Source organism: Folsomia candida, unplaced genomic scaffold, assembly GCF_002217175.1.
Source record: "Folsomia candida strain VU population unplaced genomic scaffold, ASM221717v1 Fcan01_Sc031, whole genome shotgun sequence".
NCBI lineage: Eukaryota > Metazoa > Arthropoda > Collembola > Entomobryomorpha > Isotomidae > Folsomia > Folsomia candida.
In genome coordinates, this window is record NW_019091223.1 from 1,552,259 (window position 1) to 1,624,347 (window position 72,089).

At 36.6% G+C, this 72,089-nt stretch overlaps 6 protein-coding genes and 1 long non-coding RNA gene across 8 annotated transcripts; 1 reads left to right on the forward strand and 6 right to left on the reverse strand.

Annotated features, from left to right (window-relative positions):
- The first annotated feature begins 5,811 nt into the window (after positions 1-5,811).
- LOC110860315 (1-acyl-sn-glycerol-3-phosphate acyltransferase alpha) lies at positions 5,812-7,356 on the forward strand. The gene is made up of 3 exons (XM_022109360.2): positions 5,812-5,929; positions 6,209-6,556; positions 7,163-7,356. The coding sequence occupies exons 1-3, from the start codon at positions 5,812-5,814 to the stop codon at positions 7,297-7,299; spliced, it is 603 nt and encodes a 200-aa protein (XP_021965052.1). The 3' UTR covers positions 7,300-7,356.
- A 566-nt stretch (positions 7,357-7,922) lies between these two features.
- Positions 7,923-9,950, reverse strand: LOC110860316 (retinol dehydrogenase 12). Its single transcript, XM_022109361.2, has 4 exons — positions 9,697-9,950; positions 9,254-9,415; positions 8,995-9,191; positions 7,923-8,286 (listed from the first exon to the last, which is right to left on the reverse strand). The coding sequence occupies exons 1-4, from the start codon at positions 9,948-9,950 to the stop codon at positions 7,961-7,963; spliced, it is 939 nt and encodes a 312-aa protein (XP_021965053.1). The 3' UTR covers positions 7,923-7,960.
- Positions 9,951-15,261: 5,311 nt separating this feature from the next.
- On the reverse strand, positions 15,262-16,586 carry LOC118439207. The gene is made up of 3 exons (XR_004837281.1): positions 16,478-16,586; positions 16,053-16,120; positions 15,262-15,379 (listed from the first exon to the last, which is right to left on the reverse strand). It is a non-coding gene; the product is annotated as an uncharacterized LOC118439207 (long non-coding RNA).
- Positions 16,587-19,612: 3,026 nt separating this feature from the next.
- On the reverse strand, positions 19,613-24,900 carry LOC118439141 (dehydrogenase/reductase SDR family member on chromosome X-like). Its single transcript, XM_035860193.1, has 5 exons — positions 24,647-24,900; positions 23,420-23,809; positions 21,028-21,189; positions 20,333-20,529; positions 19,613-19,884 (listed from the first exon to the last, which is right to left on the reverse strand). Exons 1-5 carry the CDS (start codon positions 24,898-24,900, stop codon positions 19,613-19,615), a joined length of 1,275 nt encoding a protein of 424 aa, XP_035716086.1.
- Positions 24,901-32,499: 7,599 nt separating this feature from the next.
- On the reverse strand, positions 32,500-35,239 carry LOC118439186. Its single transcript, XM_035860283.1, has 3 exons — positions 34,904-35,239; positions 34,683-34,848; positions 32,500-34,605 (listed from the first exon to the last, which is right to left on the reverse strand). Exon 3 carries the CDS (start codon positions 34,483-34,485, stop codon positions 32,536-32,538), a length of 1,950 nt encoding a protein of 649 aa, XP_035716176.1. The 5' UTR covers positions 34,486-34,605; positions 34,683-34,848; positions 34,904-35,239; the 3' UTR covers positions 32,500-32,535.
- A 2,184-nt stretch (positions 35,240-37,423) lies between these two features.
- Positions 37,424-46,064, reverse strand: LOC110860317. 2 transcript variants are annotated; one of them, XM_035860304.1, is made up of 6 exons: positions 45,973-46,064; positions 45,813-45,877; positions 44,872-45,233; positions 43,812-44,383; positions 38,984-39,173; positions 37,424-38,328 (listed from the first exon to the last, which is right to left on the reverse strand). In XM_035860304.1, exons 2-6 carry the CDS (start codon positions 45,837-45,839, stop codon positions 38,091-38,093), a joined length of 1,389 nt encoding a protein of 462 aa, XP_035716197.1. In that variant the 5' UTR covers positions 45,840-45,877; positions 45,973-46,064; the 3' UTR covers positions 37,424-38,090. The 2 variants fall into 2 exon arrangements, with proteins under 2 accessions (XP_035716197.1, XP_021965054.1); XM_022109362.2 differs by having other exon boundaries at positions 45,813-45,871; positions 45,973-46,058.
- A 20,396-nt stretch (positions 46,065-66,460) lies between these two features.
- Positions 66,461-68,476, reverse strand: LOC110860318. Its single transcript, XM_022109363.2, has 5 exons — positions 68,366-68,476; positions 68,197-68,268; positions 67,502-67,733; positions 66,820-67,251; positions 66,461-66,709 (listed from the first exon to the last, which is right to left on the reverse strand). Exons 1-5 carry the CDS (start codon positions 68,436-68,438, stop codon positions 66,574-66,576), a joined length of 945 nt encoding a protein of 314 aa, XP_021965055.1. The 5' UTR covers positions 68,439-68,476; the 3' UTR covers positions 66,461-66,573.
- Between the last annotated feature and the right edge of the window lie 3,613 nt (positions 68,477-72,089).

Here is a 72,089-nt window from a genome sequence, read left to right on the forward strand (position 1 = left end):
ACAATCTTAATTTTTGTATTGATGCCTAGAGGTGTTATTGCCTTCCTAGAGGACCTGGGTGAACATTGCAAATGATAATTGGACTATTACATAACAAACAAAAATTTAAAATGAACGTTGCATTTAACTTTAGTCTGGGTGGAAAGACTTTTTTCCAGTCGGAATTTTGTATATAATTTCATTCTGTCGTTTCCTGTGCCACGCCGTTATCCAAAGAATGGTTCCGAAAACCTTGCATCACGATAAGTAAGTGTGCAAAATTGTACTTCATTTCCTCAAGCTTCTTGAGAAATATAACGCTTTAAGTGAAAAAATTATGAGGGTGGAAAGACTATCCGCCTATACTGTAGACTGCAGCATGTTAGGTATATGCGTAAGTTTATGTATCCCCAACAAAATTCTTCTCACGACTAGTGAGTTTTCAAGTTTGGATAAAATACATAATGCATGAATGTATGCTTGAAAATCTTTAGTTTTGCTCAGAACTGCGCTGAGCACTTACTTCAAATCGCTGCAATAAAGCAGTGGTCTCTGAATTTGTTTCAAATCGCTGCAATAAAGCAGTGGTCCCTGAATTTGTTTCAAATCGCTGCAATAAAGCAGTGGTCTCTGAATTTGTTTCAAATCGCTGCAATAAAGCAGTGGTCTCTGAATTTGTTTCAAATCGCTGCAATAAAGCAGTGGTCTCTGAATTTATTTCAAATCGCTGCAATAAAGCAGTGGTCTCTGAATTTGTTTCAAATCGCTGCAATAAAGCAGTGGTCTCTGAATTTGTTTCAAATCGCTGCAATGAAGCAGCGGTCTCTGAATCTATTTCAAATCGCTGCAATAAAGCAGTGGTCTCTGAATTAGTCTCAATCGCTGCAATAAAGCAGTTGTTTCTGAATTTATTTCAAAAGTCGCTGCAATACAGCAGTGGTCTCTGAATTTACTTCAAATCGCTGCAATAAAGCAGTGGTCTATGAATTTGTTTCAAATCGCTGCAATGAAGCAGCGGTCTCTGAATCTATTTCAAATCGCTGCAATAAAGCAGTGGTCTCTGAATTAGTCTCAATCGCTGCAATACAGCAGTGGTCTCTGAATTTACTTCAAATCGCTGCAATAAAGCAGTGGTCTATGAATTTTTTAAATCGCTGTAACAGAACTGAATTTGTGTCAAGTCGCTGTAATAGATAAGTGTCTTATTTTAGTCCACCTTCCTGCGACGAAGGTTGTGGTTGAAAAAATTTTTGCCAATAAATTGTTGTATTACTTTTTGTTATTTATTTGAAAAGAAATACACAATAAATTGAATTCTAAGCTATTCTAATTTTTGCATGAATACACTATAATGACTATAATGTAAGAATCCTGCGGGGAAGCGCACGATTATGAATGTAGAAAAAATAAACCGTAGTAACGTTAGAAGTAGCTCACCCTGTAATAATGATTTGGTTATAACTTGCCCCAAAGGTGCAGAAAAATGCAACAAAATAGATGCATAATTTTTTGGCAATTATGCACCAATGGTGCAGAAAAATCCAACAAAGTAGATCAATAATATTTATGCAATATTGCACCAATGGTGCAGAAAAATTAAACAAAATAGATCAATAATTATTATGCATCGAGGAAAGTCCAAAAATTGTGCATCACTGGTGCAGAATTACCTACCAACGATCAACGATAATTTTGAAAAATTTATGTCAAAATTGTCTAATAAAATCCGCCGAGTAGTATGCATTATTGGTGCGTTATGCATCTCATCCCCCAATTATTTCGCATCATTCTGTGTTACCGATTGTTAGATATCAACTGTGCTATTTATTTACTAAAAAATTCGATTCGCTTTGTTCAATACCAATACGCCTAACATATTCAATAATTGTCAAGGGGATTTTTAATTAGCATCAATTGATGCAAAAAGGTCGTTAACAGACAGACGGACAGACGGACAGACAGACCGACGGACAGGAGGAATTCAATAGCTCTCATGCTACGCAGGGTGAGCTAATAAACCGTAGTAACGTTAGAAGTAGCTCACCCTGTCATGATGACTAGACTAAACTTTGCACCGAAGGTGCGGAATAAGCCGGCAAAATAGATCATAACTCGTATATATTCTAGGACCCATGGTGCAACAATAACGGCTAGCCGTTGCACCATTACTGCAGCATTAGCGACCATCCGGGATACATAATTATGAAAACTTTGTCAAAATTGTATGACCATTTCTCCCGGATATTCTGCACTATTGGTGCGTTTTGCATCCGTAATCCCAATTATTTCGCATCATTTTGTGTCACCGATTGTTAGATAACAACGGTGCTATTAATTTATTAAAAAATTCTATTCGGTTTGTTCAATACCAATGGTGCGCCGAACTTATCCAATAATGGTCAAGGGGATGTTTAAATAACATCAATTGATGCAAAAAACTCGTTAACAGACAGACGGACAAGAGGAATTCAATAGCTCTCATGCTACGCAGGGTGAGCTAATAATATAGTTGGTCTCGATTTCTTTTAAGTTCTTCATTGGCTAAATTTTATAGTATTAGCTCAAGCATTTCTTCCCTGCATGTCTTAGAATTTCATCAGCAATTTGGTTTGTCTCCAGGTATTCGTTAAATGCAGAAACTCCTAGGGTAGCAATTTCTTCGTAGGTCAGAATACCAAAACCAAACCCTGAAATAAACAATCGGCCAAGTCGATTATTCATCTACATTATCAATACAAAATATTATCGGTAACTTATGCTTTGCTATCCTCGAGGTCCATCTTTAGGCAGGTTAATTCCAACATTAATGTCCATAATCGACATATTATCAAAGTGCAATTTTTCCACTGGACCAACCAAATTCGTCACAAAGAGGGGAGGAAGCGAAAAAAATTTTCTGTATGTTAAAATGGCAAACTGCGGGAACACGCCGGGGAGTTTTCCAATAAAATGAGTTAAGGGAGATGATATGAAATGAGTTAAATGAGTTGAGGGAGGATGCTCGGATCCCTAAAGGATTGACACACAGTCGCTGTCTTCCGCAGCCGCTTGATATTATTCGGCTCACGGAACGGAATCGGAAAAATTCCTCCACCACTATAAGGAAGTTAAAAAAACACTTATGTAAGTTAAAATGTGGACAATAAATTATAAACACAATTCTATAGATTCATATTCATACACATAGTTTGACAATTTGTCCGGATGGCCGGGCATCGGCATAGGACACATGATGCTCAATTTATTTGGACCTTCTTGTTCGTATTTGGTCAGAAATCGTCGAATCCCTCCAGAAATGACGGTGACTAAAACAGATGTAAGATCCACGTCATATTTCATTCTGATAGCTTTTAGTTCTGTCAGAGGAAATGTTGTTGTTCCGAAGGCAAGAATTTTGTTCCCATCACCTTGAAAATCAAAACTATGTATTTGAAGGTATAAAGAACGATTAAGACTCTCGCAAATACTCAGTTGTTTGTGTTTATAAACCTTCGTGAATAAATAAAATGTTGTTTACTATAATACTAACCGATCATAAAAATTACTTAAAAATGTGCCTCATTTTGAAATATAAATCACAACTTTACAACTTACCCTCAAAAATCGGTGCAAGTTTTAAAGGACAATTAATCAATGGCAAGCATAGCTCAGCGAGTCTGAAGGGCGCACCGAGCATTGCTTGTATTTTAGCCCAAGTCATTTTGCCATCACACGCTGATACTGTCGTTGGAACTACTGACTCCTTTACTCTGTCGTACTTTCTGTCGTAAATAATTGCATTAAAACCTTGAATGTGCCATAACCGTCCATCAGCACGTGATGAAATCGCGGTGCTAATCCAAATTAGCAATGACCCGTTGCTTGTATTGTTTGGCAAGTGCGAGACAGGAACATTGTTTAAGAGAATAATTTCCCATAGCGGTGAGCCTTTCTTCCAACAACGATATCTTAACGTCTGGCTGGCTAGTTTCCTTAAGGCATCCGGGTCAGACCAATCAGGCATGGGCAATCTTGTGTCTGCAACAATTTTCGAAAAGTCCACTAGATTTTAACAAAATATCTCTTTTTAATACCTACCTTCATAAAGAAACACATGGTCCGCTAGGCTAAAATTATCCACAGGTTTCCAAAACAAGTACCCCATAAAAGAACGAAGTGCACACTTTAACTCAGGAAGTTGCAGATTTCCATCATTATCCTGCTTTTCAAGCAGATTTTCTTGTACCATCTGCTCAATTCCTTGTTTGTCTATGACTGGAACGTTTACAACCAAAGTGACAGATAATGTCAGAGCTTTCGTACAATAAACGTCTTCCGATGCCAACACCGTGTCGAACAAGGGAACAATTTTTAACCCGAGAAAAAATCTTCCGAGGACGGCCACAGTTTGACGGACGATGTAGAAAAAACTGACCAGTGGCATATACAATATAATAACGGTTATTGTGATAATAGCTATAAATAGTTTTTTTATCACCTTGTACAGGGAATCGAAACAAAATCTTAACGTCTCCATGTTTCCTTCCTAAGCTGAATAGTTGACAAAAAGACCACTACAACAGTTAGTTCCTGCCATGTAATTTCATTTCCTTGCAGTACGAGTATATAAATTAGTGTAAAATAGGTGGGACTTACCTATAATGGAAATTTGTACATGTATCTAATTGTTCATAGTAGTCTGGAAACATTGGTGAGGAGCATCATCAAATTCTCACAAATTAAATACATTACGTACTTACGTCTGCTTTATAGTGAGAATTAATTTCTCCCGTAATAATTTGTATCTCAACTCATAAATGAGCACTATTTACCGATACACTCAAGTAACATGAGTGGCATTAGCGCAATGTAAATCGATACCAGAAACTACACATGAAATTCAGTTTGATTGAACTTCTTGTGTAGATCTAATCCAATTTTTGTTTAACAAAAAGTTGCCAATCACCCGCTGCGTGTTATACGGAAAAATGTATGGAATTTAGAAAATTCGCGCATAGCGCAGGTATGTATGTATGCTGAACCTGAGCTTTACCCGTCAATTCTTGATACTGAACGGGTTACAATAAACACGTATGTAATATTTTTGCTGTTTCTTGTATCATTTAAAATCGAATAATAATTAGTCAAGAAATAATTTGTGTCTTTTTTCCATAGTTGGCTCACTTTGCACTCGCTATTACCACAATATTGACCGAATGTACATTATCTCAGGCGTTTCGCAATTTCCGTAATTTCAAAAAAAAACAATAAATAAATATTGAAAGTGATCATCTCCAATTTTGTTGTCATCATTTTATGAGACAATACACAATTAAGCAAATGGAGTTATTTACACTTCTTGGACGTGGGTGTACGTTACTGGCAATAATTTACATAAATCGTTATATACCCAAAGCCGTGTACATTTTCAAGTTTTCCATATTTTCCGTCTTGATCATTTGTGGAAGCTTTGTTTCAATTGTCATCTCCTTAATTTGCGGACCATGCCGATGCACCAACATTCTGTGAGCTACTAATTAATAAAGGGTGTTGATTTAATTGGTCTTGATGAAGCGTTTTAGACTCAAATCGTATTTAAGCGTAACTTTCAAACATGTCAATATTTTTCTATGAAATTTTACCATGCGTAGAATGAAGATACATATGTCCTAGCATAATTTGTACCAGAGAATCCCAAGTTTTCACCGGTATTGAGTTATAAATTTTCAAATATTTAGGAAAAATCGGAACCAATTAAATTGACACCCTTTACATTTATAATAAGTTACAATTAATATTAACAACATTAACATGCATTTCTGTAAGTACAGATACATGATCCCATATGTCAAAATGATCTCTCGAATCTTCCGAGTGCGCTTTGTAATCCAGGGGGACGAACATCTCGTCGCCTTAAAACATCAATCCTGCGTAATCACGCCAAATCATCAAACATTTCTTGATTTCTTGTGTAAGCCTAAATTTCGCTTAAACAAAATATTGACTCAATTCACGCAGTCATTGTTAACTATGAAACCTATAATTTTTTTAAAAATAAGTGTACAAAATTTTTACACAAGGATGAAAAGCTTGACATGAGCAAGCTAACAAAAAAATATGACTATATTTTCGTTTTCACTATCTTTAAATTTTTAAAAAAGTTTGAAGAATTTATGACCTTAACCAAAGTCAAAGTGAATTGTCGCGTAAAAAATGGTGACAAGTTAATAATGATATGACAAAATTTCAGGTATGTGCGAACTATGGCCAAAATTTGGCCGTTGCGTTACACTTGCAAAAAACACTGTATTATGGGGATTTCCATTCGGTCCGGCCGCCTATCTGGTTGGGACATACTTTATCGAACGTAACTATTCCGAAACTACAAGTGCGACTATTGAACGATTAAGCAAAGACATGATGGCAGACGGGAAAAAGGTGATCATTTATCCGGAAGGGTCAAGGAATTCGGGGGCGGATTTTCTCCCATTTAAAAAAGGCGCGTTCCACATTGCCCTGAAAAATCAGATCCCCATTCTTCCAATAGTGATCGGACCGTACCGATTTCTTAGCAATAATCCTTACCAATTTGGGACAGGTAAGTACATGTGAAATTAGGCAATTCACGCGGGCATGGGTAATTTCGTAAAATTCGTGCAATTTGTAAAATAATCTTATAAAGTTTACAAAGGAAAGATGCGCCCTCAATCAGAGTACATAACTCTGCAAAAAATTAGAGTAATTTTCCTTAGACATATTCAAAAATTCTGTAAAAGCTTGGCAGTTTCCGGAATTTACGAATTTAACAAGGTTCCCAAATCCTGCTTAAATTGTGACATAATAGTTTTTGCAAAATAATGAGGGCATTCAAGTAATTCTTGGCAATCTTAAATTTTGTAAATTAATTTTACTAATTTATACAAAATCAACAAAATCCGCTATTCCGCCGGAATACGTTTACAAAAATTTTGTACGCTACTTTACCTTCTTCGAAATATACGTTTTTAAAAATTTGGCAACGTTTGTACTCAAATTTGCGGATTTTACAATTTTACCAAGCACTGCGTGAATTGCCAATATCGTTACAATTCTAGCGAAGACTAACGTTTGTATTTTATAATTAGACCCTTCCTTCATAAGAAATGCATACAAAGAAGGGTCCAATTTTAAAATACAAACCATAACATCCCCTATTGTTTATCAGGAACGGTCCATGTCACCATTTTACCGCCGGTTGACACGAGTCAGTACAATTTGGAGGACGTGTCCCAACTATTGAACCATGTCAGACACGAAATGAAACATGAGTTTGAAAGATTGCGAAATATTGATAACATTTAACATTTATGTATGTAAATGAGTGTACGAGTCTGAGAATAAAAATTATTTAGTATTTTTTAATTGGCAAAATTTACTTGGATAAACGACATCTTTACAATTACAAATATTTTAGATCCATCCAGACAGATTAAATTGGAGATTGAGAATGGAAAATAATTCTTAACCTGTTAGAAATTTGGTATAGTCACGCAGTTATTGATTTCTCGGTACTAAAGTTGATATCACTTGGTATTAAAATTATACAGGTCCGTAAAAATTTGCTAACGATATTGCAAAACATTAATACCGGGTTATTACTACGCGATATTGTTTATCAATACCGTTTTGGTAGAGTCATATATGAATATCGCTTGGAATTACTTTAATACTTGATTTCTAAATAAGAGTGTACGAGCTATGTATATGTAACTTTGGGATGACTATGTATAAATTAGGACTAAATCAATGTTAAACTAAGCTAACCAAACTTGTTCAAAAAATATCTCTTGATGCATTTTAAAAATTTGAAAACAAAAATCTTCCTTCCTTACTATTCATTTTACCAACTTATATAACTTTTCAATTGAATTTATGCTCTATTGAATAAATGAATGTGAACAGGTAGGTAGATAAGAAAGAAATGATTTGTGTAGCACATGAGATGGATTTTTATTAAATATTTTTATCCTCGTGGCCATTTCACTTGTGTCATCCGCTCAGAAAGGAGCCATAAGCTTTCCCCAATTTCCGGGTCTGTGGCCTCGCAGGGAATCCAAATTTTTCTAATTGGGCCACAGTACGCAAAATACGATCCAGGCGGACCATACAACGCGCCTGGCGAGACGTTCTGAAATGTCGCCGCAAAGAGCGAGTACTGCGCACCTTCTTCCACACTGTTCGAAATCCAGGGAAGCACGGCCAGTTTGAAGAAACGACCAAAAATATGGTATCGATCAACTTCAATTTCGAGTAAGGTGGTCCGAACCAGCCCGGGCATGACAGACACGGCTGCAAATTGGAAATTTGTATCTAGTATACACTCTTAAAAATAATGTCACCCTGTAAATTAGTTGCGTATATAAGCTATACTAAATCCAGCGAAAACTTAGTTACATAGCACTTAGTTATAAAGCACTTTTTGGCACGAGTGGCAAACTAATTTTTCCACCTCCTCAACATTTTGTGCTGCCATTTTTTATCGAAAACAGATAATCAAATTCTGTTTTCGGTTTTACAAACCTTATCCAATGTGCTAATTTTTAGGATTTTTACATATGCAAAATTAACTTTTAACAGGTTGAACCAATAGTGGGAACCTTGACACTTTCAATAAGGGGAAAATTCATACTACTTTTTACCTATTAATTTAGCATTTAAAGTCAATAATGGATATAATCATGATAGAAAATTTAAAGAAAATTGCAAAATTTCGCTTAAAGATGTAGATTTAAAGTGAATGGGTTACTGATGGCATATGTATCTTGCTAAATAAGAAAACTGTAATTGAGTCAGCATGATTTTGTAACATCTAAAATTTTGGGCGGAACAAACTTTAGCCGGGTCTCTAATTGTAGCCGGATCCGTTACCCTAAGTTTTGGATTTTAGCCCCGGCTATAAATAGAGTATTTACGGTAAGTTAGAATTCAGTGTGTAGTTGCTTTTTCAAAGGGTAACATTATTTTTAAGAATTTTAAGAAACATTGAGGCAAGTTTACCCGTCAAACCCCACCCATTGAAGTCACTCCGCTTCTGTAACTCCGCAGTAAAAGAAAGATTGGCCAACTTCGATTGAGCATAAACCTGAGTGGGAAGATACCACGTGGATTTCTTGAATTGAATGTCGTCAAACCAGATCCTCGCATAATAGGCGGACAAACTCGATACATTGACAACCCTGGGCGACGCGCTCTTTCTAGGTCGCGAAATTTGAGTCATAGATTAAAGAAATTTTAGAACATTTTGCAAATGTATTACCGAAGTGATGGAAGTAGTTGCGCCGTTAAGGCGAACGGAGCTAAATGATTGACCGCAAAAGTGGATTCGAAGCCGTCACATGTTTTTCGCAAAGGGTTGTGTGTGTAAATTCCTGCATTATTCACCAAAATATCAAGTCCAACGTGGTTCTTATTGAAATTCCTGGGGATAAGAAAGAGACCATTCAGCATTTATATACATTCGTACACTCTAAAAAATAATGTTAGCCCTAAGAAAACTAAATTACTCTAAATTAAGTAAACTTTGGTAAATCTTAAGTATCCAATGCTAACTTGGGAATGGGAATAAATCTTACCCCTGATTTAGGAAAGTTTACTTAGCATATGTGAAATTCAGACTGCATTTACCTTTCTAGAAGGAACATTATTTTTTAGGGTGTGACCTTAACATGGTGGGGGCTAAGAATTTGATTACATACATACTTTGCAAAATCCGCAATTTCTTTCAGACTAGCAAAATCGACTTGAGTATAAGTTAGTTTTGCATGTGGAACTTTTTCCTTTATAAATTTTATAGCGTTTTCCCCATGTTCAAAATTGCTTCCAAGAATTGTGACCTCCGCTCCGGCCGAGGCCAATCCGATCGCTGTGTGGAGACAGATCCCACGTGTTCCTCCGGCAGCCATGGCAACCTTTCCGGTTAAGTTTGGAATGTCTTTGGTCGTCCAGCTGGACATTTTCTTGTTAGCAAAAGTGCGAAAATATTTAGCAACAGGGGTTTCCTAGAACAAGTGTTTTACAACTAATTTGAGTAGAACTTTAAACGGAGGAGTATCTATGTTTGAATAAACAGAAAATTTGGATTTACACATCTGCATATTTTTTTTGCTCGAGGATAAATACGTGAGAATTATGAAATCTACAGGGTGTTAATAAAGTCCGATCCCATTTTTCCTGTAAAAAAGTGAAGGCTAGTATAAAAAAAAACTACCCGTGATACTTACAAAAAATGTTCGACATATTTACCTTAGTATTTGGTCTTGTTACCATTTACTTTAACCATGCCCTCAACTCTTTGTTTAAGGCTCTGTGCTAATTTTTCCAATGTGCCTCTGGAAATCGAATTCCATACATCTTGAACTTTTTTTTACTAGCTCTTCCCTCGTCCGGGGTTGTGGCTCTTTGTATACATTTTCCTTAAGTATGGACCACTGGTTCTTCAGGGGATTCAAATCTGGGCCGTTAGCGGCCCACACCCCCTTGCTCCAGACCGTTGAAACTTGCGTCTTGATGAGACTCAAACTCGCTTTTGCTGTATGGGCTATAGCACCATCCTGCATGAAAACTATTTTTCTTTCATTCGGAAATATTTCCTTGTTCCCCATGCTATCGAAATAGATAGGTAATATTTTTTCCATATAATGCTTTGCATTGACTGATTGGCCTTTTGGTATGATATGTAGAGGGGTCACGCAACGTGCACAAAATCCACCCGCTACCATAACTTTAAGCCCGAATTTTGGGATCGCTCTTGATGGTACATCCGATTTGTTTTCTGTCCTGTAACGAACATTTTGTTGGTTCAATTTTGGATATAGTTCAATAATAGATTCGTCAGTCCAAAGGATGTGACTGCGCAATTCTTCACCAAGTCTTTTTTCACTCAAATGGGCACTTTTCTGAAGGAGTTCTTCAAATTTCAGACGGTCATCGATATATTTTTGTGACATGAGAGGTTTTTTTGGTTAGTTTGTAAGCTGTGTGACCCCACTTCGTAGTTTTCACAAATTTTTGCACGGTCACACAGTTAATTTGCTTCTTCTTCTCTTTATAGCGTTTTGAGTCATTTAACTCCCTTGCTCAATTACGTAATGAACTACCGGTTTTCTTGCAAAGTCTGTTTTTAATCATTCTTTTTGTGGTAGGTGACACCTTTCTGGGTCGCCCTGGTCGCTTTTTGTCGTGGACAAAATTTTTATTCTTCCATTTCCAAACAGTTCTGCGGCTGCAGCCCAATTTTTGCACAATTTCTGTAGGTTTAAGCCCCTGCTGATGCAATGTTTGTATCTCAACTCTAAGATGCTCATGACTTACACGTTTAGTTGTTCCTCCCATGGTAAAAATTTGAAATAAATAACTTCACTGGTTCAAAAGTTCCAGCTGAATTTGTAACAACCACGCTCCAAAAAATGCATGGGATCGGACTTTATTAACACCCTTTAGTAAAAAGTTTAATAAGCGAGTCTGCGAAGAAAGTGGTTTTCCCGATGAAACTGGGGAAGCAATTTGTTCTTCATCAATCTCAAGTTTAATATTCCCATCCGTTCATTAGTTTTACCCAAGTGTTGAAATTTTATTACGGGTTTGCAAAGTCTACCAATGGAAAAGCTACGTGGGAAATATCGGTCATAAATAGTTCTTCAATTAGAGAATCAGTCTCTCACATACCTACATAATATTCATAAATGTATGATGAGACTCGGTTGGAAAAGGTTGCACAAAAAATAAATACGTGTAGAAGTATATATGCACGTACATATGTAGATATGTATGTCCCGCTTCACCGACATGGTGGTAAATTATTACTGCCTGGTAGCAAAGTATCACATGCTGGTGATAAATACATTACATAAACCACCTAATGGTATTACAGTATGCCGGGAATTTTCCAGTGCACATTTGTACATAGGCTAAATACAAATAGATACATATGTACTGTGCATATTTATAAATTTGGCTTAGGATGAATTAAATAGTGTCCTTCACCTAAAAAATTTAAGTAGCTGCGGCCAAATTATTTATTTCCGGGATTTAATCAAAATTTTGATATCAGTGTTTGATGAAAAGATTACAAACTAAGCATGGCAAAACACAACAGAAAATACTGTAGTATTCAATTTATGTTTGTCTGCTGCATACATACATATGTCTACCATCAAATATTGCATATATGTAATTCAGAATTAGTAAAAATGATATTTGTTCTTGAAATTTACGATTATCATAAAAAGGATCGAATACTTCGCCTAGAAATAAATGTTTGTCTCTCAAGCGAAGCTTGGCGACAAAAATTAACAGATTTTGGAATATCCATTCCTCCGAAGAATCTCATTTTTAAGTCGGTCCAGAGCAGGAATTAGTCTCTTGTCGGACATCATGTCGTCGGCGAGCCCTTCATAATAGGCCTCCTTGTCATCAATGGTACCCCCAAATTCGACCGGAAGTGTGCTCGGATCTTTCAAATTTGTTATGTACGACATGTCCGATTGGGTCAGTTCGATCTGAAAAGGGCCAAATAAAATATAACCGTACAAAGAAACTTTCAGAAATTATAGATAATTTGGAGACAAATGGTCTTATAAAAATTCTTATGTTGCGACAATACAAATTTATAATTTTTCCAAATAACGTGAGTTTTTTTACTCATTTTCCCTTCGTGGTAAAGCATCTAGTTAATCACCAAAAAGTAGAGCAGTACCTCCAGTACTTCCGATGGAGACGATTTGTGTTATTTGAAGTGTAAATTTTTGAAATTCATTCATAATTTGTAAAATAATTTGTGAAAACTTGAAAAAATAAAAAAATAACTACTTTTTTCTCCATCTTTTTCGGAATGAGCCATTTGAAAGCGTGGAAAGTCCGGACGACGATGGCATTGCTGTGGACGAGGATGCACCCCTTGACCACTTTTTTGGACAACTTGGTTGGCACTTTTAACGAAATTATGGCCGATTTTTTAACGAGATCAACCGTCGTCACGTGACGCACGTGTTCCAGTCGTAATCCTCGCATGTCTACGATCACTAAAATTCCGGCACGCTGCATTTCCGGGGAAGATTTTGCGGCGAATATGTAAAGTAAGAAGTTGAAGGTTAGAACGTCATCCAAAATTGCTTTGGAGGGATCCCATTTGCCTAAAAATTGTAAGTTCAGTTTGAATTTTGTACTTTTCAAGGTAGGATTCGATCACTCATTTAAAAAAAAACGTGAAAATTTACAAATTTTTAATTGTTTCTCGGCACTGGAATTTTTTTATAGACCACAAATTTCTAGCCAATAACTTGATGAGTATTTTTCATAGAATTGCGATGAGGTTTTTAAATCAGGTGCATTTTTTTAAAAAACTTCTATATCTTGAGATCTGCTCGTTCGGAAATGGTCAAAATCTTGAGTGCAATTTTTTTTACATCAGCAACTCCAGCATCAACACATTTTTCGTGCAAACTTTCAAAATAAATTCCCAGAGTGGTGAAATTATTAAAAATGTGTTCATCTTGACGTCATTTTAGTGCATCACCGATTGCGGTTGCTTACTTATTCGGATTACAACCACGGAGGGTCCTACGTCGTCACGGTTTCTTTTCAAAATTTGAAACATCTCAGAGGTCGCTACGTTCGGAAAATTCTTGGCATTGAGACGCGACACCAGGTCGGGAAAGGTTACCATGGTGACTTGAAAGAGGGCACGAGCCTAGTGAATAATTTTGTAAAATGTTTACCACTCATTTTTTCATATTTGACTCATACGCCGTGCAATTCAGTGGCCACGGAAGCTTTGAGGACATTGGGGGACATTAAAACTGTAGGATGGGGGAGGGAACGGCTTGTATAATATGGATACATAGATGATAGGGATATCGAATAACCGTGGGGACATTGACCCTCTGTCCGCGGGCACTGGCGCAATGTATAAATAATTAATTGTGTAGATACTTACAACTTCAAACATTGGCCGAGATTCGAGTTGGCAAATGCGCAGACAAAATATGATGATTGGCTCGAGCGCATACTTTTTCCAATCCTGCAAAATTTCGTCCCCTACAATTACCATGAGGTGAACAATAGATAAATAGAGAAAATTCACGCACTCAAAATCCGAAAAAAAATTTGTACAAGACAAACAAACAATGAAAATGACTTTATGTCTAGAAATATTTGTAAAAGTTTAGGACGGATTTTATATTTAATGTTACAATACATTAATTGTGGCTTATTAATTTAGAATATTTGAAAATTTTACCGTCAACCAGATCGTAAAATTTCTGAATTGCTTGCTCCTCTTCTGTCGTGTAGGACCCTGGAGGAGGAAATAGTCGCAGGATTGCTTCCTTAAAGGATTCTGTCGACTTGTTCATTTTCAGCTTTTGTAAATTTTCAAAATTTGAGGATCGACTTTTATGCATATGAAAATTGGTCAAAGTGTGAATGTAAACTGATCCCAGACAAATTACATATATTTTTTGCACTACTTTCTTTATCAATAAGGAATTGGCTTGTTTCCCTGCATAGTTTTCAGTGCTGGGAATATTTTCATGTTGAGTGCGCCCAAATAATTACATGGAGTGGGACCAACTTGTTGTTTTACAACTTATTAAATATGTACATCCTGGCGTAGTTAGATTTAATCTTGGAGATTTAATAAATGCACGTGTCGGATACCTACGTTCAACAGCCTGGAAGCAGATAATTTGTACAAGCTGTAAAAAAACTTCTAGAGGCATCATTTTTTCTCACAATAAAACATAATATGTTCGTAAGATCAATGTTTTAAAATTCAGTGGGATTTATGGGTGCATAATTAAATATTTAAATATGTTAGAAAACAATAATAGAAATACCAGAATTCTTCTCGAGGTGAATACAGAGGGCATGGAGTTCAGGAAGAGGGAAAAACAAAACTATGTATGGTGAATTGACATTAAAAAATGGTATAAGTACTCTTAATAAGGCGTGTCACCTCATTTGCATAAATCCCAATATGCCCAATATTTATTTCTGATGGATAGGAAATTTAGCTTAAAAGATTGTGCAATTTTGTGCTCAGTTAGATTCGTGGGATTAATTTTTAATTCGATTATGTACATATTTATATGCATGCATAGTTTATAAATTCAATAAAGTTTTAAATACTATCGATAAGCTGCATATATTTAAATGAGCACATTTACTTCTCAGAATTTTATTTCAAATTACATATATACTTAAGAAAAAAGTTAATAAAAATTTGAATAAATTTTGATAAGAAGAGCAAATTAATTATTTTGCTGAAGTCCTCTTAGAAGGTCTGGCACTGACATACGCCATCCGGCCAGATGCAGGCGAAACCTTTCAATGCGCAGTGCGCATGACACAGCGCCCTTTTAATCCCTTTACATTTCCCTTCAACCTAAAATAATAACAAAAATTTCAAATAAAAAAAACCTATATTTTTAGAGAAGCAATTCACAAAGTAATTTGTATCATACCACCACTTGATCTGTGCGCTTTTGTAAAATGACTTTACAAACGTTTATAAAATATGGGGACTCTCCCGTAAATGGACTTTATGTACATATAATTTTATTAAATATGTGAACCAATTTTCCTTGCAAGTATTTTTAAAATCTTGCAAGTTTTTGTTGTTGAATTTTACAAAATAAAAAAACTTAGAAAATATGGGTTAAAAGAATTTGTAAGCTAATTTTCCCTCGAAATAAACTTGTATTTATTTTAGGTGGTTAAAGAATTTACGGATTTTTCGAAGTTATTGTAGTGTAATGCGCGTGAGATGCAATCAGGTAGCGTTGGCCATCGACACGCCATTAACACCGATGTCGAAATCAGTCAGAGAGCAGGCACTGGAGAGTAACTATTTACATGTCTTTATTCTCCAAGTAGCAGTTGGTGACTGACTGGGCAAGTGAGACGAGCAAAGTCAGAGATACAGAAATATGAGACTTAACTATACTCTATGACATACCTTACACCACAGTTATTACCATGTGCGGCGTGAATTGTCTTAATATAATAAGTTCTATGTAATGTTTATTAATTTCATATTTTATTTTATTAGTTTTTACCATGTCCGCTTCCAGGATGCACATGAGGGCCAAAACGAGGACCGTGATGAAAATTATGGTCTTCATATCTGCAATATATTTAAATATATAAATATGTACATAGTGCGTCTTGGGTTTGTACATGATGCTAATTTTTTAACTCAATTTTAGGATAGATAATTAATTAACGAGACGTTTTATTTATGTAGCACTAAGGGAACATAGGTCAAAAACTCGTATACCAATCACACGTGACATCTTTATTTAAAAAAATAATACTTTCACGTAATAAAAATTCTAATAATATTTTTAAAAAATGTTGAATTTTTGACAATAAAGACATCGGGTCTGATTGGTACACGAATTTTTAACTTATTTCCCCTTGGTGACAAAGCCTCTTAACCACTCGTTAATTATTATCAGAAATACGTGTAGTAATATATTACCTACGCAAGGGTGAGAATTTGTCTAACAAATTATTTAGTGTAAGATCACCTAGATATTTAGTCTGCTAAAAATTTCTCAACAGAGGCTGCTCGTCAAGTGTGAACCATCTCTGAAAAGATTCGTCTTTTATATGGAATTATTCCCGTGAAGATACATCTAAACCCTTGTAAATGTGCCGGATTCATGTGTACGTTACGCGAGATGAGACTGAGCCACTTGACAGACACAGGTAGGGCTTCCCACAAGACGGGACAAGACAAGATTATACGTCTTGTCTCGTCTTGTTCCAGTCTGCGGGACGAAATATCAAGACAAGACGGGACGACAAGCTGTCCCGTCTTGTCTTGCGTCCCGTCTTGCCCGTCCCGTGCAAGACGGGACAACACGGGACGGACATGTTTTAAATGGGTTGAATTTTAAATCTATTAATTCACAAAAGTTAAGTTCGCTTCAAGATGCATGATATAAATTGTTTTTACTAATTAAAGAATAATTTAACCAAGGTTTCAACTAGTAAAAATCACATTACACCGGGGAAAATATCTTTGCCATCCCTAAAACGGAAAACCTGTTTTGGTTTGATCGGAAACTGCTCGTTTGGAAATTTATGTTCTCAAGACTTGACTTCATGTTCGTATTGTAAGCAAATTCTAACTTTTAAATTCTACTTCATGATGACGGATTAGATAAAGCTATCCGAAAAATATTCGATGATTCGTTTCGATCGAATTTCCAACTTAAGGGAATTACAATTTCACTCAAGTTATATTTTACTGAATAAGTACCACCGTTGTGCTAAGTTTTAAATTCAATATTAATGAATTCCGAGACGAAAGTATCATATTTAAATTGTCGCAAGACGTCCCGTCTTGCTGAGACAAGACGGGACAAGACGTTGTTTGTCCAGTCCCGTGTCCCGTCTTGCTTGCCAAAACGCGGGACGCAAATTTCCGTCTTGTCCCGTCTTGTTATCCCGTCTTGTCAAGACAAGACAAGACTGTCCCGTCTTGTGGGAAGCCCTAGACACAGGGACGTGATACATAATCCAAAATGATAGATGTGAACTTAACGGGATCGATGATAAAAAAACGTTTCGTATGGTTTTCCATATTTTGATAGGTTTCAATTGCCTTTGAATTGAAAACTGTGTACAAGGTGATTTTTGTAGGTATGTCTGTACATGTCACGCTGCCATGGGGAATTTTTCACTTGAAAAAATTCGTAAATTTCCATTAGTTATCGAAATTTTGTCTCGGAAATTCAATATCTAAAGAATTTTGACACTAATTGTTGGATCAGTTTTGATACAAATTAATCAAAATCCTAATCCCAAAAACGTATGTACAGGTTCACTGATGTAACTTGTGGATATTTATGGGCTTTTCTCGTTTCTCGCGAAACGTTCCATTGTAGGGAAATATTTAAACCACCCTGTACATAACTTAAACCTTCGATTATTGTATGGACGATCAGTTTGGCGAAAGTCGTACTGGCGAAAATTAATTTCTGTCAAAGTGATACAAAAAATATCGTGAAAGTAAAAGACGGGAAAATTATTATACTTTTTGGCGAAAATAGCCAAATGGTACATACATAAATACTTCAAAAACCTTGTATCAAAATGGTGTAGAATGAATGAAATTGTATTTTCGTCAGATGTGATTTACTTATTGCGATGTTTTTTCCCAAAAGGGTTCTCGCCGAACTCACTGGCGTCCGAATATTGACTTTCAGTTGCCAAGTGGATTATGAGCTTGTGGATTAACTCGTCATACAAGTCAACAACAATGGACATGCTTTCGGAATGTGGAGGTTATGCATTTATTTATGAGGAGACGTGATATTTGGCAAAAGGCACCAGCCTGACGATTTACGTCACACGTCAGGCCGACGCCTTACGTCCGACGTCGTCCCAGAATTGCAAAATCACAAAACGTTTTACCCCATTCTTATGGGATTACTGCGCCATTTGATCTATAACATGGTCAATAAAAAAAATTATGACATTTTGAGCATAACAATTTGAGTAAATTGTAAAAATAATTGAAGTTATTCAAATTCAATTTATTGTATATATGTATTTACATGTGTGAAAAGTCTTGATCTGAATAAGTTTTTTAAAATGTGTAAGCTAATTTTCGGCACAAACGTAAATTTTTGTAAAAGTCGAAAAGTTTATAAAATTTGTAGAGTTTCCAATGTTACCAGAACCTGCATGAATTATGTATTTATACATTAGTTAATGCTTCATGAAGAGGAAGTGCACAAAAATTTGCTCAATAAATATACCGTTTACTGTTTACTGTTTACTGTAGTTTATTCAAGTGTCGCGAATCATCAGTTATACACTACTTTTCAGATCAAGACACAATAATAAAAATTTGTACTAATCTACAATATAACTATACGATTATATATAAGTATGTTGTCATCAATATTATAATTATAAATTGCTAACATCTGGTCCATTCTGATTCATTTGACCAGTTACAACTCACGTGCATTTGATTGAAACAGTCCGTAGGACATGTTGCATAATTCCCAGTCTTTAGGTAAAGTATTCCATAAACAGTATCTTCTAAACAATGTTGAACGCTTAAATACTTCTGTTCTATGGGTCGGGGCGCACATATTCGGGCGCTTGTTGTGCAACACAACGTTCTCTCGGAGAAAATTATTATCACCTTATAATTACCTTAATAAATTTTTAATAGTGTTAGATTATTAGTACCGATTTATTCAATAAATGAATGTGAACAGACACAAAAAGGGTTTTGTTTTAATTCGTCCCGATTTTTTCTAAATATTTGAAAACTTGTAACTCAAAACCGGGGAAAACCTGTATTCGTCTGGTAAATATTGTGATAATTAGCACTTATCTTCACTGTACGTACGCATGGTAAAATTTGAAAGTTATGCTTAAATATGTACATATGTTTGGCCTGAACCCAAAAAACCATCTTTGTGGCGAATTAAATCAACACCCTTTACATATATGATTACCTTAAATACTCTATTTAAAGCCGGGGCTAAAATCCAAAACTGGGTGTCGCAGACCCGACTATAATCAGAGACCCGGGAAAATCTTGTTCCGCGCTAGTTTTTTAGTATTATAAAATCACATTTTGCCATGATTAAATGCATTCTCGGTCAAATGAAGTTAAAAGTTTTGTAATTTGCCTGACCGGGCCCCGGATAGCGACGTATGAACCCGGTGGACCATACAATCCGCCGGGCGAGACGGCGGGAGATGTGGCTCCGAATAGCGAATATTTGGCACCCTTTTCCGCACTGTTCGAAATCAAGGGAAGGATTGCCTGGTTGATGAGACGGCCGAAAATAGGGTAGCGATCAAACACCGTTTCGACCAAGCTCGTCCGAACCAGGCCGGGCATGATGGAGACGGCTGTAATCAAAAAATGTTTATTTAGCTTCTCGGTTCGGGCCTGCCAAATCGGAAGAGATTCAAAATCCAGTTTTTGGATTATGTATTCAACATAGAAAACCGATTTTTGAATGTGTAAAAACCGTTTTTTTACAAAAATACTTTTTTGAAAATTATAAACCGGTATTAGCATGAGACTTGAACGTAGGATACCCGCCTGAATGGCCAGGCATGCGGGATTTAGGTTACATTCACAATGTCAATATTGAAAATGTCGAATTTTGTGATAAACCCGAGCTTAGAGCGTGGGCACCAAATCCGGTTGCACACAGGAGCAAAAATAGCGATACATAAAAGGGGGCTAAATCCTACATGTATTCGTCACATTTATGTAGATTATCCTCATGCCAGTTGAGGCAAATACACTGGATTGGCAAACACTAAATAGAAAGTTTAGCATACTATTTACCTGTCAAACCCCACCCGTTGATGTCAATTCTCTTCTGTAATTCCGCAGTAAAGGCAAGATTGGCCAGTTTGGATTGAGAATAAACCTGATGGGGCAGAAACCACGTGGCTTTCTCGTACTCAATGTCATCAAAGTGGATATTTGCGTAATATGCGAAGAAATTCGAGACATTGACAACTCGAGGTGATGGACTTTTGCTGAAACGAGAAGCAGGATTTAAATTTAATAAACCGTTACAAGCGAAATGTATGTGGCAAACGGGTTAAGCGACAAGATCACGTGGTTATGGCATGTCAAAACTATGTCAACTTCTGAAATCCCTGCGCAAAAACAAGTCTAAAACAGTAAAAAAAATTCGACATCTTTGATCGTTTATCTCATCATCGGGGCGCTATGACCTGTTTACATACAACGCCCGTCTTCTAACCTATGATAAGAAACTTATCCCGTCCCAAATAATTAAATGGTATGATTATGGCTTATCTTGATTCTACGTGTGACAAAATTTCAAAGAAAATTTTACTTTTTTTTAGAAAGTATTCCTAAGAACGGTTTGAGCCTAAAAAACAACAGCGGGACGAATCTAATCAATACCCTATATCCCGCCGATGACAAAACATTTCCGTTGTAATCATTACCCAAAAAAGGCACGTTTTGTTTCCAAATTGTTTAGAGTGTCATGAAGAAACTATTACCGTAGTGATGGAAGTAATTGTGCCGTCAAAGCGAAAGAGGCTAAATGATTGATCCCAAAAGTTGATTCGACACCATCGAAAGTCTTCCGTAACGGTTTGCGCGGGAAAACTCCGGCATTATTCACCAAAATATCCAATGCAACACCCATCTCATTGAACGTCCTAGGGATAAGAGAAACGATTACATACGCATGAATGTATACAACTTTAAGACACACTCCTCTTAAAAATAAGGTCACCATCAGGGTTCGCTACCCCGGGTTTTTGTGGGTTAGGGTTTTTGGGGTTTTTGTGAGTTTTTGTGGGTTTTTCCGGGGTTTTTGTAGGATTTTGAGGAAGATTGAAAAAAAATCGTTTAGACTACAACTTAGATTAATGCTAATTAAATTTTCTGATTCATCATGAAATGTTGAGAATTTTCATGTGCGACTTGAATTTCCAAATATCATTGCATATTTCCTGGTTTTCATGTTAAACATGAATTTGCGCTGTAACAGGCCAATTCAATGATAACGGTTAAAATTTCATGTTGAATTCGCATATTAAGATAGTTTTTCTCTAATATATAATTTTAGGAATTCTGGTTCAATTTGCCCCAAAATCTACAAAAACTCACAAAAACCCACAAAACCCACAAAAACCCCAAAAACCCCGGAAAAACCCCCGGGGTTGGGTTTATCTACAATAACCCCTGGGTCACTGGCGGAAATATGGGTACGCAGGGTACGTCCCACGTATCGGCCCCCGCTTGGTAACGGCCCCCGGCCCCTCGACTTCGGTAAATAATGTTGTAACCAGTTTAACTGGTAATAATTAACAAGCTTTATTCGATAAATCTGTTAAACTTTGCGCCCCCAAGTTTTAGTTTGTACAAATGTCTGGAATTATTGAAATATCTTTAATTTGTACAAATGGTTTAAACTGTAAAAATTATTTTAATTTGTCAAATTTTAGAAATTGTGAAAACTATGTAATGTGTAGAAATTTTTTAAGTTATGTAATCATTGCTTTGAGATTCTCTAATTTTTTTAAACAATTCATTGTTTGAAGATTTGTTTGAAGAAATCATGAATTATTTTTGAAATTTGGCATGGGAATAACGATTTTTTATCATGATTTTTTTTTGCATAACGTTTAAGTGGGGCCTTACCGAATAAGTGTCAACCACAACCTAATTAAATGACCGTGAAATCACAAATAGTGGAATGTTGAGGTGGTGGGGCTTATGGCAAATTTCAGCTAAGTACATACGTGAGGCGTTAAATTTAACCCAAAATTTTTAAATCGTAGAAATTATTTGGAATTTCAACAAAATTTGAAAAATTCTGTGGATTCGGGTGGAAATCGGAAGTCCGATTTAGCGCTGGATATTAGTTTAAACAAAAACCTAATTTATGTTCAGAACAGTTAAACACACTCGAAATCCGTGTTTGCAAAGCAAATGGTGTTAAGTTTTTCCCAAATTTTGTTCTGTTTAAACCCGGTTTTACACACTCAAGAATCGGGGGTTAAATTTGTAAACACCACAAACTTGGACAGAGCAAATATAACTTTAAAAAAATAAGAAATAGTAGTTCTGAAATACGTTGTTATCAAGTTTATATTTAATTTTAATTTGTTTTAAAATTTAGTTGTCTATATTTATTTTTAAACTTTTTTAAATTCTCGCTACAATACACAGGTTTCAAATTAAAAACCGATTTACTACAGTTTTCCAAAGTCTGATTGATCAAAACCCGGTCTTACAAAACTTTCAAAAACTATTGAAAGCCGGCTTGTCTAGAAATTGCTAAAATCGGAATACCCCAAAACTATATAAATACGTAATTTGCTATTTGAAATAAGTCATTTCCTATTTTCATTCATATTTTGATAACTAAATAATTAAAAAATTACAGGCACATATTTATTTATTGGTAAAAGCAAATTTAGATAGGCCCCCAAATCTTGGTCACGTACCGGCCCCCGATCTATAGTTCCGCCACTGCCCTGGGTTTTCCGAACCCTGGTCACCATTCCCAGATAACAATTTGAGATTTCGCTGTGAATTCCCTATCGAATTCGTAGCGAAATGTCCGCCGATTCGCTGGCGAATTCGAAGCGAACTCGCAGCGACTCCATGATTTCTCCACGAATTCCCTAGCGAATCGGCCGACATTTCGCTGCGAATTCGATAGGGAATTCACAGCGAAATCTCAAATTGTTATCTGCCCTCTGAATAGTAAATGCAGTCTGAGCTCTAAATTAAGTAAATTGCACTAATTTCCGTTCACTTGATCAAATTCAAGGTACTCTTGGTTAATTAGAGTTTCCTTGATTAAAAATTCAGGATACATTTATGTACATACTTTTCATCAATGCAAAACTTAATTTTAAGAGTGTTGGGAATTACTTTGCAAAATCCGCAATTTCCTTGAGACTTGCAAAATCGACTTGCGTATAAGTAATTTTTGCACTTGGAAGTTTGTCTTTTATAAATATCTCGGCATTTTCCCCATGTTCAAAATTGCTTCCAAGAATTGTCACCTCCGCTCCGGCCGAGGCCAATCCGATCGCTGTGTGTAGACCGATCCCACGTGTTCCTCCGGTAACCACGGCAACCTTCATGTCACTTCTCTTCTGCAATTCCGCAGTAAAGGCAAGATTGGCCAGTTTCGATTGAGAATAAACCTGATGGGGCAGAAACCACGTGGCTTTCTCGTACTCAATGTCGTCAAAATGGATATTTGCGTAATATGCGAAGTAACTCGAGACATTTACAACTCGGGCCGATTCACTTTTGCTAAAACGAGAAATTGTAAGTATTTAACTTTAATAAAGGGACAGAAGGTTGCGTTCGGAATACTTTTACTTACAATGTAAGTCTACCAACTTATGGTCAAATATTTTGATCAAATTAGCGCCAATCGATCACAAATATGACTAGTATGAAATTTTCAAATAACACTATCTGCCAATGCTCAAGTTTAGCGGAGATATTTGTATAAAAAGAGGAGAAAACGCACCCAAAAGTCTGGTAAATTTGACATTTTTCAAATGTCGAAAATACGTTACATGTGTATCAATTTAACAGATTTTGAACATGGACGGGCAAAAATAATATGATATTCATTTAAGCGTATGAAACCCATCTTTCACCCCTTGGTTACATGCGTTGTAACGGTTTATTTATATTTTACTTGCGTATTTAAAATGCACTCTGAATTCTAAATTAAGTAAATTACACTAATTCGTACACTTGATAAAATTTAAGGTACTCTGGATTTCTAAGAGTTTCCTCGATTCAGAATTCAGAGTACACTCTTAGAAATGAGGTTACGATTATAACCAAAAAGTAAACGTACATACCTATGTGACTCTACCCCCGTGGTTATGAATTTGTCACAAGCAGGTCATAAATTTATTAGCTCTGGTGACAATTTAAGACCAAGTCGGTGAAACTTTATAATTAATCGTTGAAAATTGTAACCACTCGATGACAAATTTACAACCACAGCGATAGAGTCACATACGTTTATTTTTGGTTATAATCGTAACCCCATTTCTAAGAGTGTACATTTATGTGCATACTTTTCAAAAACAGTAACATAATTTTTAACAGTGTTGTTTATTTATTTACTTTGCAAAATCCGCAATTTCCTTCAGACTTGCGAAATCGACTTGCGAATAAGTAATTTTTGCGCAAGGAACTTTTTCCTTAAGAAATGTCACAGCATTTTCCCCGTGTTCAAGATTGCTTCCAAGAATTGTCACCTCCGCTCCGGCCGAGGCCAATCCGATCGCTGTGTACAGACCGATCCCACGTGTTCCTCCGGTAACCATGGCAACCTTTCCAGTCAAGTTTGGAATGTCTTTTGTCGACCAATTGGGCATTGTCGTGTGGAAAATGCGGACAAAATTTGATCTACTAAATTAACTGGTGTTTTATAATAAATGATGATTTGAGTAGAAATTTAAACTAATTATGGATTATGATTAAACAGCCAACCAGATGGATTTGGACACTTCAATAGAGGATTAACGAGTAATATTAAATGTGTAATTATTCTGCAAAAAAGTAGGTTTTCCTATAAAATTGAGGAAGTACGTAATTTATTCTGCATGTATAAATCTGACCATGACTTTTTATATTACTATCCACAATGCATGTATATGTAAGTACGTACATACATTCATATTTTTAACTAACTGCGGATACATATGTATGTGTTGTACTACGAGGATTGCAAATTCCAGTTGTGGAGAAGCTATCTACATAATTCAGTAATTCCAAGAATTGTGACCTCTGCTCCGGCAGAGGCTAATCCGAGTGCTGTGTGCAGACCGATACCACGTGTTCCTCCGGTAACCAGGGCAACTTTTCCGGTCAAGTTGGGAATGTCTTTCATCGTCCAACTGGACATCTTCACGTTACCAAAGTTTCTTCTACATTATGTAAATTATTTATTTATTTAATGAAACCCCGTTGAAATTTAAACGGATTAAGGAATCTTAAACCCGAGAAAGATAATGCGACCCCGACCTACCCTTTTGATGACGTGATATATGGACACTCCCATGAACAATGTGGCATTCAATCATTACTGACCGGAGCACATATTTATATCTATGAATTTGCCCACACCGTAGTAACGGGCATTACCGGAAATATACATAGTTATATTATGGCAATAAAAACTTACCACGCAAAATCAAACTATCACCAAGTTATTATCAAATCAATACCAGTGTATGTATTTACCTATGTCTTCACGGCACTTTTAAGACTGGGAATAAATACGAAATTTAGACTTTTTAATTTTTCTCTTCACTCTGTACGTAGTTTTAATGAAGTGAAGTGATCGTCGTAAGTAAATATTGCACGGATTGGAAAATCCAGCATTGGAAAACTTGATGCATATGTCCGTGAGAAAAATGTATCGATCATAAGTAGTTCCTTGATTATAGAGGCAGTCTTCTATGTACATAATTTGCATGAATCGATGTATATATGTAATAATAATAATAATAATATTTATTCAATGAGACACCCCAATATTGGGTCATTACATCTCAAGGCATGTACATTAAACATGGATAAGTCAGAATAATAATATAATTAGGATAACGATTAAATTTAGTCTCTATTATTTTCATATTCGTCGATCATACTAAAAATATCAATTAACCTTTCCTCACATTGCTGATTAAGATAGTGAGCTTTAACTTTAACTTTAAATATATTGAAACTAATATTTGAGAAGCTTAATTTAATATCTTCAGGTAACATTGACCAAACTTTTGCTGCCCGATACTTAAAGGACTTCATGAATATCTTACTACTTGCAATAAAAGGTTCTGAGTATAACCGATTTCTGGTTATTTTCGTTTCAAAAACTTGTTGCGACACATAGTTGTGAAAGGAACTGGGGCCACACTGATTTAACATTTTGCACGACAATTTAGATACTTCATATTTACATAAATTATCAGCTTCCAACCATTGTAAATCAACATTGATATTATCAGTAATCGAATCATATTTCCATTTGTTCATCACAAATCTACCGCAAGATCTTATAATCTTCTCCACACACTTTAACATTTATTTAAGTACGGCAAATGGTAAGTAATACGCACATTTAGGGTGGAATCAATACCTGCCGGATTGCATACATATACAGTCAAAACAAAAATTTGTCAAATCAACACCGCCGGTGTCAATGTATGACTAAACCGCCTTGGTTACAATTGTGATTCCGAGTCGTAATGAAATATTTCCGTCCGATCATAACATTATAACTACCGGTATAAAAATCATCATAACTCGGAATCAACATTGTAACCAAGGCGGTTAAGTCACATATTGATACCGACGGTGTTGATTCGACAAATTTTTGTTTTGAGTGTACTAACAAACTTTTTTTCAATCCACACCTGGATTGTGTAACAAGGTATATCGAATAATCGAACCAAAAATTACGAATCACGTGACATTTATCATTCAGTTGAATAGCGCTTTTGAAGACAAATATTTAAGGCAGTGTTCAGCTCTTTAGTAAATTATCTCTCCCTTTCCCTCCACGATGCGAAAACCAAGGTGCTCGTGGGACTTTAACCCCCAATATTTTACTTTAAATGGGCCATTCGATGGAATGATCAGCGCCATGTAATTCCCTATTTTTGACATGATTTTTTTATGTTAACTCGTTAAGTAAGATCAGAGAACTTCTCGCTAACCTTATTTTTTTGGCGACTTACTCGTTTCGATTTTTTTCTGTATTTTCCGTAATGTTCCCGATGGTTTTCTGGTAAGAAATGTAGTCGCTGGTTTAAGACTCGAACGTTCTTGGGTTTTAAAAGTGTGAAATTAGCCATCGCGTTTCAAAAATCCTGCGCTAAGGTCCAATTATGATTGGATAATGATAATTGGCGTAGAAAGTCCAAGGAGCTTCAAACAAAGTATTTATTTAATTTTGCACCTTAGTTAAATATTCCTATTATTTTTTGAGAAGTAAGTAAATAGGTACGTTTTCAATTAGAATATGCATGTAAATCTGCTTTTCCCATTACAAAACATTTCATAGCTATCATACATACTTATCTTAACAAAAATATTAACTAATGTTAAGGATTATTGATTATTTTATGTAATCTTATTCTGTTAAAGCGATCAATAAAACAAGCTATTTATTAAATAATGCTTTGTAGTTTTACCAATCATACTACTAATAACGAGTACTTAATTATAGTGTAACTAGCGTATAGCCCGGCCAAGGCCGTGTTCTAGAGTTCCAGTGGGGGGTGTGCCAAAAGAGAAAAATCCGTCATACTATACTTTAAATAATTCCCAGTGGAGAGTTTGTCATACTACATACATACATCAGAGTGGGGGTTTGCCCAAGTCATACTGCATTTTAATTAATCTGGTCACATGACAATTTGATTTCCCCCTGTGTGAGTAGTTGAATAGCCAATTACTTAAATTCCCGTCGCGTGGGAGTAACTGCATAGCTAACAATTTAAATTCTCACGCTTCACGCTCCCGTTAAGTTCCATAAACCCCGTTAACTTCTACAATTAACGCCAAGCTATTGGCGACGTTGGATTCAGCGGCAAAAATACATTCGAATTGATATGCGACATCACGAATAAGCCATATTTGAACCCCACGGTCACGGGAAGGTCACGGGGGCCTCGCAGGTCAAAACCATTGGCGGCGTTGGATTCAGCGTCAAAAATACATTCGAATTGATATGCCACTCGCTGTGGGTGGAGTTTCTCAAACTAAAATAATTAATTAATAGTGATTATCACGATCACTTATCATGATAACCACTATTGATGAGTGATGTATGTATGTATGTATGTATGTATGTATGCTGCTCACTCACAATGGAACCTTTTTTCAAGCTACACCGGGATTGACTAACGACTTATATCAAAAAATCAAGCCAAAAATTAGGAATCACATGGCGCTTATCATTCCGTTGAATGGCCCCTGTGAAGAAAAATATTGGCGGCAAAGTTCAATTTTTTATTTAATTTTCTCTCCCTGTTTCCCCACCAGGCGAAAACCCACGGCGCTCGAGGGTACTTTGACCCCCAATATTTTTCTTCAAAGGGGTCATTCAACGGAACGATAAGCACCATGTGACTCCTAATTTTTTGCTTGATTTTTTGATATAACTCGTTAGTCAATCCCGGTGTAGCTTGAAAAAGGGTTCCATTGTCAGTGTACATTTTCATGCATGCATTCATTCATGCAGTGTGGTGGTGGTGGTGGCTCCGCTTTTTTCTTTGTCTCCTCTACTCCTCTCCTCATTTGCATAATTCTCCACAGCCAGGCAGGGAATACGCTGGCTCTTTATGAGTAGTGATAATTGTATAAGATAAAGAATTTTATGCTATTTAATTACTAAATTAATACTAAAATTTGCTTTTGATTGATAAATAAGGAAATATAAAGTGACAATGAATTAAAAATTCATTGTTAATTCTTTTTCAAAATACGGTAATCATGATTTCCGACTGAAGATATTCTTTTGTTCATATTCCATCTTGTTTTTTAACTTGTCGCACTTTCTTGGACTTTATTTCTTACTTTGTCCAATCTTTCTAAAACGTTAACAACAAATTAATCGTGTAATTTATAATATTCCACACAATATCCGTTATCCATGATTTCGTTGCCATTCCAAAAGGCCCATTCGCCATTCCCACCTTATTCAGGGAACGGAAGATTCTCGCCTCATACTTCGAGAAGCACGTGCCCCTCAGAAACCCAAGAAAACTAACCGAATCTTCCCAGACCATCGCTGCCTGAGGCCCGATCGTCACAACGAAGGCAAATCCCACCATACTGGTCGATGGAAACAGTAAATACAAGAGAGACGGAATTTTACCCGGTACTCTGATAGTTAGATATGTCGCACAAATTATAATACCCATTCCAAAAAATATGAGTGGTGGGACAGCAAACTTGCAAAAATTTTGGTTGCCGTAAAAATTCCAAATTTGCAATTCCTTATACACTTTCATAACTTTAATTTGAGAATTTGGCCATTTGTTCAGTACTTTTCTACACCGCGCCATTATAGGGTGTCCAGGCTTAAGTTGGAATGAGAATAATGACCTGTGGAATTCGTCCTGTTTAGAAATTTTTTATAAAACCTTTGGTACAGTGTAGGTGGCAATCATACCAAACAGGTTTGGTCGCGGAAGATTTGCCGCAGCCCTATATTGGCCACCATTCCAACTTTCCGCACCAACCCTCAAATTTTCGATTTTCCACCAGTTTGCGAGATGTCTTGGCTGATTTTTTGCGATTAACGTTCGAATCCAGCCAGCTTTTTCGCCTTGGAGCGAAGGTTAGAGTACCTTCTTTAGCACAAGGCAAAAAACTTTTCGATTTCTAGCAAATCGGGACATGTGGGGGGTTTTGTTTTTTATGCCCACCTGGCGAAACAAACTTTTTGAAGTTTTCAGTATTCGTGCAGAGCCACGACTTGACGAGGAAGAGTTAGTGATGAAGATATTGTAAATGACGAAGTTTTTCAGGGTTTGAAAAAACGCGATTCGCGAGGCTTGTACTTTTACCCAGATTTCTAACGAATTTCACCATTTTTACAAAAAAAGCAAAATACCTGCTGGTTGCCCTTGAAATTACGCCTCAAAAAAATAATATAGCTGAACCAAAATCTTGACGAATTGCGCAGGATGATTTAAAGTTACCTTTTCCAACTTAACCCTGGACACGCCTTATTTGAGTCAATGTGGCCAAAACTATCAGACCTACTGCGGCAAGACCGCAAAATGATTTTAGTAGTTCCACCCCGACCCAAGTTATGATCCAAGTTCGTAACGGAATTGTTATCAAGTCTGATCCTTGAAAAACTATGATTCGGCTGAGAAAACGAAACGGATCTATATCCAGCCAGACACCTACAGGAACAACAATTGCGGGGAGGGAGGGCGAAACTTGAGTGAAGGCTTGTAAAGAGACACAGAATATAGATTCTACCAGAAGAATCGATCTTATGTATTCGAGTGACGCTTATGAAAGAACGGGGAGAGCCAATCAAATAACTCGGTGTACATTTGGCCCACCTGGGGATGGCACCTCCGCATCATCATCATCACCACATCTCTCGCATCAAAAAATGATGATGAAGGCACATAGGTGGCGGTGGTACCTCGATTTGTGCACCAGAACACACCATTCTGAGGACATGGAGTGTCATTCATGTCATTCATGGAGCTGCGTCTGCACAAATTTGATGCTCTACGAGGGTGCGTTCTGGTGCACAAATCGGGGTGCCACCGCCACCTATGTGCTTTCATCATCATTTTTTGATGCCAGGAGATGTGGTGATGATGATGCGGAGGTGCCATCCCCCAGGTGGGCCAAATGTACACCGAGTTATTTGATGGGCTCTCCCCATTCTTCTATAAGCGTCACTCGAATACATAAGATCGATTCTTCTGGTAGAATCTATATTCTGTGGTAAAGAGATCTCCAAGATTTTATTGATGGGGGGCCGGTGATGAATCTTACCTAGAGCTGAGCAAGACCAATAATAATTTAGAATTTGCGTTGTTATAATTTCTTAAACTAGGTAGGTTTGTATTTTTAAATGACATACTCTTCGAAATGGGGTTACGATTATAGCCAAAAAGTAAACGTATGTGACTCTACCGCCGTGGTTATAAATTTATCATCGAGTGGTTACAATTGTCATTGACTAATTATCAAGTCTCTCTGGCTTGGTATTATAAACAGTTGGTGACACATTCATAACCACTGCGGTAGAGTCCCATACGTTTACGTTTTAGTTATAATCGTAACCCCATTCCTAAGAGTGCAGCCATGGCTATGATAGCGCTGATGAATGGATTCTTTTAACACGCACTCAACAAAGTTTTCAGGAAAAATGTTTGTCCTATTTAGAGATGCAAACCAAAAACTTAGTATTTACTTACTGAGTATTTACTTACTTGTTATCCTATCACGAAATTCGGCAATCGCATTTACCACTTGACAAACTGTTCCTACTCGGAAAGAAATCATTACACTCGTCGGATGACGACAGGAAGGAGAAAAACAACGTAAAACATTGCTAAGGTTCTTATCCATCCCTGCATATCGTCCGAGGCTTCCTGTCGTGTAAATAACAATTTGTTAATCAGTAGGAATACTGTGATGAAGGGATACACTATGATTAGCGTGGTTGAAAGGATAAGAAATGTACGCTTCAGGAGGGAGCATTTCACCAAAAATATTTTTCGTTCCTTTAATAAAATTCCGAAGGGAATGAAATGTCTAAAAGTGGTCACGTATTTTGATAAAACGTTCCACAATCCGGGAGACAGCAGATCAGTATGGGAATAATTAAATGAGTTAAAAGATGTAACTTTGGTTAAATAATTGGCGAAGTTGTTCCGAATTGGCATTTTATGGTTTTATTCGAGATTAAGCAGTTTTGAGGTTGAATGTTGACTTCTGGGAAGAATATAGAGTATAAAATTGCGACATATAAGGAATGCAAGAGAAATAATTTACAATAGAAATACGTAGTACTGGACAATTCATACATATTGGGAAGATGTTGGAATATTGATTACTTAGGTAAGGAGACTATGGGTAATCAGGTTATTAAATATTTCATATTTGCTAGAAAGCCTTTCATAATTGATAATGAACTTCTGATCCGCTACCATCTAAAGAGATACAGGTATGTATGTATGTTTGTACTTATTGCGGTGTATAATTACCCTAGTCGCCAAGATTGAACGGCCCGACAGTGGTATTCGAGTGGCCAATAATGTCGGCCGAAGGTACCATCTTGTCCTCGTGTTTTAAGTCGGGCCGTGGGTGGCCAAAATTATCGGGCCGAAGGTTGGAAATGTTTTTCCCGACCTCGTGCCATCAGCCGCCCACCATCCTACCGATCCAATGCCATGGTTGGCCCCAACCATTCCCCAACGAATTTTAATAATCTCACACTGTTTATTTCTGATTTAGTTCATTTATTTGATATCATGTAGTAATGGAAAACAGACAAAGTTCTCTTTAAAGGGTAACAAAATACATCTATGTGCAATTTGTAAACAATTCAGCTCACAAGTTTTTTTCATTTCATTTCCTAAAATAAAAATTCCTAACTTACAACTACTTATAGGTTTTTCGTATAGTGATTTTTTGTTACTAAATGTTTCGTAATGAACTATTTTAACATTTTTAAATCTATTGTACGTAATTCTTCGAACTATAATAATTTGACCAGAATTCAGAGAATAACAGCTATTTACAATTATTTTGTTTGCTTGAAAATTTTCGCGTTTCTCGTCTAATTCTCTCTTAATAACGTTACACTTTTCGTTTTCTACGATTCTTTTTGCAACCTGTTGGAGATAAAATGTTTTTGTTCTTGTCATTTTCTTCAGTTGCTGCATGAAATTTTCAAAACCAAACGCACTAATATTATCTAATTGTCCGAAGTTTAGAGCGTCCTCATGAATATGTGATAAACCATGGACATTATAAACCATAAAATTACTGTCATATACGACTCTGCATTGTAAAATAAATTTTGTCAACAACCGCCTGGCTAAAGCGTTCCACTCGGGGTCATCAGCATTGGCCGATAAAAGAATAAACATAGCACAATGAAAATAAAGGAAATGAATGTAATACTTCTCCGGTAAGACATTTTTCAGTGCTACTGGACCTGTGTACAGCATTATCGTTCTAAATTCCGTGGCCTTAAAATTATCAATCTCATTCAAACTTCTTGGTCTTCGCTGAAAATCACGAGGCATAAACGTTTTGAAATTTATAAATCTGTCTGAAATTTCATTAATAATTTTACTCTGCATTCTATGAGGCAATTTCCCTTTTGCCCACTGTCGCAAAAGTTTTCTCATGACCCCTAAGCAACACATGTGCATATAGTCATATGGAATCTGCGAGACCAAGCCAATTTGCAATTTTGATAAAGAAGTAGAAAATTTATGATGATTCTCGTCTAATTGTGAACGAAACGATTCATCTGTACGCGAAGCTGAATTTAATTCAGTGTACACTACACTTTTTCCAAATTCGCCGTGTTGAACACATTTCTCACACCCTGAATAACTATTATGATTCTTAATTCCCTTAATGAAACTTCTAGCTGGAGCATCAGCAATAATACAGGAAATTCTGAAATGAAATTTCTTCCCTAAATGATTAAATCCATCCTTCTCTAGTGTAATTGTCTCAGCAATAAAATCATTTAGAAAATCTAAATTAGTAGGTTTTTGAACTCCGTAAAATAGCCCTATTACAAAAATTGAATTAATTTTAAGTTGATCAATTTTACCAAGAAGCGGCCAAAATTGGGATCTTGTACTCCTACTTAATGGAATACCATCCACACCTACAGATATTGTTACAAGATTTTCGCCAAAATCGTGATAAAATTTGCTAAAAATTGTTGATTTTGGCTGAACGAGGTGAGCGATATTTGAAATTGATCTCTTTAAATTTTTTTCTATTCCGAAATATACAAATTCTCCACCAGAAATAAAATCAGTTTCAACTACTCGGGGAGTTTCTAATAATGTTCGAGGATCTAGTGGAACTGTTAATTTGAGACTACTAGATAATAATGATAATAATTCTTTTAAAGCAACATGTGTAATATTATGGGACAAAGCCCATCCTCGAAGTTTTTGAGGAAATGGTGTTTGCTCTTCATTGAACGATTCGTTTTCACTGAAACTTGTAAAGCTATAACTATTATTCTCTGAATTTGACGAATATTCTACACTATCATGCAAACTACTAATTATTACTTGAGATTCTGAAACTGATTCACCATCCACACTTGATACTGGCGCTAGAATAGTAGAGGAGGAAGCTATATTTATATTATGAAGAAGGGTTGCCACTTCCGCCTTCCTTCTTCTTGCCTTTGTTCTGTTTGAGGTTAGCATTCTGTCGTCGTTTTTCTCGTCCGCCCTCTCTGTCTTCAGCACCCTTTAGCCACGATGCAACATAACTTCCAATTTCCTGGTCCGTAGATAAACTATAACCGTTTGTGGCACGCACGGAATCTAGATTAATCAATTCATTGAAATTCCAACTTCATTAAATTACAACTTTGGATCTGTACTGTCACTCAAGATCTTACCTCTTATAATTTGATAAATTGGCTCGTTGTTTAAAGCAATTTCAATATCCTTCCCTGCTCCAGTGACAGTAATGATTTTTGCGAGACTATTTGCAAAAAGTTTTTTCAGTATTCTGCTAACCAGGAGAGAGAGCCTTTTTGCGCCAATGAGTGCCAATTCCGTGACCTAAATAGAAGATTATTATTACACTAAACTTATTTAACTAATTTTATACCCTTACCAAACAGTCACGATTTTCCTGCACCTGAATCCACACGTTTAATGACTTAAACTCAGCAACAGTCACCACAGGAATTTTGTGCAATTTTATTTTAGTTGGGGGAGATATGTTAATCCCACCTGACCTTCTCAACAGTTCCGTGACAAGTTGTTCTAATTTAGCCAAACGATCAATAACGATTTTCTCAAATTCTACGAATAAATTTTAGATACATAAAGCAATGACTTTATGTATATCTGTACAAATATATATAAAATAGCTACCCGTGTCATTTTTGCCAACTAAATCCCCACTAAAGCCTGGAAGACTGTTAACACTTGGAGGGATATCACTTAAATCAAGGTTGAAATTTAATGCCACCGTTCCGTGATCAACCAATATCAACTTAGGACTTGATATAATTGGGCAACTATTCGGACCAACTAAAATCGTAAATAAGGAGGAAATCATATATAATTTTACATAATTGTGAACAGAACAGTCAATTTAAAAACACTTTAAATAAAAGAATGTTTAAATACCGTTGGACACACTCGGCGAGTGAATTTGATCGTGGTCAGAATCACTTGAATAATTCGGTTCGACTGGTTTTGACGTAGTAATTGAGGTAAATGACGTGCTTGGAATTTCGATGTCGCTATCAATTGGGTCCTTACTCGGCGACGACCCAGAAGATTCAGAGTTTACTTTTTTCTTTTGTTTATTTCGTCTTCGTCGCCTAGGACGACGACTTTCATCCTCATCCACGGTAGTTTCAAGTGTCGACTGATTTGATTTCTCGGCTAAACGCAATACAACAAGTGCATCATCAAAAGTATCTGGAAATAAAAAAGATAAGAATTTTGCGTATTAGGAAATAAAATGATAAAATTATTATCTCATCTAAAATTATTATCGCTTTATTAACTCACCTTTAATTTTCAAAATTTTACAATTATGTCGTGCCCAACTCTCTTCTGGTGCCTTGTGTTTTTTCACCATAGAAGTGACGTTGGGTGATGATGGCCAGAGGACTGTGGATAAGTCTATGAGCCAACTTGTTGACACTATCGACACAGAGTTATCATCTTCTTTAAATTCGACGATGGCGAATTTATTTTTTGGAGGAAAAGTGATTTTAGCCATGCTGGCAGATTCTCGTGCTGGAAATGGACTTGAAAGTACGATTGGCGCTGTAGTGGATAGATGGCGCACTATGGTATTTTTGGCCACGGATGGTACGACCTCGTGCCGACAGTTTTTGTCAGATGCAATTTAAATATACTTTTGCCAACCTTGTCCCACCCTCGGTAGGAAGGAAGTAAATGTAAAAATTTCTACATGCACTTTTTGCTTAAAACTTGTCTGCAAAAATCGGGAGGGGAATGGTTGGCACAGTCGGCCAACCATCGCCCAACTATGCCACCCTTTAATATCCTTCGGCCCGATAATCTTGGCTACTTGGGGTATTAGTCGGAACCTTAACGTAAGCAGGGTTGCTTCAGGGATACGTGTTACATAAATAAATAAGTGGTTTTTTTCTGATGCCCCGCTTATGGAAATAATATATAGAAGTAGATATGCCTTGCCTAAGGGCACCGAACGAGTCCAATTCTACTCTGAATCCCGATTTCAAGTCGATTCTCGCGTTGTTTTTCGATCCGACAATCTTCGGTCCGGGTCTGAATCCAGGATTTCGGGGGTAGTGTCCGGTCGAATCCGAATTCGGGTGAATCCGGCTCCGTGTTCCCATATAAGAATCATACTTAATTATGCCTGAATACGAGTCGGATTCTACTCCAGGGTCGCATCTAAACTCCGACCCCGTGTTTATTGGGATTCGGCCATCTTGATTACGAGTTCAGATTTGACATTTTATTATTCTCGATTTTGCGGTTCGATTGCAGCCGAATCCGGATTCATGTCAGCACTACCTTGTATAAGTATTTAATTATAAAACAAAATTATTTTCCTAAATATGTTAGATAATCCAATAAATCATTTGAATATTGGCGTTTTTAAGACATTTCGTCATGTACATATTTGTCTATTTAAATATGTATACATAATTGATAGAGTAAAAACAGCCGCTTATTTCACTATGTAAGAAGTATCCCTCAAACAATCTAAATAAATTGCTTGTTTAAATTAGAGTCTCGAAAGTTTTCGCCAGTTTTTCCATAACTAGAAACTTTTTCATGACACGCAACATTTTCAGTCCGAGTTATTAGATTGACCTCGTTATTATGTATACAATTTTGAAATAATGTTTCGAAAAAATATTTTTATTGAGAGCATACATAGACAACTGATGTTACCCAAAATGAGCTTCTCGAACATCATTTTTGTCTCGTGAGTGAATGACTGGGTCGTAATTGTAATTAAATTCAGCTGCATCTACAATTACGTTGAGTCCAATTTGCAACTTTTTGACATAGAAATATCTATAAATTATTGAGTTTTAGCTCTAATCATTCCAAATTTTGCATGATTGTAGTATGAAACATTGTTAATAAATGGTATAAAAACCAGTTTGAAATATTTAGTCGCTACAAAGTATTCCCGATTTATATATCAAATACATGCACTGCATCTACAATAAAGTTACATACTGTATGTATCTATATATTTTATCCCAAACAAAATTCTATACATATTTATGTGTTTCATGCGAATTAAAAATAAAATGATAAAACCTAATAATCTTATGAATCCCTTTGAATAATGGCTTTTTAGCCCGAGTCAGGGCTTATGGAACCGTCATGTCCGTCCGTCCGTCTGTCTGTCCGGCACGATAGAGCCAAAACGGCTGTACCAATTGACTTTAATTTTTTTTGGCATTCACTAAAACACACATATTTACATAAATGCTTACAATAATATACATATATGGCAATTGAAAAACACCCGCTTATGCTGATTTATGCATAGAAAACATACGTATATCGTTCAACAAATATTTAGTTGATACTTATTATTTTGTTATATTTCTATTTCTCATCGAAGAAGAACGGGAAAATTCTAACCTTCTAACTTTGCATAATTATCGATTTTGAGATATAATAAAATCCTAATTTTGTAAAAAAAACACATGTAAAAGATGAACAAGTTACAAAACCGTTCTATTTAAATACATAAATACGTGGAAGAAGAGAAAGTTGAGACAAAAAAATTCAAATTCAAAACCCACACACAATTCAACCTTAACCTACTCGTCGGAGTCAGACTCAGAAAAAAATTCCTCCTCCGAAGTGTCCTCGCTGTCGTCGTCGTCATCGTATTCGGTAGCAATATCAGAAGTATCAGCATTGTACAAGTTCGGGAAGTAATTCACGATCCGTCGAAACGTGGCCAAATCCCATTCCTCCACGTCGTAGTCGTACTTCTCGAGCTCGAGATGGCGTACGGATGGAAATCCAAATTCTGGCATGGGAAGCCGTTTCCGCCTTAAAGAAAGAAAATTTTTGTCATAATGGTTGTTATAAGTTGCAAATAATTAAAACCGTGGATTCTTACAGGGAATGTTACCCTTTTCAAAAGTGAATGCGGTCTAAATTCATTGAATTAAGACCGCATTTAATGAATTTAATTGACCAATTTACTGAATTTAATTGACTGATTTACTCAATTAAGTAACGTATACAAAATCCAGAGTAGCGTTAATTTGGTAAAAAGCAAGGATGCACTTGTGAAAATACAGTACTTTACATAATCTCCGTTGTTCCCAGGGTCTGGATTTCATACGCACAAAGCTACGAAAATCTGCATGGATAACGCAACAATCATATGGAAATATAAATTTTGTCAAGAAATTAAGTTTTTTTTATGTGTCAAAATACTTTAGTTTTAGAAAATCGTGAAAATCAAGGATTTTTACAGAGATAAAATGATTACTTTCTTGACGAAAAATGTATTTATGGCTGATTGCTGCCTTCATAATGTAAATTTTGGTCGTTGCGTGGGTCTAACAGCCTTGGAAATGCAAGCCCTGGGAGGATTTGAGATTAAAATTAGGGGCCGTCCATAAATTTCGTGATGGAAGAATTACATCGCGATTTTTTAGACCCCCCTCATTATTTTTAAGAGTGCGTCACTATTTACCAATATTGTCCCGGAAAAATGATGGCCAAATATTTTGGCATGACGCGTTCCGTCTGACGAGTCCCTCCCATCACAACTTTCTCCAACTTGGGGTAGAATTCGTGCCCGGATTCGGTACAAGAAGGGAATTTTAAGGCCGGATATTTCTTGGCGTATTCATCCTGAAAAAATGGACAGTTGAAGTCCACGTCTGCAAAAAAAAGAGAAAGAAAAGATTAGTTTTTAACAATAGGTCTTCGTTCCAGATTAATGTTTGTAATACAGTCAGGAGCAAAATGATAGGCGATATGGTTTTTTCCACTTAATTTCCACACTAGTGTTCCGAATGACTTGAAACTTTACACAATTCTGTATAATGACATTACTTTATTCTAACATAAGTGTGACATATCAGCCTCATCGGGAAAATTACTTAGCTGGAAAAACTTACAGTCAATGGAACAAGTTTTGGCAACCCCCACGCCAACTAAATAAAATTGGCTATACCATTGGAATGCATTATACAATTAGCATGCAAATTTGTACGTATTTAACAAATGTAATGTAGTTTTCGATTATAGTCATGTTTTATTGATTAAAATTAGATGAACACAGTTTTTAAATAATTTGTTGGAAAATTTGCAAAATTAACCCGCAAAAAGTATTGGCAACATGTGGCCCAATTAATTACGCGAAACAATTTTCGTAACCACCTACCGCGACTCATTACGGTAAGTTAATTAGGTGACAAAATATGATGTTAGCTACATTATAAGTCCGCAATTGTGTTGTCTGGAACCAAAATGGCGACACCAAACGAGCTCTATTTGGCGCGGCGAGAAATAATCAATTCTTATTCACAAAAAAACTTTGATATCGAAAAATCAAAGAGAAAACATAGTTTTCCACATTTACTGTTGGAAATGTAGCCAAAAAATATAAAATGACAATTTTAGTTCCTACTTTTCCATGATGGGAAAGAAAAAAAGTCACCAACGCCCAAAAGTAGCTGATGAATCAAGCAACAAATTACTTGAAATCGGAAGATTTCAACACCCAAAAGCAATTAGAATTTGAGAACCAATTATGGAGTCAATATTTAATACAATAGTGTGATCAATCAAAAATCATACAATGGGGTTTCAGGGTCCAGTAGCCCGATAGAAGAGAGGACCCAAAAAACGAACCAACTCAAGATATTTACAGTATAGGCAGAAAGTCATTATACCCTCATACTTTTTGCGCATAAAGCCTCATATTGTTCGAGAAGCTTGAGAGGATGAACTGCAATTTTGCACAAATACTTATCATGGTGAAACATTTTCGAAACCATAATTTGGGTAACGGCGTGGCACAAGCAACGACAAGGTGGAATTATATCCAAAATTCCGACAGGAAAAAAGTCTTTACACCCTCTGACTTTTTTGTACTTTTAGTGTAATTTCTGAAAACACCCTCTTAAAACGTTCTTCACCCACCAGGTGATGCATTATTCTTTGAAAAATAACATTTTTCTTATGTTGCACTACTTATCTGTTATCAATATTAGCTCATAATCACTCAAAAACACCTTAGCCCCGTCCTGGGGAAAAATGTCGTAAATTTTGATGATAAAACGCTTCGACACCAAAGAATTTCCGACTAACCACCCATTAGGGTTGGTAAAGTTGCCAGCATAGTCCAGAACTACTTAAAAGCTGAGATGGTATGGAACTTAACAGCTTTATCAAGTACATGGGTCACATCCCCATGGACTCATCACGGCAACTGCTCCAAAAGCCAAAGACTTCACGGTTATCTTTACCAAAAATCAACTTGGAAACGAGGGAGGAATATCATCTTCAAGTTTCTGTGTGAACTATAGACAATAGGATCAGTTAAGATCGATTTGAATAGCGAGCAACATGGAGAAATCAATTTCTCCGCGAGGCCTATATTGAAGCCCACGCTAAATAGGCCAAAAAGCATCACTGTTCGGCGGTTAAATGTTGGAAACTCCTGACATTGCTCGGCGACGTCAACATGAACCTGCTTGGTCAAATTGGGACCACTGGAATATGCATTCAGCAAAGAGAAGCTGGCCAACCCAACTACGGTACGCTAACCATTAAGAATGGGGGTTGAAATCGAAGTGTTTGGGCGATACGCCGCGGAAGGGCGTCCGAAGCTTTAACAAAATCGAAGTAATCATGTACTCCAACTACTATTGCGACGTTCTGGGTTGGAATTTGATACTGTCAGGAGGAAATAACCGTTGGGGAATAATTTTATTTTTAAATACGAATGTGATTCTAAGTATACATCAAAATTATTGAAGATTTGGTTTACAACGAAGAAGTTAGAATTGTTGGATTGCCCTCTATAGTCAACGGACAGCATGTTCACGAACATTTAATGTCAATTGTGAAGCCTAAAATTGCCCAGCCCACGCTATCAAACCTTAAAGGATTGATCGACGCCATAAGGCTTGAAAAGTAGAATTTCGACACTTCTGTTTGGAGCTCATTTTTTGAGTCGATGCCAAGATGTGTCTTTGCCTTACTAAACGATCGAGGTGGACAGCCCAGATTCTAATTTGGCTATTATTTAACCAAGAAACACTATGAACAAATTTTTTATTAAACTTTATTAGGGGTGTAAAGACTTTTTTCCTGTTGGAATTTTAAATATAATTCAACCGTATCGTTACTTGTGCCCCGCCGTCATTCAAAGTATGGTTCCGAAAACCTTACATTATCATAAGTGATTGTGCAAAATTGCAGTTCATCCCCTCAAGCTTCTCGAACAATATCATGCTTGGAGTGGAAAAAGTATGAGGGTATAATGACTTTCTGCCGATACTGTAAATCAGCTAAATATCACCCTAAATGGACTTCCAATGAATGAAGAAGGGTCTAGAGGTCTCACATAAGTAAATTTAACTTATTGGGTGCGGGTTGGATGGTTAGAGTTTGGAGGATGCAAAATGAGGCTCTAAAAAATGAATGCTGCCGTCTGGGAGTCAATCAGGCAGGACGATCGATTATGGTTTGGGGTTAAATGACTAGGTCCTGGCGTACTTACCTGGTCATTATCGATGAAATCATGACCAATGAGGTCTAAATATTATTCCAAACGATAATTTGAAATTATTTGGCAAAAACCTGACATGGGCAGGAATTTAATATTCCAAAAATGCTGTGACCCAAAACAGCTACCCCAATTAACGATGCAAGTTTTTGGAGAACTAAGAGTTTAAGCTTCTTTCGTTGGTTGCACAGTCTCCCGATGTGAATCTGATTGTACGGGTACAGAAAGGAGAGACTGGTGGAAAACCACTCGTCGAAAAAAGAGCTGGCCGAAATTTCGAAAAAAGATTAGGCAGCCATGTCAAAAAGTGTTATTAAAAGACTTTTCGAATCAATTCCAATGCGTATTTCTGCTCGTACTGCGTGAACTAGATTGACACAGTAGAAAAGACCCGTTTCGCTTGGCATACACAGAATACTGCCCTGACCCTTATACCAAACGCTGCAAAAATCATGACCAGTCCACCACCATCCCATCGGAGAGGATATCATACCAGTTGGAGTGGAAACCTTCGTACTCTCCTGAAAACTTGGCAGATGTACTACTCCACTCCAAGTGCCACGATATCTGCACAGGAAGGACGGTGGTGGATGGGTGCGAAGGTTTCCACTCCAACTGGTATGATATCCTCTCCGGTGGGATGGTGGTGGACTGGTCATGATTTTTGCAGCGTTTGGTATAAGGGTCAGGGCAGTATTTTGTGTATGCCAAGCGAAACGGGTCTTTTCTACTGTGTCAATCTAGTTCACGAAGGTCTAGGGAACACGGTAGTCAAAATGGGAGGGCGAAATTCAGTTAGTGACAAAGGTAACACATTTATTTATTCGCTTAGGCTGACCCATAAGAACTTTTTCTAAAGAAAATTACGTCATCTGGATAGCATAAGCATGATTACCACCTTAAATTCGATCGAAACTCTTTTGGGTATATCGGTATGCGATGCGTACCTCATTTCAAAACAGTATGACCACGTCAATCAACTGAGAGGTGCGATTTTGAAAATTTCGGCGAAATGGGGGAAACAGACGCTCCAATAGCTCGTGGGCCACTTGAACCCCCGAGTTAATGAATTTATTTCAAAGACCCTCGAAGTACTTAAAGTCACTAGAAACTTCAAATATTGCCGAGCAAAATAAATACAGATTTTTAATTTTAAAATATTGACGATCGCCTATCATTTTGCACCACCTATTTTTTAAGTTTTTCCAGCTAAGTAATTTTCCCGATGAAGCTGATATGTCACACTTATGTTAGAATAAAGTAATGCCATTATACAGAATTGTGTAAAGTTTCAAGTCATTCGGAACACTAGTATGGAAATTAAGTGGAAAAAACCATATCGCCTATCATTTTGCTCCTGACTGTATTAAGCAAATCTGTGTAGTAATACGAATAACTTTAAGTTCAAAATTCGGTCCGATATGCAAAAACCACAAAGTTTTTTTTAAAACTTGAACTTTTTGACACTTTTTATGAGAAATGATTTAATTCCGAAGAAAACCTATTTAAAGTCGTCCGTAAAAATTGATAAAATTAAAAATTGAAAAATTCTGGTTGGAAATTTATCAATATGACGAAACATAAAATTTAGTTAAAGTTTTTGTTAAAACTGCTGAATTCCCCTCCCCCCGCAGAATTACCACGTGCCAGAATTAACCCCTTAATGAATTTTAATAGCAAGCGGTAACAACTTTAATACCAAGAAATCTAGACCTGTCAGACCACAAACATATCTCAAACTTCTAAGAGTGTATTACACACCTTCGTCCTTCCAACTTACGTAATTCTTCCAACCTGTCCATACTCTTCGGAAAGATCAACCACCCCCCGCCCCCATACGCCAAGGAGACATGCAGCTTTTCCAAAGTGTGCTTATACTTCTCCACAATCTTCCCAAAATTGTCCCGCGTTTCCGAACGAATCGCGAGCTTGAGAGTTTTCAGATTTTCGAACCCCGTCTCCATCAAAATCGTGGTCGTTCTGGTTTTCGGGCAGGTCTCGATAGCCTGAATTTTCTCCTCGAGGCGGCGTATTCCCCCCGATTTGGCGACCTCTTCAAGAATAATTCCCATCGTTTCGTCCCGCCCAGCCGAGACGTCGGCGAGATTCGGCGCCGCCGCGGTAATCTTGCCCAACACGGCGCGCAAGCTTTCCTCCGTCCACTTTAGTCCGTCCGTTAGGGGGCGGATGCAGGTCGTACAGAAGGAGAGTATTTTCAAGTGGGGGAAGGATAGTTGTGGGGGCAGCGTGGCGAGAGATTCGAGGTGACCGGGAAATTGAAATTCGAACGAGAGGAATTCCACGTTTTGGGCGGAGGAGAAGATCGTTTGGTATTCGGTAGGGAGTGGTTTCCTGTTTGGGGAAAATATATTTAGAATTGTGTCAATGGATTAAATTCTTGTAATGAGTCGAAATCCGTGATTTAAAAAAATTATTTCCAGCATCTGGGAACTTATCTAAAATTCTGGACGACAAATTTATAGGACTGGATGTTGACAGATTTTTAAAATAAATCCCCACCGGCGAAAAATAGTGGGGACGGAAGCAGGGGGACATTGTGCGATAAAAATTCTATCTGGTACAAGTTATTAAAAAGCCCCTCAGGAATGCTCATGCCCCCAAGCTTCCGCTGCCACTGGGATTAAAAATGTGACGAATTGTTATGTAAACGGAACAGACAGATTTGATTAGAATTTCAGCTTCAGCCCGCCTCCAATATGAGATAATCAAGTTGGCACGTGTATAAATAAAAACTGTCCCGTTTATGTACTTTAAAAATTCACACGTTAACCAAAATCATGAAATTATAAGTAAATCGGATTTATTTTTAACTCTCTCACCCTTCGCCAAACTCCAACTGGACCTTTAGCGTTTTCACGCAGTGTCCAAATTCCTGCACGGCTGCGACCAGGGTGTCAAACTGTTCTCGAGTGACGGTATGCTTGCTGCCGAAAAATATGTCTCGAACGTTCCGAGAACCCATTCCGTCCAGGGCGATCTGGTCGTGACATCGCCCAATCGTTTCGTCACCGTCGCCACGGACCATTTTCAGATAAGTTGACATGGGTTTTTCGTCATAGTCGAGGTTGACGATGGCCTTTCGGTTCAGCCATTTCACGGCCATTTGTTCCCAAAGTGGGTTAACTTGGGCGCACTGGATAAGATCGGAGACGGGAAGATGTTCCATGATGGTGGAGACGAGCTGGAAAGAGAAATAAATTTATTAAGGTGGAATTGCATACAGGTTTAGAAGTTGTCCTAACTTATCATTCCTTTCTTTGATTTATTGAAATTGCGATTTTGAAAGTTGTTCATCTCCACTATTTTTTTAAAATGAAGATTTTATTGTTTATTACAGCCAAAAAGTAATAAAATTTGGGAGGATCAAATTTTTCTTTGGATTGGAATTTCAGAAAATAGAAGTAAAGTATAACAGGCAAAAGTGAAATAGGTATTCTTCCTCGAATCAGAATATTCTTCTTAATCAGAACCTCCTGATTTTGTAAACTTATAATTAACAATTTTTGGATGTAATAAATCTTCATGTAAGTAAAAAAAACGTACGGAGATAAGCAAGTTTCAAAATCTCCATTTAAATACGAATTTAAATACATCGAAGAACGAAAAAATTAAATTCATAATCCTTCATTCAATGGGACCTTAATGCCACATATTGTTGAACGGGTCAAAAAGTGAGCAATTTAATGTCAACAATGAAAAATGGATCTTTCTTAATTGAACAGATAACTTATTTTGTCCCCTTTTAAATTAATCCTCTTACCAGCCCGTTTGACATCACTTTTTCCATCTTGATTGCGATATTTTCTGCGATTTGGTAATCTGAAACTAAATTCTTTATTAATCTTGGTACAATTAAGAAAAACAAGTAAAATTACATCGAAGTAATTAGACAATTAATTAATTAACGTTTTTCCACTTACAATTTGAAAATATATAAACAATTTCCAATCAGTTCATCAGCTTTATGTCGACGGAAAATTTTGAGTTGCTCTGCCCGCCAGACGCGGCTTTCACGTTACCCCATACCACAACTCGCATGTTTAAAAAAGGTATCGCAATGCAAAAGATGCATTCGAAATTCGGCATTTATAATCCCCCCCCCCCCAAATCCACCCACTCCCCCCAAAAAGTCAGGATAAAAATGAAGATATGAAGGACAAAAACATAGCAAAACATTGTACTGGGTGAAATAATTCCAAAATTTATATTAAAAATATATGATGTACAACCTACCGCCTAGCGCCTAAGTTCCTACCGCCCAACGCCTACCAGGTACTTTCTACCGCCTAAAGACCTAGCGCCTACTTCCTAACGCCTAAAATATCTACAGCCTACTTCCTAACGCCTAAACGCCTACCGCCTACTTCCTAACGCCTAAAATGTTTACCGCCTAAAATTTTTTATTGCATATTTAAACGTTTTACACTATTCTGTTAGTGGGGTACTTTGAGATTTTTGTAAAAATATCATGGAAATCATAATTTCTTCTTATAACAGTAGGACACTATGAGATTATTGGGGTAAAGTGTATCATGGATTATCGAAATTATGCCCCGTATTGGGATATCGTTCGTTTTTAAGCGAGCGAAGCGAGCAGGTTAGGTTAGTTATACTAGGTACGTGGAAAGCGTGAAATATTCAGCTAGGAGAGCTAGCAAGGAGATCTACCTAGGATAACTAGCTAGAAGTCCTAGTTAGGAGAGCTAGCTAGAATTCCTAGCTAACCTAACCTAACCTAACCTAACCTAGGACTTATAGCTAGCTCTCTTAGCTAGGACTTATAGCTAGCTCTCTTAGCTAGGACTTATAGCTAGGAATTCTAGCTAGCTCTCCTAACTATTACTTCTAACTATTTATCCTAGGTAGATCTCCTTGCTAGCTCTCCTAGCTGAATATTTCACGCTTTCCACGTACCTAGTATAACTAACCTAACCTGTTCGCTTCGCTCGCTTAAAAACGAACGATATCCCAATACGGGACATAATTTTGATAATCCATGCTACACTTTACCCCAATAATCTCATAGTGACCCACTGTGATAAGAAGAAATTATGATTTCCATGATATTTTTACAAAAATCTCAAAGTGCCCCACTAATAGAATAGTGTAAAACGTTTAAAAAGGTAATAAAAAAATTTTTAGGCGGTAAACATTTTAGGCGTTAGGAAGTAGGCGGTAGGCGTTTAGGCGTTAGGAAGTAGGCGGTGGATATTTTAGGCGTTAGTAAGTAGGCGCTAGGTCTTTAGGCGGTAGAAAGTACCTGGTAGGCGATAGGCGTTAGGAATTTAGGCGCTAGGCGGTAGGTAGTACATCATTAAAAATATAACAATTCGGAATTATTAATGAAAAATTCGGATGATGAAGGGCTGCGGGGTCAATGTCCTCACGTGTGAGTAAGAGGCCGAGCGAAAGAGACAGAAAAAAGTTGAGCTCGCGTTCTACCATGTATGAACAATCATTCGTTTTTGCGAACTTGCGGCGCCTATAACGTTCTGAATTTTGCGCATCTGCGCAAGTGCCGAACCAAATGTTGTTTCTAAAGACTTGCTCTTCCAAACTAATATGGTCAAAAAATAATCTCGCCTGAACATGGTTTGCGCTCCTAAATATTTTAAGTAGCTAAAGCTACTTTATTCGAAGACTTTGTCTGTCGGTTCGTCAGCAGGGTAACGAAAGAACGGATCGAGATCTGTTTGCGGCATCAGGCCCTATGACCCCAGGGGGAGGATCTGATAAACTTTTTTGGGTCAATAGAACAACCTCGGGGGTGTGGTCGTGGAAAAAAGAGATCTTTCCCTAAATTAAATCTATATATGAAATCCAATGAAATTGGGTGTTCTTGCAATGTCGGGGTGAAGTAAGACTTACATAAGCTATTTAATTTAGAATGCAGAGTGCATTTACTCTTCAAATGGGTAACATAATTTCTAAGAGTGCACCTGCACATGTAAATCTTATCTGATCGAAGTAAATGAGCTTAAACGGTGGAAAATTTTACGAGTTCTGGAATCAAATTCGTCGAATAATTGCATTGTTAGAGTATTAACAAATTTGAAATATTGATAGATATTTGCTTGTTTTATTAACATGAAATGGTTTTGCAACACGTTGGGTGAATAGTAGGGTTGCCGCGGGTAACGGGTCGGGTACCCGTTACCCGCATACCCGCACGATTCTTGCGGGTACCCGTCATCTGCGGGTAGCGAGAACTACCCGCACGGGTAACGGGTAGTTCTTTTTTTATTTAATTTTCGACATAAATTAGTTCATAAAGAAACTTAGCAGCAAGTTAGTCCATTTAGCCACAATGGGTCAATTTATTATTTATCCATTTCAAAATTTGTTATTTGCCAGCAACTAATATTTATGGCGAGCATGTCTTTTCGGAAGCCACAGAGGCCTACGGCAGCCTCAAATGCTTCTCACGTCCAGAAAATGCGGAGAAATTATTGTTAGTCAAGTATAATTTGCCTCCTCTAAAATATCAGTAATACTTTAACTTGTATTTGTGTGAATTTATTTGAGACTCACGAGATTTTCATTTGTGCTTTGAATATGAAAAACCTGAATTCGATTGAAAGCAAAAATTTTATTTGTAGACAATATTTAAATGAAAATTGCATTTAAATCAAACTAAAAATTAACCTTTTTTCAAACACACCAAGCTACACCACGATGGTCTAGGGAGTATATTAAAATGTTAAGCTAAAAATTAGGAACCGCGTGATAAAGAATATTTACTTGCCGCTGAATGTCCACTTTGAAAAAAAATATTGGCGGCAAAGTGCAATTTTTAGCCCGAGTCAGGGCTTATGTACCCGTCATGTCCGTCTGTCTGTCTGTCCGTCTGTCTGTCTGTCTGGTTTGCGATAACTGCCGTAAAACTAATCCGATCCACTTGAGATTTTGCACAAATGTAGTAAGGGTCAAAGGAGGAGTCAAGTTCGAAGATGGGCGAAATCGGTCAAGTGGTTGACCGGTGGGGGTCATCTGGGTGGGTATTATGCATCAAAATTTCAAAATTGCTGTAGAAAGCTGAAATTTGGTGTAGAGGTTGATAATGGTTTCTAATGAAGGAATACAAAGTAAAATTGTAAAAATTTTCATCTGGAGGGACCCTAGGGGGTGACCCATACCGATTTTTAAAACTTAGCAAATAAAGCTGAAATTTGGTACATAGGTTGTTAATGACTACCAATGGAAGAATATGAATTGAAATTCGACACATTTTCACCTGGACAGACCCTATGGGGTGACCCATGCTAATTTTTCAATTCTTCAAATCGAGCTGAAATTTGGTAGATAAGTTGGTAATAGCTCCTAATGGAATAATACGAAGAAAAATAAGAAAAATTTTCATCTAGAGGACCTTATTGGTCAACCCAATAAGATGACCAGACCAGGGAGAAAAATATGTGTGCACCAACAAATGTATATGAACCTAGTCACCCGCGTGGCTGGAATTTACATATGTTACATCGAATATTGATAACATAATATCCTGAAAGTTTTAAGAAAAAATATACACTCGTTTCAAAGTTATGGTCACAGTCGATACTGGTGACCAAGGGAAAAAAATGTGTGCACTAACAAAAATTTAGTGATAGCCGATTACATTTAGTGATGGTGGATAAATTTTGGTATATGGGTTAATAAAGGCTCTTAATTGAAGAATTCGAAGTTTTAATAATTTTAGTTTAAAAACAGATTTACGCCTGACTCGGGCTATATCAAGTCTGCACTGTAGGTTTTAAGTATTTAAATGTTCTGCATGTTTTTCCTCCACTGGACGAAAACCATGGTGGACTTTGAACTTTGCCCCCAATAGTTTTCGTTAAACCGGCTATTCAACGGAAAGATAAGTGATAATTCCTAATTTTTGGCTTGATTTTTTACACAATTCGCTAAGAAATTCTGATGTAGTTTGAAAAAGGTTCCAAAAGCCAAAAAGTCTGCTTTCAGAAACATCTAATGACATCTAGCAAATTATGGCATTGGTAACTTGCATAGCATTATCTCAAACTACTGAACAGCCCAAATAATTGATTAAATCAAATTTATTCTGAATGTTGGTTAGCTTTAACTTAATTCTCATAACGGGTAGCGGGTAACGGGTACGGGTAGTTGTGCGGCGGGTAGCGGGTCGGGTAACGGGTAGGATTTTCGCTACCCGCGGCAACCCTAGTGAATAGACGGTTCAAAGTTCAATAACGCTTTTAGAATACCTAGAATTCTGTAACATCTGGATTTTAGCATTTGTATTGACAGGCAAATATACAGTTATTAATATGTATGTTTGTATTTAACCTCTTTCGTACTACTTATTAACTCGTCCTTCGTTCGTCTGTTTGTCTGTCAATGACAGGGTGCACAATTTATTTCCTAACTTATTCGGTCACTTAAGTGTTGCAGGGCGATCTACTTGCAGCAGTACGTCATTTTTAGATTTTTTTCTGGGATTAATGATTAAGACTTATTAATCCTTCAGCCAAACATTAAGCTCGCTTAATAATCACGTATGTGTCTCTGCACAAATGTGTACACTTATATTTCGTCCCCATATGTGAAAAAATATTACACAAATTTGTGGCTCCCCCTTACGGAAAATACTATACTATGCTAAGTTGTATTTCTAATTCGGTCCCAAGAGGTTAAACAGTAGCTCAAATTGTAAATTTTTATTCAAATCAACATACTTATACTTCATTATCCTAAATAACCGGCACAAAATAAATCGAGAAATGGAATTCTAGATAATTTTTTTTAATTGGTGATAATTTATCGGATGGCGTAGGTTAAGCTCAATTCGGAGAATTCTGCATTTGACACCATATGTATGAACAATAAGCATATTACGTATTCACCTATTTTAAGTAAAATTTTAATTATTAAGAATGATTATTAACTAACCCTGCGCAGCATGAGAGCAGTAGAATTCCTTTTGTTTTCTGAACAAAATGTTTTATTAAAATGATTTATAAAACGAGCTACAGGATGGTGCCACAATTTTGTAGTTTTTGGTACGTACGAAACTAATTACAACTAATACATTTTGACGGATTGGAATATGTACATATCCACAACAAAATAAAATAAAGATTAAGATTGATTTATTTGACCACCCTTTTAGGCCTCCGGCCCGTAGAGTACAAAAAGAATTTTTAATATTATTTAATTACATAAACTAACAGGGGTGGGCAAGATACTTGGTGAAGATACAAGATAAAAGATACAAGATAGTATCTTTATCTTGTATCTTGGTCGCCTGATCAGAGAAGTATCTTGTATCTTGTATCTTGTATCTTTTAGAAAGTCGAATAGTATCTTGTGTAAGTATCTTATCTAGATATGCCTGGCAGCAAAGTATCTTAAGATAGTTTTGTCAAGATACAAGATACTTTTTCTCAAATTCCGTCAAATTCTTAAGTCAAAGTCAATTTCGTACTGCTGGCAGTCAATTTGACCATGAATTTGTCGTAACCAGAATTTGGTGAATTTTTAGTTTATGTTTTGCCAATTTGTAAAAAACTTCTACATACATATGTACATATATTCATATATATATACATATATATACATGTATATATGTATACATATATGTTCATGTGTACTCGTACATTTGTACACATACATGCACATTACATGATATGTACCTACGCTGAACTAGTGTATATATCTTATAGGGTTTAGATAAGCAGGGAATATTGTAAAAATAATACCAACTTCTTAAAAATATGTATGTTAGGTAGAGTTCTAGTTTTTCGAAATTTTTCGAAGTATAAGCACTGGCTACAAAATTTGTAAGATTATTATAGAATGATTTTAAATTTTGTACTCACTAGACTTTTTCGTTTAAATTATTAAACATGACCAATTGGGCATGAATACCAAGCTAAAAAAAGAAAGTATCTTATCTAGTATAAAAGTATCTTCAGATACATATCTTGTATCTTGTATCTTAACTACTCAATCTTTAGGAAAGTATCTTGTATCTTGTATCTTGTGTACTTGAACAAGATGTATCTTTTATCTTGTATCTTATATCTTATCCTAGGAAGTATCTTATCTTGTATCTTATATCTTACGACCAAAGTATCTTGCCCACCCCTGTAAACTAATATATGTATGGTTAAATTAGTGGTGTTAGTATACTCAATAGTGATTAAAGTATAGTTAATAGTGATCAATAGTGATTAATTGTTACGTGAAGACAATAAGTTGTTTGCTAAACAGATTAAACTAAAATTGCTCCCTCATAAACCTAAACTTATTAAGTTAAATTAAAGTAAGCACACGTGGCACAGTATATGCATCTACTACATTAATTATATCCAATGACAATAGTATAATTTCTCCTGACAGCATACAATAAATACCCATTTACCCTATTAATATTTACATTTTGACGCTTGTTATCTCCACCTTTGACATTTATCATAATTACGATCAATAAATTAATGGCCATCATAGCGAACATAAATATTAGCACCCAAAATCCAATTGTATCGGTGGAGTTCTCCTCCTTTGATAGATTTCCTAAAACCTCATTTAGCTTAAGTAACCCCTTCATTCAGAGTGATTGAACTGAAATGACGGAATTCGTCTGTCAATGTCATGCAAATGAGAGAACGTTCATACTCATTCCCTACATATATTCTTAGCCACTCAAATTAATTAAAGTGAAGACGACTGTCTAAAACGTCAACAACAGACTAATAGTGTTATCCACAATATTCCAAACAATAGACACCATCCGTGACTTCGTAATCATTCCAAACGGCCCACTCATTACACCAACCTTATTCAAGGAACGGAACATTCTCACCTCCTCCTGTGAGAAGCAGGAATCCCTCAAAAATCCAAGAAAACTAACCGAATCTTCCCACACCATCGCTGCCTGTGGTAGGATCGTCACCACGACGACAAACCCAATCAGACTAGTCGCAGGGGTCAATAAATACAAGACAAATGGGATTTTCCCTGCCAGTCTGATGGTTAAATATGTCGCAAAAATTATAATACCCATCCCAAAAAATATAAGTGGAGGGACCAAAAAGTAGCAATAAGTATGATTATAGTAACAATTCCAAATTTGCAATTCTTTATACATTTTCATAACCCTGATTTGAGAATTAGCCCATTTGTCCAATACTTTTCTACACCGCGCCATTATTTGAGTCGATGCCGTCAAAACCATCAGCCCCACTGTGGCGAAACTGCATAATGATCTTACTATTTCGAGCCCGACCCAAGTCCACATACAGCTTCGTAACGGCATAGTTAAATAATCTGACCCTTGGAATATTAGGATTTTGCTGAGACCATGGAACGGATCAATATCAAGCCAGACAGCTATAGGAACTACAATTGGGGGAATGAGGGGACAAATTTGAAAGAAGACTTGGACTGATGTCTCCAACATTTTGTTGATGGGGGGCAGGTGATGAATTCTGCCTAGAGCTGAGGAATACAGATTATATAATAATTATGGAATTTGACGAATGTAGTTACAAATTTTTGGTTTGCATTTTTAAATTATGTACTTTTTTAGAATGACAAACTAATGTATATACTTAGGAGGGGAGCTTCCGAGGTTGATAATAACAGATCTGCTTGAAATTTTTACCAATGATACTTTGGGATGAGTGAACCTTAACCCTTGAAGCTTTTGATGACATGGCCATAAAGAGCTGAGAAATTAATTTCGAAAGTTTCAAATTTTTTGCTTGGATGTTCCATTCTATCTGAGCTGTTTGGTGTTCTATGGCATTTACTTGACGTATATGACACATCTCTAGAACGGGTTAATATTTTTGAAATCTGTTTTTGAGCATCGACATTTAATTTGTGGGGGTGGACAAGTTCGATCTTGCAGTCAATCGGACCACCCCCTTTAGCACAAGTGGGTGTGGTCAAATTCATTTTTGGAATCAAGTTTCTTCTTTGCACATGGATTGTACCCCATGGCGACCTGAATCAAAAACCGTACTATGTGACCTAACTTCCACACCCCCTCAACTCAGGGGGTGTGGTTATACTGAAAACAATAAAATCAAAACAAGTTTATGAGCTGGTCAATATTTTTCAATTCTGCTTTCACCACATGGTAGCATAAATTAATACCGAGTGACGACCACACCCCCTTGATGTCAGGGGGTGTAGTCGGGGGCAAAATAAGAATTTCACTGAAATTCAATCTGTAGATGAAATACATATAGAGTAAACATTACGGTATGTATTTTAAAATTAGAGCTTTTTCTTGCTCAAATGCGAAATGATCAATCTCTTAATGCCAAATTGTCACCAATTTGTCAGTTGTTGACCGATTTTCAAAGTTTTGACCGTTTTGGAAACTTTGTACGTTTCTACGTAATAAATATTTTCTGAATCTTCAAATACGACCACACCCCCTTGAAATGAGGGTCACATGCTCAAAAATAGGTAAAATACAATTAATTATGGCGAAGGCATTAAAATAAAAACAAATTTAGTCTATATCTTGCTGAGAGGCTTATTGGCGACCTAGTAATGCTTAACAACATTGGTGACTAAAATTTGCATTACTTTACCAATTGATGACCGATTTTCAAAATGGCGACTGTTTTGGACAGCTCAGGCCAATTGGCGAAATATGTATTTCCAGATTTTTTTAATTCGACCACACCCCCTCGAAATTACGGTCACAAGTTCAAAAAATACAATTAAGGCATACAGAGGAATTTAACAGCACAAAAATCGAGTTGAATGTCGAAAAAGTACCTCGACCCCCTGGACACTCTGAATGTTCAAGGGGTCACATGCCCCACCCCCCGTGCACAGTGGGCCAGGAATTTAAAAAAGTGGCCGTTACGCCAGTGCCGCTGTTTGGCTTAACTAGTATACCATCTTACCCTTTGGAACCAAGTTGACCTTGATGTAAAATATTAAGGCACAGGTTCAAGCCAATCGGATAAACGAAGCGGTTAAAATTTTGATACCACACCCCCAGTGGGTGTGGCTCAAAGCAAATTGTCGATTTTAACGAAACCATGTCATGTAATATATCATTTTTCTCAGCTCGACAAGGGGGTTTCGACGGAATATCTAAAATTGGGAAACCGCACCCCCAGTGGGTGTGGTTCTCAGAAAACTTTCGATTTTAATAAAACCATGCCATGTGTTATATCATTTTTCTCGGCTCGACAAGGGGGTTTCGACAGTATACTTAAAATCAGCGTTCAGAGACTTGTAGATTTTAATTAAACCATGTCATGTCGTGGAATACATCATTTGTCTTAGCTAAATGAGGGGACTTTGACAAAATAATTAGAATTGCATTACGTAAATTAAGAAAAACCCACTTTCAAAAAATTTAGTTTTTCAAATTTCCGTGTTGCATTTTTCAAAATTCCGAAATAGCATACAAAGTCTTAAATTTGTAGAAGGGTATTGTTATAATTTTATTGTTAGTAATTTTTGGGAAAAAATATTTTAGTTCTTTCGTTTTTGATATAGCGTTAAAATTGCAAAACATACAGCTTTTTGGCAAATTTAAATTTGAGCTAAAAATGCACTCAAAACCGCCACAACCGAAAACACGAGCCTTCATGGAAACGCAAAAATACAGGTGGTGCTATTTCGGTATGAGAGAAATTTAAAATCAGAGAAAACAATGTCATGTAATATATCATTTTTCTCAGCTCGACAAGGGGGTTTCTACGGAATACCTAAAATTGGGAAACCGCTCCCCTCGTGGGTGTGGTTCTCAGATAATTTTCGATTTTAACAAAACCATGCGATGTGTTATGTCATGTTTCTCAGCTCGACGAGAGGATCTCGACAGAATAATTAAAATTTATAAACCACACGCCCAGTGGGTGTGACCCTCTACGATTTTTCAAATTTAAAGAAGCCATGTCACACTACATAGAATTTTGTCAGCTCTACTATGGGATTTATTACGCATTTATTAGAATTTTGAAACCACGCCCACAGTGGGTGTGGCGTTCAGCAACATAAAGTTGTTTTCTCTGATTTTAAATTTCTCTCATACCGAAATAGCACCACCTGTATTTTTGCGTTTCCATGAAGGCTCGTGTTTTCGGTTGTGGCGGTTTTGAGTGCATTTTTAGCTCAAATTTAAATTTGCCAAAAAGCTGTATGTTTTGCAATTTTAACGCTATATCAAAAACGAAAGAACTAAAATATTTTTTCCCAAAAATTACTAACAATAAAATTATAACAATACCCTTCTACAAATTTAAGACTTTGTATGCTATTTCGGAATTTTGAAAAATGCAACACGGAAATTTGAAAAACTAAATTTTTTGAAAGTGGGTTTTTCTTAATTTACGTAATGCAATTCTAATTATTTTGTCAAAGTCCCCTCATTTAGCTAAGACAAATGATGTATTCCACGACATGACATGGTTTAATTAAAATCTACAAGTCTCTGAACGCTGATTTTAAGTATACTGTCGAAACCCCCTTGTCGAGCCGAGAAAAATGATATAACACATGGCATGGTTTTATTAAAATCGAAAGTTTTCTGAGAACCACACCCACTGGGGGTGCGGTTTCCCAATTTTAGATATTCCGTCGAAACCCCCTTGTCGAGCTGAGAAAAATGATATATTACATGACATGGTTTCGTTAAAATCGACAATTTGCTTTGAGCCACACCCACTGGGGGTGTGGTATCAAAATTTTAACCGCTTCGTTTATCCGATTGGCTTGAACCTGTGCCTTAATATTTTACATCAAGGTCAACTTGGTTCCAAAGGGTAAGATGGTATACTAGTTAAGCCAAACAGCGGCACTGGCGTAACGGCCACTTTTTTAAATTCCTGGCCCACTGTGCACGGGGGGTGGGGCATGTGACCCCTTGAACATTCAGAGTGTCCAGGGGGTCGAGGTACTTTTTCGACATTCAACTCGATTTTTGTGCTGTTAAATTCCTCTGTATGCCTTAATTGTATTTTTTGAACTTGTGACCGTAATTTCGAGGGGGTGTGGTCGAATTAAAAAAATCTGGAAATACATATTTCGCCAATTGGCCTGAGCTGTCCAAAACAGTCGCCATTTTGAAAATCGGTCATCAATTGGTAAAGTAATGCAAATTTTAGTCACCAATGTTGTTAAGCATTACTAGGTCGCCAATAAGCCTCTCAGCAAGATATAGACTAAATTTGTTTTTATTTTAATGCCTTCGCCATAATTAATTGTATTTTACCTATTTTTGAGCATGTGACCCTCATTTCAAGGGGGTGTGGTCGTATTTGAAGATTCAGAAAATATTTATTACGTAGAAACGTACAAAGTTTCCAAAACGGTCAAAACTTTGAAAATCGGTCAACAACTGACAAATTGGTGACAATTTGGCATTAAGAGATTGATCATTTCGCATTTGAGCAAGAAAAAGCTCTAATTTTAAAATACATACCGTAATGTTTACTCTATATGTATTTCATCTACAGATTGAATTTCAGTGAAATTCTTATTTTGCCCCCGACTACACCCCCTGACATCAAGGGGGTGTGGTCGTCACTCGGTATTAATTTATGCTACCATGTGGTGAAAGCAGAATTGAAAAATATTGACCAGCTCATAAACTTGTTTTGATTTTATTGTTTTCAGTATAACCACACCCCCTGAGTTGAGGGGGTGTGGAAGTTAGGTCACATAGTACGGTTTTTGATTCAGGTCGCCATGGGGTACAATCCATGTGCAAAGAAGAAACTTGATTCCAAAAATGAATTTGACCACACCCACTTGTGCTAAAGGGGGTGGTCCGATTGACTGCAAGATCGAACTTGTCCACCCCCACAAATTAAATGTCGATGCTCAAAAACAGATTTCAAAAATATTAACCCGTTCTAGAGATGTGTCATATACGTCAAGTAAATGCCATAGAACACCAAACAGCTCAGATAGAATGGAACATCCAAGCAAAAAATTTGAAACTTTCGAAATTAATTTCTCAGCTCTTTATGGCCATGTCATCAAAAGCTTCAAGGGTTAAGGTTCACTCATCCCAAAGTATCATTGGTAAAAATTTCAAGCAGATCTGTTATTATCAACCTCGGAAGCTCCCCTCCTTATTTGCATGAGATTTTTTGACAATGAGACAAAACGAAACAGTTTGTTTTATACTAAAACTATTCCGATATTCGGATTGGGCAAGAAATTCTGATCTTACTCATACATATGTCATTCGACGCCTTGCAATTGAGTAGATGGTGTGAAGTGTAACCCTTCGATTTGGTTGAAATTCTAAAATTACGTGGCCAAAATTAATACTACCGACATTTGTTTAGCCAGTTTTTCCGATGGTTTGAATTCGTCGACAAATGAATTGGAGGTTGAAAAAGTTGAAAAACAGGCGAATTTAGCCAAGCTGACTATGAACCACACCCCCATTCCAAAATGGGCCGTTTTTCAACTTTTACCTCGAATATTTCAACTAATTGCAACCAACTGCGTGACGAAACGTTAATTGTGTTGGCACGAACCTCATAATTTCGTTTAAAATTTCAACCAAATCGCATGGTTACACTTCACACTATCGCATTTTAAGTTTTCCGATAGAATTTATTTTAAGCAAATTGTTTCACTTTCACCACTAAAGCGTTTGAAATCAAATATGTACATAACCCATAATTCCGGGAGAAATTACAAGGTGTGAAAGTCAATTGTATATACATAAATCACAAAGAACGATTTTTATTTAAACCCTGGAAAACTGGTATCTTTTTTAAAAATACAAACCACCACACATGTTCCAGTACTTACTTACCTTTCACTCTGTCACCAAATTCGACAACCTGATTAACAATTTGGCAAATTACACCGCCTCGGAAAGAAAACATGATACTCATCGGGATGAAGATGGGAAGGAGAAAAACAACGTAAAACATGAACAAGGTCCTTATCCATCCCTGCATATCGTCCGAAACTTCATGTCGCGTAAATAACAAGTTTTTAATCAGCAGGAGAAACGTTATTAACGGATACGCTGTGATTTTGATGGTTGAAAGTGTAAGAAGTGTACGCTTCAGGAGGGAGCATTTTACTAAATATAGTTTTCTTTCCTTTAATAAGATTCCGAAGGGAAGGACACGGCCAAATACGGAAACGTATTTTGCTAAAAGGTTCCATAATCCGGGAGAAAGCAGATCACTTTCGGAATAAGTAGATGAGTTAAAAGTTGTAATAACTTTTTGTGCAATATGATTGAACGGGTTCCGAATCGGCATTATGGAGTTTAGGCACCCATGAATTTGAATGGGTGGACTTGCTAAGATAAGTGACTACATGTTAAACTAGAGAGAATGTATGAGACAGAAAAGTTTCGACTGTAGAGCCACACAAGTTAATGGACAGGTGTATATTATTGATGAGAAAGTGGACGAGTTTAAAATAGCAACACGCGTGCAGGTAAATACATATGATAAGAGTCATGCGACGAATTTTTTTACCTTCTTGGTCAAGCCAAATGCAAAATTTTAAACAGGCTAAGGGGCCGTACACAAATTACGTAACGCGAGAATAGGTCTAAGGCTCCAATGAAATCGTGTCTATGTTACCCATGTTAAAGGAATTGTGCTCAAAAAGACAACCTGTTTGCTATTTTTCATGCCTGTTTGCCCTTTTGCATGGGGATTAGCGTCTCATCTCGCCCCAAGGCGCAAAAGGGCAAGAAGGCATGTATATAATTTATAAGGCAAAAATGCTCTGCCTTCCCCTGTGCCACGAGCAAACGGGTTAAAGGGGGATGGGAGGTCTAGAAAATGGTATTTTTGCGTTACGTAATTTATGGACGGTCCTTAACGGACTATTCATAATGAGATTGGAATATTACGCTTTAATCGAGGAGAATACATACATGTAGATGTATATACGTATGTATGGAGATATAATCAAATCAGTAAAATGTCCAGCAGGAGGGACCAAAACGGTTCTAACTTATGATAAAATTCATATCCGATACCATCAAACGAAATGTATAGGGGGAAATATTTTCTGGAATTTGGTAGATATAAATAAATTATATAAATAACTAGGTGGTCGCTACTTGCCCAGCTAGGACATATTCATGTAGTTACATGCTAAGGAAGTACATCCTGTGCAAATATTATCATTAACGAGAGACTATATAAAATAGGTTTCATGTGGAATAAAGGAAATTAATTAATCTAATACGGGAGCGCACATATATATGACTTCATCAGCAAAACGTATATCTGAGAGTTCCACTCACCCATCCCTTCCCTATCCTACTCATGTCAAGCTTAACACGAGTTAGGTAAGCAGCCCAAAACCTCCCACCCACCTTTTTGATAACGTAATATATGGACGCTCCCTAATTCAATAAATCCCGTAGGTTGTGGGATATTTAGTTTCTATAATATATACTTTCCGGCAAGTAGGTACCTGAAAATTGATTACATACATGTTGCATTTTTTTGTTTCGGGGGTAATGCCGTCTGATCTCTTGGCATATGCAAATAAATAGTTGGGGAATGCGTAAAAATTATCAAAATAAACGTGTGACAAGTTTACTGATGATGCAAAATGAAGGAGAAGAACGTGCTTCAAATGCGTCTTAAAAATTTAGATTTTTGAAAATTGTATATTTTTATAATCGTATTTCGTCGTATTAATTCGAAAACGACGTAAGTGCAGTCGTGTGTTAATTCGAAAACGACGTAAGTGCAGTCGTGTGTTAATTTGAAAACGACGTAAGTGCAGTCGTATGTTAATTCGAAAAAGACGTAAGTACAGTCGTGCATTAATTCGAAAAAGACGTAAGTGCACAATAAAATCTTGTAAAAGGACGTAAGTGCAATTATAACTTTAACAACTGGTCAGTTTTTGTTCAAAGTTACTTCCTACGTTTAATATTGGATATTTAAATATTGATATATTGGAATGTGCAACATATTTATGCATTAAAGTAACTCTTTGGAGTTTGTCAAAAATTAAATTATATATATTTTGAATATATATACAACTATTGGTTGTGAACTTTGAAAATATCGGTTTGCGGTATCATACGTATGATCCTACGATCCCGTCATATTTTGGGGCCAAGCGGACCACACCTCCTCGCTCCCAGGGGGTGTGGTCCGGGCAAAATGAGACTTTTACAAAAATTGAATCCATGGATGAAATAGAGTTAAAGTAAATGTTCCCGAGCTGTGCCACACCCCCTCGAGACTAGGGGGTGTGGTCGGGGCAAAATGAGACTTTTACAAAAATTGAATCCATGGATGAAATAGAGTTAAAGTAAATGTTCCCGAGCTGTGCCACACCCCCTCGAGACTAGGGGGTGTGGTCGGGGCAAAATGAGACTTTTACAAATATTAGGAATTTTTATATTTTTATAGGAATGAACAATTCGATTTGCGAATTCCGGCTGTTCGGCTCATGTCCTTTTAGCGCAAGTGATCTGTCAGGTTATTGATGTACAATTATTCTTGGTACATTAGTTGCTACTTAAGGTGACATAGAAAGAAATAAATTATTCTGACGTTTTCTTATCCAAATTAGTTATTGAAAACAGTCCGGCCACTTAGTAGGCAAGCTATATATACGATAAGTAGTCGATTCGACTATTTTGCGTTATACATAGTATTTATACTAAGAACAGTTAACGTAATATTTGGTGGTCGTCTGCACCATTCCAAGGTTTATTTACAATAATTCGCAGTTAAGAAAATTATAATATAAGTTTAATTATGAGTTAAAATAGTATCTAACATTATAATAATAATACTTTAAAGTTAATCAATTTATTACAGTTAAAATTAGATTTAAAAAACCGGTAGCCAAGTAGCCCGATAAACAAATATGCTCGTGGCACTGACTCCTTGTATTCAACCAAGAATTGCATGCATTTGTAAATACGTGACCCAGCAGAGAGGTGGACATTCCAATGCAAACGTAGTCGTGACGAGTCACACTACTGCTATAATCCTAAAAAGGATGTTTCAGGGTCTGATTTTTAGGAAGAATGAAAAATAATATTTTATTTTATTTCAAAATTTGTGAAAAATACAAAAAAACAGAAAACTTAAAATTAGGTAGCCTAACCTGAAAAATATGTACGAATGTAGGATATGAGTTCTGGGAAAGTTTCTGGAAAAATCGTGAATGGTGGATGATGTAAGTTTGGTGATAGTCAGTTCGAGAACCTTACTATCTGATCAGTATTTCCAAGTACTCGATCAACCCTGAATCACATACTGATCCCTTTCTTCTCTGATCTCTTCGCCTTTTATAGGGGTCTTTACCTCACTCTTTCAGTGCTGGACATCTTCAGTAAATATGTACAACACTGCTTATATATACGGAATAACACTAGCACTGCTTATTTATATGGAATAATACTAACACTGCTTATATATGGCTTATAACAACTACCCACTATCCCCCATTTACTCCTGGTTCTCTTTGTTCTGCTGCTGAGACTCCAGCTATTGATATATACACATACATATATGTAGATGCATATGTATGCATTCAATGAGAGCAGATTAGTGAATAATTGGTCGGTTATCATGCCTTGTAAAAAATAATGGATGGCGAAAGACAATGCACAACATCACGGTGGTAGGCGACATATTGTCTTATATTGTTTATTAAAAATAAACGGTCCGAATAATTCACAGAATTTGATTCATAATCTCGTGTGTAAAAATCAGTGAAAGTATTGGCCTACTTATTTTAAAATATACTCTCACCACAAGCTTCACATGTGTCAAGATCGTTCAGAATATGGAGGGCTATTTAAATAATCTTAATCAAGCGAAGAAACTGGAATGGAGTAGTTTCAACTTTGCATATTCTCCAAATGAATTGTTTGAATGAGTTTGTTTAAGTGCATCCATGTGGCCGTACATAAAGGATGTGACCGGTTTTGGGGAAATTTAGACCCCTACCCCCATGTATACGCCCCATGTTATAATTAACATGGGAAGGATAGGACACCCCCCCCCTCCCCCTCAAATCAATTACATGCTTTCTGTACATCCCCCCAAATGCTAGTATATAAAAAAATGGACTCTGTAACCCCAGATTTCCATGGTCACTTTGGAATGCAAATCTTTATTGATGCAAATTTGAGGAAGTGTCGGTATGCACGTACACATCAAGATTTTCATACATGCATGCATGCATACACATGCACGTGCCGTGGAAATACTTACTTTGGGATATCTATTTATACCAGTTTAATCATCATGGAAATGAAACTTGTAGTATTTTCGCTGCAATTCAGTTAAATAATTAGTACCATATGTACATTCCATAAAACCAGTATTTGTCGATACCTTTACATGACAAAAGTCATGGGTGCTTTGTGAGAACTTGAATTATTTATGTATATTTAACTTGAAGCTGGACAGGAATATTTTTCATTGCTGATTTTTTTAGTCAAATACGTATGTACATATGTAAATGTGTATATTTATACACATTAGGAAAACTGAGGCATACATACATAAATACATATGTTTGTATACAAATACACTTGACGCATCTGCTTAAATATATTAAAATTTTCATATTGGTAGAAACACATGGAGATGGTTGATTTGCAAGTGCACTAACCATAAGATTACACAATTATCATATATGCGAAATTGTTATTTTGCATAATTTTAAATTAAATAGGAAAATTACCATTATGGGATATGGGCCTTATGCAAAATAAATTATGCAAATCAACCGGAGGCCCACGGAGATGAACAGGTTTCAAAATCGCCATTTGAATATGTGGAAGATAGGACAATTGAGACGCGACAATTCAACTCAAAACCCCGCATACAATGCACCCTTAAGAAAAAATCAACCAAGCAATTTAATTTCCGCTCGCCGAACCAAAATTTGATAGATATTCTGGTTCGGCAAGGTAACGATTATGTCCGCATGGCAAGAATACCTCTATAAAAATTCGCAACTTTACGGAAGCATTTCGTGGCATGGCGACTGCGGGGACTGGTTGGAGAAACAAATTTACGGGGAGAGCAGAAATTCAAAATAACATTAAATACTTTTGACTAAAATACATGCAGGAAATCAACATTACCCTTGAAGTTAATAATAATAAATACGCTTAAGTAAAATTTCCTCGTACTTAATGAATTTTCATCTTCTTTTTTAGTATTATCATGTTATCACGAAGTTACGAATTAAAGGGTGTTAATATAATTCATCCCCATAATGGCGTTTTATTCGCGCCCCTTATTTAGGCATAACTTTCAAACTTCCAATTTGTGCATGCATTTTTTCAACTAATTTTATTATTTGAACCAAAATGGTTCAGGTACTTTAATCCGGCTTGAAACCAGATGAGGTCCGTGGGAATTTTTTTGGTTTCTGAGAATGCCGTCGGATCTCTTGGTACATGTAAATAGTTGAAGAATACGTAAAAATTATCAAAATAAACACCTGACAAGTTCACTAATGAGGCAAATAAAGGAGCGTAACCTGTTTAAAATGAGTCTTAAAAATTTTGATTTTTGAAAATTGTATATTTTTATAATTGAAGTGCATATTTCTATATAAGAACAAAGCAAAATGTAAAACTTGTCACTCATTAATCGAATCGAATATCTATGAGACCAATAAATTTGGTAGAGGTTAAAATCGAGAGTGGTAAGTTTCCACTGGAAACTTTATAATATTTCTTTGACAAGGATGAAAATTATAGTAGGGGTAAGTTGATTAGTAAAATTGTATCGTTCTTGGCAAGGTGAAAATACCAGGAAATTACATGTCAATAAGTTTTTTAATTATCAGTTTTTTTAATTATTGAATAATAAATAACTGAAAAAAAATTTGTACTAATGTAATGTTTGTATTTTGTGCAGCTCTTTATTGTCATCTTGGTCTCGCTATCGTTTTCATCGACTATTTTCTCGCAACGTTTTCAACGTGCTGTAAAGGTGACGCAAATAAAAAATAATAATAATAAAATCTCAAGGGCTAAAAAATTACTAAATAATTTCTGATCCCCAGCATGAAATGAATGAATCAGCTGGACAACCAAGAACGGCCTGCCAATCTCGTAACCAGAGATACCCGAATTTTATAGTGTGCGGGGGATGGCAAGTTAAAAGCGTTTGGATCTTCCATAAATTACTTAACGCAAAAATCACGATTTGCTAGATCCCCTTTTAAGTTATGTTACATGAGCACGATATCATTGAAGTATATGACCCCCTGCCACCTTCCCACGTTGCGTACTTTATGGACAGCCCCTTATTACGTTAATATTCTTTACAAGGTCGATGACTTTAAAACTACATATGTACTTCGATCAAGAAAAATCAATCAGACAATTTAATTTCAGCTCACCGAACCAGAATTCAAGAGATATTCTGGATCGCTCCGGTAACGATTATGCCCGCAAGGTGTCCGCATGGCAAGAATATATTTATAAAATTGGTCATTTTACGCATGAAGCACTTCGTGGAAATTGGCATGGCGACAACGGGGACTGGTTGGAGAAACAAATTTATGGGGATAGCGGAAATTCAAAATAACATTAAATACTTTCATCTAAAATACCGGAAATTCATGCTACCCTTACAGTTAATAATGACAAACACTTTTAAGTAAAATGTCCTTGTAGTTAATAAATTTTCACCACTTGTGTATTATTATCGTGTTATCCCCTGTATTACAAAGTTACAAATTAACTAGTCGAGAAATTCCTCCGAACCTCTCTTTCGGCGAAGTGTGGTGGTCATGGTTGCTTGGTAGCATATTTAAGGAAATTTTTTGTATTGAGCGCGACCATAGATTTTTCTTAAATTAATGACGGTAACCCAGTCGTCTACTGGGAGCATAAACGAGTCGAGAAATTCTTCCCGACTGCGAAGTTGTCCTTAGAAGAGAATTTCAAAATGTGGTCGTCGTGGTTGATTGGTAGCATACATAAGTCAAATTGACTTCTTTGAGTTCGGACACTTGAAGTGTCTCAACTTCTGGAGACAGGGGAGGCATTTTTCAAAGTAGAGAGTTGAATTTTTGCCCAACATTTGCCAACGACAACATCCTCCTGGACTAGGATGACATGCTCGTCTGTTCAATATTTTGACCAGTTACGACAAACCGTTGCGGGATTATTCGATGTCAAAATCCTTATTAGTTGAAAAAGCGAGTATCTGTAAATCTGGTTAATGACTTATTGTACATATGTATGTATGTAATCCTAGATAAAATTGTGAGATTAGATTTGAAAAGAGTGTCTATCTACTGGTTTATGAGAGATGGGACTTACAGCATATTTATATTTATTGAGGAGGCAATATTAAGAACAAGCTCATTATACTGAATTACATGAATTACTCAAAAATGCAAAGCTACTTCCACGTAGTAACTTGAATGAGATAGAACTGAATAGTTTTGTCTTCAAGTTTAGTGATTAAAATGAATGTTTGTAATTTTCAGCGGTAATTTGTCATTTAGATTTCAGACTCATAATTGGTTCTGAAAATATAGTATTTTTAAATTTTTACTGTTTCGATATACTCTCAAGCCGGGTTTGTGTGTTCCCACGTAATTTGAAAAGTATTCCATGGATTTCCATCATTAAACGTTGCATAGAATGAGACGGTAAGTGGAAGCTGGGAGTAAATGGTTGTCGCATTCCTCAATTCTCCGCAGTGTCTGAAAAAATTAAATTATACTTTACATTACATACATACATTTACAATTTATAATCGCAAAATAAATCCGGAATTAAGGTTTGAATTATGAAAAATTTTATATTTATGTACCGCAGTCGTGCCGGAGCAGCCGAGTTTACACCATTTATTTCCAATAGTCTCCTATCGAAATCACTGACAATAAGTGTATGTCGGAAGGAAGCACAACTATCAATCGGTTTATATCCGGAAAACGAATTTAGCGTCAAGTACACCGGATTGTGACGTGTAGCATGGACAGTAAATGAGACAAAGGTTGCCAGAAAGGTTTGACCGGGGTCATTTGACGGGTAATTAATAAGTCCGCTTGGTGAGTCGATGTTTTTCGTGGGATAGATTTGGTAGGATCTGGGTGCATCGTAGTGGGAATGATTGTTAGGAATATCATCCCCGATCCCTTGAAATGTGAGGGAAAATCCATGCGTTGCACGGCCCGTGGAGGCAAATTCAATTTGTAGGAAAGAACTTCCTGTCATGTTGTAAACGTTGCGATCACCGGTTTGCCTATGGGATAAAAATTTCTTTAATGAATGTTATACTTAACTAATATTTTAAATTGCAAGCTTTTCATGTGGGAACGATAAATTTTGTGATGATAATATTTAACTTATACCGAATTAAGTAACAGATATGTTGATAAGAGAAACCTCACATCCTATTTTTTTCTCAGCCTCGTCGAACACCACTTTGGTGTTAATTTGATTCCACATTTCTTATTGAATGACTTAAATGTATGTATGTGTATGTAACTTACAAGGCGAACTTCATCGTTAACGCGCCCCGGTTAAGACCAAATGCGTAAACGTACTGACAAGCCCAATGCCCGCATGTTGTATCAAAACCGTCGTATATCATTTGAATCTGAATCGTATGCTTTCTTGGGACTAGAATTGTCCAAACGCAATGCTCGTCAGTGGTATTTTCACCAACATGATAGTTTATGGCTCCAGCTAGCCCGGTAATGACTTCTCCGCAGGTTGAGCCAGCTGAATAGAAAGGACAATTTTAAACGCACGGCTCGGGAATATGTAAAACTATCGTATGAGCCCGTCTCCCGCCGGGCGAGAGCTTATCTGATTTTCATGAAAATTGATTGGAATTGTGGTTAAGCCCACCCAATTAAATTTTTTTATTGTATCTATACTATGACTGGAAATGTCTATGGGGGACGGAGGAAACCAATTTTTGGGCAACGGAAGTGAAAGTGGCATCACTTCAACTTCAATTTAGATAGCTACCGTTTGGCATTTATCATTTTGAATTTTATCTTCGCACCATTCGAAGCTTGACTTTCTTTCCTTTCACATCCGTTGCCGACAGACATTTCCAGCTTATAATATAGAGAAGAGATAAAGATACATATGTAAGTGAGTGCCATTGTCATAGCAATTTATGTATACTATGAGAACTTGGTCGTGGAATTTGGCCAGTAAAATTTTGTAACCTAACCTTGCTGAAAGTCGCTTCCGTATTTGGAAATAAGACCCTCAGAGGTATCCTTATCGGTCCGAAATTCGACAGCTATTGAGGTGATTGATAAAAACAAATTTCTGAAGATTAAATCTGTAGTCAAATTGGTTACAACGATTCAGAAATATTGTGCTAAGCAGTTAGTTACCGTTACAGAGATGTTGCGATGTAATGATAACTCCGGCAGCTAGAAGTAATGTTGCAGTAAGTGGATTTGTCATATTCAGTGATTATTAAAGTTTTTAGGTTATATTTTTGACTAAAATATAATAAGTGGTAACACGACAATATTTTGGGTTTATTATATACAAAAATCGTAGCCTGGTTTGTAATAGATGCCATTGTGTGGTTTAATTTTAACTTTAAGCTAACACATTGAAATATTTACTTTACTGAGAATTCCGTTGCTAACAATACACGTGCTCAAATAATATATTATTATATTATAATTATAATGATGACCATATTTATTATGTACAGTGTAAGCCAGGCACGTACATATTCCAGGAGAGAATCAAAAGTATTGTAGATCTGCGTATAGTGTAATATGTAAATATGTATGTATTTGTTGTAATAGTTGTAATGCTAATATTTATTTAACCAATTGGTTAGAAGTGTCTGCTATGCAAAAGGCTTGCATAGAAATATTATGTAAATACACACATACATATGCTTATCTATACCCTTGTTATGTGATACTGTATCGAAACAAATTAAATTTTTAACTACATACGTCGTGGAATTTGTTGAGCCAGGTGGAAAATGCGTGTGTTCTATTATAAAGGAGCTGCGTCGCAGTTGATAAGAATCTCTGGATCAGGTTTAAACTAGATAAACAATTTAATAGACACCCTGCACGCTGCGGTGACCTTATGGGCCAGATTATTGAAATTCCCCGAATCATTTTCTGCAAATGTTTTTACATATTATTTTGTCGTGAGAGTCAAAAGGGCCGTTACTAAAAATTCGCTGAGCCACACCCCCTGGGGGGTGAAGTTGCCCCCCTGTTGACCTTTGACATTGAAATGTAGCTTAGGTTGTAGCTCCACGTGTGATTAGGTAACATTCCTAATTTGGAGGCAATTGGTCTACCACAACGCCGGGCGCTGTAGGGCGACACTTGCAAAACCCCCCCATTTCAGCCCTTTTCAACCGTTTATAACTTTGGTTGGGAGATCTATGGAGCTTAGCTGTTTGCGGGATCACATGACACACGTTCTCGAGAATCATCTCCAACTAAAACGGTAGACCCGCTTTCGCCTATTTCGAAATTATAAGCTTTTATATTTCGACATAATGCAACAATTTCGACATTGTCGCACATGTGTGTCGACAAGGCTAACACTATGTAAGGTCATCATCTTAGGCATATGGAGACGACCGCAGGTAGTTTTCATAAATTGTTGCAGAAATTACTTGACATAAAGAGGCCATCAACGATAATAGATGGTGGGTCACACACCCCTGATTGGGTATCAATGTGGGTTTGGCTAGCGTTAAAATAGGAACAATTAAAGGGTAAAAGGTATTTTCTGACCTTTCGACCTTGATATCGATAGGGTGGAGCTGCATTTCAGAAATCAGAAATTGTACATTTCCACCAAGGGCTTTAGGTTTTCAAAACGTTCGAAACAACTCAACAGGTGTTACCGAATAATACAGGATGTTTACAGATTTTGTGGAAAGACAATTACATGGATTACTTGTGAACGCATGATCCAATTTGCGCCAAATTTAGCACACACGATCTCGAAGGTCACAACCACATCTGCCCAAAGTTTCAAATTTATATCTTTAAAGATTTCGTCTAAAAGTTAGCCCAAAGTGGACGAACCGTAAAAGCGGTTTCCGAAGCTGATTTGGCCGCGAAAGTGCCCAAACGATAATCCAAAAATCTGGAACCCATCTTATCGTGACCCCCACATATAATTGTATTAATTTTGTAATAAAACGACTGTAATTAGTTTCATCCGACCAACGTATACCACGAAATGCATACCCCTCAAAACGATGAATTCTGCTACCCTCAAGAACATTGATCACCACGATGGCAATCAGAATTCTAAAACCAAAAGACAGGTCACAATGCAATCCCAGATGTCTCCTGGACACGTTATTCGTATTTTATGACACAATTTTAAAAAACCCGTGCGAAGGAGGGCGATAGTCTGCGCACTTAAATTTGCCCATATGGTAAACAAAAAAACTAACAGTCGGAGGCTGTTTGAAGGTCATGTTGGGAATAAAAATTCCGAATTTGTCGTCACATTGGCCGGGGCACTCGGCTACCTTCAGAACTATAACAGGATAAAAATAATTTGCTGCACAACGGACCGAAAGCAGATTTCAAACCATGGGTCTGAAAAGAAGGTAAAGTTGTTTGACTGATTTCTGGTGGTAGATGCAACGATGGACCTTGGAGTGCTAACGTTGGTACCTGTTGCGTCTAATGCAAAAATAAACTCGAAGTACTTTATGGACAATGTTTTACATAAGTTGTTCGAGGTCAAAATTGCAAAGAAGCATTTTGAAGAGCCTGACAAAGTTTGCATCCATCACGACGCGACATTTTCATATACGGCCGAAATTATCCAACCGGATGGCCAAGATTTAAAGGAAAACCCCGGAATGACCTCGACATCTTTTTCATGGGTACATCTTAAGTAACCTGACACCAGTCCGATGAATTTTTTGGGGCTTGGATGCCTAGAACTAAGCCTTTTCAATGGCAGAGATAAAAAATGTCTGTTGTTTGGAAACCCCTTTCACCGATTCCTCCACTTTGAGGTTACTTTTTGAGCTCATTTTTGAAGATAGAAATTTGAAATTTGGTACATATGTGACCGTGACCTTGAGGATTGCGTGTTCGAAATTTGGCACCAAAGCGGTAAATAGGTTCGCAGTTTACCCATGAAATCAACTTTCCACAAAATCTGTAAACACCCTCTGTAATGACGTGGTAATGAAATTTACCACTCAGAAAAAAAAACTAATATTAATCTGGGAGGAAGTTATTACCAAATCAATACCATCACGGAGTAGATATGTGACATCACCACATTTTCAGCAGTATTACTTCTTATGTAGGTATGTATAAAGAGATTAAATATGCAATTTGCATACAATTGGCATGCAAAAAAAAGATGTTCGAAAATTTGGAACAGATTATTCAAAAAAAATGCCTTCAACCTATGCAATGTACAGCTCAAAATATTCATGATTTTTTTATTCCGAATATGACTTATGCAATTTTTGATAAGTTGTGGTGCAAAATTTTTCAACATGATTTTTGACATGTTAGAATTCCTAAAGAGAACCAAGAACGCGATGAATAAAATGCTGATTATTTTAATCTACCCGTTCAAAAAATGTGTGGCAGAATAAAATCCAGCAAAAAATACAGTAAGTATTTTTCTTGCATTATTTAGCGGGGGATAAAGGTGGGAAATATTTTGGAAGTATTCGCAAAAGTGAATAAATTGCTGTATATATTTATACAAAAAAACTACAATCTAAATGTTAATCTGCGTACTGAACGGAATTTTAGGATACGATGACTACAGACTAGTCATCAAAGTCAACCCATTTCCCAACTTTTGGAACTTATTTTAAAATTTTTGATCATGAATTTGTAATCTGTAAGTTCTTTTCCAGAAAGATGTTCATTTTTATGTATTAGCTAAATTAGTACGTAAATTATGACGACATTCTTTCCTACTATGAACTTAACAATAACTTAAATAACAATAACTTTAATTAATATCACCCAAATTTTACAGGCATTAATTTAAACCTTCATCACGGTCATAAAATGTTTAGACTTTAGACACACAGTGGAGTCTTTCTTGTCCTAGACCTTCTGCACTTTGTTC

Coding starts and splice junctions, on each gene's coding strand:
- LOC110860317 (XM_035860304.1), bottom strand. CDS start 45,839: ATGGAAAAAGTGATGTCAAACGGGCTG. Junction 44,384..44,871: donor CAGTTGGAGTTTGGCGAAGG/GTGAGAGAGTTA, acceptor TTCCCCAAACAG/GAAACCACTCCCTACCGAAT. Junction 38,329..38,983: donor ATTTTTCCGGGACAATATTG/GTAAATAGTGAC, acceptor TCTTTCTTTAAG/GCGGAAACGGCTTCCCATGC.
- LOC110860318 (XM_022109363.2), bottom strand. CDS start 68,438: ATGACAAATCCACTTACTGCAACATTACTTCTAGCTGCCGGAGTTATC. Junction 67,734..68,196: donor CGGAAGCGACTTTCAGCAAG/GTTAGGTTACAA, acceptor CTTTCTATTCAG/CTGGCTCAACCTGCGGAGAA. Junction 66,710..66,819: donor GCTGCTCCGGCACGACTGCG/GTACATAAATAT, acceptor TAATTTTTTCAG/ACACTGCGGAGAATTGAGGA.
- LOC118439141 (XM_035860193.1), bottom strand. CDS start 24,900: ATGCCCAATTGGTCGACAAAAGACATTCCAAACTTGACTGGAAAGGTT. Junction 23,810..24,646: donor GAAATTGCGGATTTTGCAAA/GTAAATAAATAA, acceptor TTCTCGTTTTAG/CAAAAGTGAATCGGCCCGAG. Junction 20,530..21,027: donor CAATTACTTCCATCACTACG/GTAATAGTTTCT, acceptor TTCTCGTTTCAG/CAAAAGTCCATCACCTCGAG.
- LOC118439186 (XM_035860283.1), bottom strand. CDS start 34,485: ATGCTAACCTCAAACAGAACAAAGGCAAGAAGAAGGAAGGCGGAAGTG.
- LOC110860315 (XM_022109360.2), top strand. CDS start 5,812: ATGATCTCTCGAATCTTCCGAGTGCGCTTTGTAATCCAGGGGGACGAA. Junction 5,930..6,208: donor AACATTTCTTGATTTCTTGT/GTAAGCCTAAAT, acceptor ACAAAATTTCAG/GTATGTGCGAACTATGGCCA. Junction 6,557..7,162: donor TCCTTACCAATTTGGGACAG/GTAAGTACATGT, acceptor ATTGTTTATCAG/GAACGGTCCATGTCACCATT.
- LOC110860316 (XM_022109361.2), bottom strand. CDS start 9,950: ATGTCCAGCTGGACGACCAAAGACATTCCAAACTTAACCGGAAAGGTT. Junction 9,192..9,253: donor CAACTACTTCCATCACTTCG/GTAATACATTTG, acceptor TTCGCGACCTAG/AAAGAGCGCGTCGCCCAGGG. Junction 8,287..8,994: donor CAATGGGTGGGGTTTGACGG/GTAAACTTGCCT, acceptor TCCAATTTGCAG/CCGTGTCTGTCATGCCCGGG.